The 71328-nt window shown below is 49.3% G+C and overlaps 2 protein-coding genes and 1 long non-coding RNA gene across 4 annotated transcripts in view; all 3 read right to left on the minus strand.

Annotated features, from left to right (window-relative positions):
- Positions 1-3520: 3520 nt before the first annotated feature.
- LOC105811639 lies at positions 3521-10212 on the minus strand. The gene is made up of 5 exons (XR_001137557.1): positions 9695-10212; positions 8483-8626; positions 6820-7102; positions 4499-4623; positions 3521-3580 (listed from the first exon to the last, which is right to left on the minus strand). It is a non-coding gene; the product is annotated as an uncharacterized LOC105811639 (long non-coding RNA).
- Positions 10213-13256: 3044 nt separating this feature from the next.
- TDRP (testis development related protein) lies at positions 13257-41834 on the minus strand. The gene is made up of 3 exons (XM_012645864.1): positions 41733-41834; positions 14652-14755; positions 13257-13602 (listed from the first exon to the last, which is right to left on the minus strand). The coding sequence occupies exons 1-3, from the start codon at positions 41832-41834 to the stop codon at positions 13257-13259; spliced, it is 552 nt and encodes a 183-aa protein (XP_012501318.1).
- Positions 41835-63646: 21812 nt separating this feature from the next.
- The window catches only part of ERICH1 (glutamate-rich 1), a 39177-nt gene continuing 31495 nt past the window's right edge, over positions 63647-71328 (minus strand). The window contains exons 4-6 of one of the 2 annotated variants that reach the window (XM_012645862.1): positions 70009-70443; positions 67237-67419; positions 63647-64012 (exon numbers count right to left, since the gene is read on the minus strand). In XM_012645862.1, coding sequence (XP_012501316.1) covers positions 63939-64012; positions 67237-67419; positions 70009-70443 — 692 coding nt within the window. In that variant the 3' untranslated portion in view covers positions 63647-63938. Of the gene's footprint in view, positions 64013-67236; positions 67432-70008; positions 70444-71328 lie in introns of both variants that reach the window. The other variant, XM_012645861.1, reaches the window with a different exon arrangement.

The raw sequence follows: 71328 nt of genomic DNA on the forward strand, positions 1-71328 counted from the left end.
TTTATAGCTATAAATTTCCCTCTTACCACTGCTTTTGCTGTGTCCCATAATTTTTTGTATGTTATGTTTTCATGTGTTTGGGGATACTGTCTGATTCCCTTGTGATTTCTTCTTTGACCCAGTGGTGAAGAGTGTTAATTTTCACACACATACTTATGTACTTTTAGGTTTTTTTCCTATTGATCTTTAGTGTCATCCCACTAATACTTGTTGCAATTTCAATCTTTTATTAAGACTTGTTTCATGGCCTTAACATATTGTCTGTTTTGCAAGAAGTTCCATTTGCACTTGAGAAAAACGTGTGCTGCTGTTGCTGGGAGAGTTCTGTGCCCAGCTGTGTGGGGCTCATAGCTGATGCGTCTTCCATCCACAACTGAAAGTGGGGCATTAAAGCCCCTGCCAGCTACTGCAGAGCTGTGTTTGGTGCATAATATGTATCTTCTTGGTGAATTTGACTTTATTTAAAATTATAGGATGTCTGGGAGTTACTTCAACATATTCCATTGGGCTGAGGGTGACTGTCAAGATCGGCCGAGGATTGGTAACTATTAAGGCTGGAAGGGTAGGTGCACATAAGAGTTTACACTGGGGTGCAAGCCCATTTTTTATGTAAAGGGCGGATGGTGAATGTTTTTGGTTTTGCCAGCCACAGGGTCTCTCTTGCAACCACTCAGCTCTGCCGTAGCCACAGGTCATCTGTACAGACGTGAGCGTGGCTGCGTCCAAACTGTATGGACACAAATTTGAATTTCATATACTTTTAATGCCATGAAATCATCTTTTTTAATATTTTTTCTCCATTTAAAAATGCAGAAACAGGTGGGCCACATGGCTCTAGTTTGCCAACCCTGATTTGCACTTTTGCCTCTTCCTTTGTATATATTGGCATTTTCCATTTACAAAGTTACATAATATTAGCTTTTTGTACTTGTTACTCTGCTTTCTGATTACAAAAGTAATATATATTCATTGTAGAAAGTATTTTTAAAAAGCTCAAACACAAAAATTAAAATGTTACCCATAATTCTACTTCACATATCTTTCCAATACTTTACTTTCTCTTATATTGCTTTTTGAAGATAAGTAACATGTTCCCAAAGAGAATACTCCCCTCCCCAGAAACCCCAAGCACCAAGTTGTGTCTCCCTGCTGGAGGGAAACGCCCCGCTCTGCGTCCCCCGGGAAGCTGGTTTCCTTCTGTGCCGCTGCCTGTTGGGCTTTGAAGAGTCTCACAGAACAAGATTTTTTGACACCGTCTTCTGCCCTACAGCCTCAGTTCTAACATCTCCAGGGAGACGAGGTTTGTCTCTAAAGGAAAAAAATCACATCTCAAAAACAAAACTCACAGCAAAGGGTATTTCTGATCACCTCTAGACTTGTTCGGCTTTCTTGAAAATAAACTGTAATTTAAGAAATCACATAAATTTTTTCGTAAAACTCTTAACACTTAGTAAGAAAATTAGTTAAACAGAAACAGTGCCAAAAGGATCAATATCACTTGTTCTGAAAAGTAAAATTCTATCCAACCTTTATCACTAAATGAAAATATCTTATTTGAAAAGCCATGCTGAGACATTAATTTCTAAATATCTAGGTTTATCCATCCAGATCGAGGTTTATCCATCCAGATCGACAGCTTTAGGTATAGGACATACCTGTGGGAGGGGAAACCATTTGCAGTCCCTGGTGAGAAAATGGTCACCAAGGACAGAGTCACCAGCAGACTGATATCGGCTTCCAGAAACGTAGTAGAGGGGCACCAGGGAACTGCAGGAGGTACGTACTGATCCATACCCAGAGCGTGGTCAGGGAGCATCCCAACCCTGCTCGTGGCGCTTTGTGAAATGCCTCATGAAGATGACACCCACTTCGCAGTCACGACTTCCCCGAGGCCCACCTGGGAGGAAACACCTGCTGCCCTTGTCAAGGCAAGAGAAAAGGGCCCCAACTTTACTGAGCCATGGTGGGCACAGCGCCCTTCACGGCCACATCTGTTCCCGAAACCCTGCTCTTCCAATGGGCTCCGCACAGACGGGAGAGCAGCTGCGGAAAGCCACAGGTGGGCTTCTCCCCAAACTACCATGTTTTCCCTCAAAAACTCAGTGGCATTTTTAGTCACCTGGCTTTTCTGTGCATAACCCGGACAGGCCCTGAGGACCCGGCGTCCATGCGGAGCCCGACCTGGTCTCCCTCACGGACCAGCAGGCATCGCACCTGCCACCCTTGGCTGGCACCAGCCTCCTCTGAGGTTACGGCAGGCAGGACTTTGCCCCCTTCCAACCTTCAACAATGAGGTTGAGGATAGCCAACCCCACACAAATGGGGACGACACTCCCCGTATGGGGCCAGTGCACTCGCTGCGGCAGTTTGCGGATCGCCACATTCCAAGGCCGACTCTCCTCCTCTGTGGGGCGTGGGGGGGCAGTTAGCTGTGAGGGCTCAGGATAACAACATTCCAGCAGCTTTAAGTCTGAATTACTTACTTTTACACGGTTTTGTAGCCAGAGGTCACAACATCATGTCTCAGCAGTGAAGAAATGCAGGAGGGCTCTGTGGCTGTGCTCTGAGCAACGTGCCAACGCCCCTTCCATCTGGAGCTCACCTTCCTCCTCCTCAGCCCCAGCCACAATCAGGTGACGACTGTGACACAGATCCCAAGCCGGCAGGATTCCCTGCAGTGTGGACTCCGCACAGGTGGCAGCCGGCTGTCGGGTGTCTCTGGTTCCACCGCAGCATTCTGACGAGTGCCTACCCTGAAACCAGTCACTTTTGTGGGGAATGACATGGTCTCACCTGCGTTTTGGCTGTGACTTCTCTTCTGGAGCTGCCAGAGGGGATCGACCCAGAGGGTGTGCAGCAGGCACCTGTCCAGGACAGAGGACTGCGCTCCTGGCCTGGGGGAGAACGCGGGACAGCCGTGGAGACAATGCAGCTGGGAGAGACACGTGAGGAATAAAGACCACCAGGTTAAAGGTGGAGTCATCACCACCTGAGCCTCATTCCAGCGTCACTGATGGTGGACGCCCAGGACGATCAGCTCCTGACCTGCGGCCCTGGGAAGCACACGTGGGCCCCCAAGAGGTGTCCCTGCCACAAAGATGTGACAGCCTTCAGATCTAACTTCTCCTTCACAGGGAACGCAGAGAGGGAAGAACAGTTAAACATCATGAAAAACGAGAGTGTTCAGGACAAAGGTGGGGAGGGTGCAGGGGGTTCCGTTTCCAGAGTCACAGGACTTGGGAGACAGAACAGCTGTGCATGGTCCTTGCCTGGGTCCTGTTTGGGGGGAAAAAACAAAAGCAGCCAAAAGACATTTTCCAGACAATTGGGAAAATTTATATAAATATGGGTATTAGATGAGGTGGGGAATTACCGTGTTGGTGTGCTTGTGGCATCGTACTTATGCAGGGAGTGGCTTCTCAGGAATGCGTGCTGGGGCGCCCGGGGACGACTGTGGGGTTTGTACGGTACTTCTGAGTGGCTCGCTGAACGTGGCCGCGCCCACACGAAACAGGACAGACCAGCAGTTGTTCAGTCTCCACAACCGAGTTTCTGGGTGTCCATTGTACTGTTCTTGCCACTGTTACATAGATTTTTTCATAATAAAAGATTTTTAAAAATACTTGTTTCTCCCTCAGAATAAGCCAGAATGAAATATGCCAGATGGATTATGAGAATTAATCACCATTTACAGGTTTAAGTGTAGTTCGTTCCTCTTTCATCATCTGCTGACCCTACAGGGCTCAGGGCTGGGACATGCTTCAGGGGGTAAAACGCTAAGCTGTGACCCAGAGCCTCCACCCCGCCTCTGCCTGCTGTCCTGGCCCAGAGCCCCCAAGGGGGAAGTCACCGTTGCAATTGTCAAACATTCCTTAGATGCATCCGGCTCTGCTGGGAGATGGACTTTCTTGTTCACCTCTGAGTTTAGCATTTCCTGCTATTAAAATTAGAATAACTCTTTCATTCAGGATGTGCTCCTCCTAGACAAAACGGATATCACATTCTGGGAGCTGGAGAAGTGGGCAGACACAATCTCAGGAAAAGGTCTGGGAAAACACCTGTGTTTAAGTTCAGCTCTGACAGCTCAGCCTGCAGCTTCTAACAACAGATGCCAAAAAGACATCCTCCCCCAGCCACCATCCTGGGCCTCAGGATAAAGTCAGACTCTGGAGCAGCCTGGGTGAAGGCACCCACGACCCTGGGCAGCTGGTAGAGTTAAAAAGTAAATTCCAGGCACAAGCTTTTTTTTTTTAAACATCTGCATAAGACTGGCCAATTTAGGGTGTCACCTAATTAACATATTACTATAACTTTTCACTCATTTTACATACTAAGGCATAGGCCACATTCCTAAAGGTATGTTGTCGCCATAGAAGTGTGTTCCAGAACTCTCAAAGCCACTAGTTCTGTCCAGGCCAGAGAGTGGATCCCGCCTCCCTGATTACAAGATGTTGTCCTTCCGTCAAACACACATGCCACGTAGAGAACAAAGCTGTACCTGTGTCTGATTGATGAGGACATCTGCCAACAGGACAGAGCTCTACAGGGCCGGCCTGGCCCCCAGGGAAGGCTGGGGGAGACCCGCCTACTTGGGGAGCTGTGCCACGCCAGGAACTGCCATGCCTGGAACAGAGCAGTAGACATGCCGCTGGCTCGGCTCTCCATGTGACAGGAGGGTGCTGGTCTTCTCTAGGCCTCAGAAGCAGGGTCTAGACCCAGGTCCGCATGATTTTTAAACTGGCCCAGTGCCTTCCCTCACCCAGCCTACACTCGGGCATCTGTCATGTCCACACACAGGCAGCCCCAGAAGCAGAGTTTACAGCCACAAGGTAGAAACCGGCAAGCAGGTAAAGAGGAGGAGAGTGAACAAATGAACAGGAGGCGACACGGTGTTGGGTGTGAAGCACCCGGGCACCCAGCAGGGCAGGCAGGGGTCAGTGTGGCTGGGTGGCAAGAGGGGTCCACAAATGCCCTGGCTCAAGGAGGGCCGAAGGTGTAAGGACAACCCCGCCCCCAGCTGCCCTGGGGTCTCCGGCCCCTCCTTGAAGGGCCGGTGGCCTCCTCCCCATCCTGTCCTCACCCCCCACCCTCCTCTGTAATTTTTTAAGTGAATTGAGTAAGCAAACACTCAGTGCACTGCAGTATAGACGGCACCCACACGCAACAACAATCATGGGAAATGCAAGAACTGGGGTTCCAGAGGCACAGACCAACCCTGCCCCTTTCTAACATAAGCGGGAAGGGCATTCTCAGAATCACAGGAAAGGCCTGCGGGGAGAGAGGCAGGAAATGCCGAGCACAACTCTCCTTTTCTGTTTCTAGAACCTCTTGCTCAGCCCTCGTTTCTGCCCAGACGCTCCTTCCTGGAGGTGCAGGGGTCCCTCCCACCTGGCCCTCGGCGTCACCTGGGACCTCCAACCCTGGGGACCATGGCCCGTAGGACGCACGTCTGCCCACTGTCTGCCACCCTGGGCCAAGGTCTGGAAGGAATAAAGACACTTCCAGAAGGAGCCTGAGTCTGGAGTGGGGGAGACCTCCCCTCTGGCTCCTGGCACTGGTTGGCAGGTCGGGGGGCTGTGCACGGAGCCGGGACGAGGCCTGCAGGCTGAGGACAGTCACACAGCCGGCACCAAGCCCCAGCCAAGGGGAACCCCAGGCCTGACCTCGGCACCAAGAGGGCCGAGTGAGGACGTGCCAGCGACTGATGGCTCTGTTGTGTCTGGGGGGCCAGGTGGCGGGGACACCAGTGGATGGCATAGGACAGCACAGCTCTGGTCAGCCAAGCCCAGAGCAGGACCTGCCAGAGAGACGCTCATACCAACACGGGGATGTGGGGACACGCCACAGCCAACATGGAATGACACCCCCACCAGGGCCCAGTGGTTTCAAAACATGCTGGAGGAATCCAAACTCTAGCCATCAGGTGGGGGCCAACCCTGGGGAATGCCAGGGTCACAGGCCGTCCCCCCAGAGCTGAGCCCCAGAGCTCCCATCATGGCTCGGGCTGCACAGGGGAGTGCACACACTGCCTCTCTCCTCCCCAGACCCTCGCAGGACGTGGACTCTGCTTCCAGTTTGCTGTGAGTGAGCAGAGTTGTCCCTGGTTGTCTACGTGACAATTCTCTGCCTCTGGTGTGAACTAAAATGAAATCTTAAGGCTCACCCACCATCGGCTGACTGAATGGACTCCCTCTTGGCCAAGGGAATATCCTAAAACTAAATTGCCTGCTAGGAGGAGGGAGGTCAGACATGTCTCATCATGCCCCTACCCTTCTTGGGGACATCCTTTGTAACCCATTAGCAGGCCTAAGGGTATCAAGATAAACCTGCAGGTCCTCAATTTACACAACAAATCTTTGTCCAGTGCCGTATCTCTGATTAACAGCTCCTTATATTGAAACATTCCAAGCCTTTAGACAAAGCTTCAAGTCTTTAACTAATTACAAGCCAAAGCATCTTTAAACCCACCTGTATCCTGTAAGCCTCCCCCCTTCCAGACATCCCACCTTTTTGGACCAAACCAATGTAGCTGCCCACATATTGATTTATGAATTTACCTGTAACCCGTCTCCCCGAAATGTATAAAACCAAACTGTGACTCAGCCACAGCAAGTCCACTGCTCAAGTTTTCTTGGTTGTGGCTCCGGGTCATGGTCCTCAAATTTGGCTCAGAGTAAATCTCTTTAAAATTACTTTACAGAGTTTGGCTTTTTTTCTGTTAACACACGGTAGTGCATTGTTCTTTGGAAACGCCCCAGCGGCTAAGTGAAGGGGACCCCGTTTGTCCTCTACGTCAGCGCGCCTCCGATTTCAACTCACCGTCTGATGTCATTACACCTGCAGCACGTTCCAATAAACTGGCTCCACTGACCTCGCTGTGATCATCCATAAAATGGGCACAGCAATACCAGCCTCATAGGGGCGCGGGCGCAGGTGGACGTCATCGGTGCCTCCCTTGGGAACCAGCAGGACAGGACCACAGAGCAGGCATCGCTGCTTCAAGCTCCAGCCATCTGTTCTCTCACCAGGTGACGAGGACAGCGGGGCCCTGGCGACCCGCACACAGCAGAGGCACTGCGTGTCCCGACTCCTCCAGAGCTTCCTTCCGAGGAACACAAACACCACAGCCTGTTTAAGCCACGTCATTTGTCATTTTGTTTAAATATCAAGTTATTTTTACATGGTTTTACTTAAGTAACAAGTGCTTAATGTTTTTGTTTTGTTTTGCTAACTTCTGTTTTTGTTTTTCAGCTGTTTTTGCAGGAATCTATTTGAATCCTCAAATAGAGCCGGCTGTTCCAGCTGGAGTTCCACCCCAGGGAACTGAAATGTATTAATTTAATCAAAATGGTTTGCTTCCTGCGAGGAAGCAGACTGATTTTGTTTATCTCCCCCACTCCCCCCAGCCCTTCATTTTGCCGAGTCATTGCCTAAATTTAAAGTAGGTCTGCTCTCTGGGAAGCCACGGCCTTCCCCTGGGGCATGGCAGTGCGCAAAGATTCGGGGCGCACAGGCTGCAGTTAGACCAGAGGAGACACTGACCACGTGAGATGCCCCAGACATCGCGACGACTTCATTTTTCCCAAGTCCTCACGAACAAAGCTCTCGTCAGCTCCTCCCCGCTGGAGCATAGAGGACGAGGCCGTCGCCAGGCTGCGCAGTGGCTGCTCCCCAGAGGACACTGCCTAGGACCACGGCTGGCCACGTGCGCAGAACGAGAAGGAAAGTTGAACAGCAATGCTGGAGGGGCCGGGGGGAGGGGGAGGCTGCAGGTGCCGCTGGCGCTTTCCCGTTGGCCCTCTGCTCCGCAGCGCAAAGGGAGAAGTCAGGAAAAAACACTGTAAAAAAGGCAGCTGCTGTTAACACCGTCTCCCCATCAGAAAACGGATCTTTGCTCTAGCTTTCAGGGCCTCGCCCCCCTCACCGTCCGCTCCCACGCGTGGCCTGGCGACCGAGGCTCCACGTGCAGCTGCAGCCTGTTGTGAAAAGTAACCATTTAAAGACGGGTCCTACACTGACTCAGGGTCAAGTGGCAGGAACAGCAGAGGTCGAAGGACTCACGTCTTCCTCGCTTGTGGTTAACACGCAGAGGAGTGACGTGGGGCTGTCGTCAGTGTGTTTAGTCCTGCTGGACGTTGGAAAGTTAGATCTGAAAATGATGCTGTTATTACAGATAACTCTGGGATTAGCTCAGTGTTTGGGGGCAGGGCTCGACGCGCAGGGCCTGCCGGCACTCACGTGCCACCTTAGGCACTCTTAGTGGCAAGGCTAAGGCGTCGGGATCCCTCGGGATCCAGAGCCCAGGTTCTGCAGCAGGCCCAGGAGGTGGGACGGGCTGTCCTCCCTGCTCTCTTAGGAGAAACCGTAAAAAGCCACGTGGTGTGAGTCTGGCCCAGGCCTCACGCCGGGCGTGGGCTCCACAGCCTCGGAAGGGGATGGGGAGACATGTGGTTGGGCAGAGACTACAGACACCAGCTGTCACCTGGCTAGTTGTTGGACTCTGCTCTGGTGACCCCAGCGAACATCCCTGTCATCTTGGAGCACATTCTTGGCCACGTGTCCACGCGAGGCCCTCCATGTGGCACGCTCCCAGGACGTGGCGACCCTGCCCTCTTGGAGCATCAGTCTAGCAAGGAAGCAGATACGCAGCAAAAAGCACTGTTAGAACACACAGCCATGGAGAGGAGGGAACAAGCTGTTACAAAACCATCTGTGAGCCCCGGGCCCTGCGGAGGCCCCTCTGCACAAGGAATGTTACATTGACCCCTAGGACAGGATGAGCCTCCCACCATGGGAACTCGCAGAGCCCAGGCCACAGCCCAGCAGCTCAGGGCACCCAGGACAGGGCTCAGTGGAGCCCTCAGTGGGCGCAGGGTGGCGGGAGACGGGGCAGAGCCAGGCTGCTCACAGGCCAAACCGCTAGAACGTCGCTGTCTACCCCTCCACGAAGACCTGTGGTCCTGTCTTCCCGGCAGTGCGGACATTCTTGTCCCCTTAGGACAGACCAAGCGAGGGAACCTTGATTCCAAGGCAAAGCCGGGGCCACCCACACCAGCGAGAGCCGTTGGCTGTGGGTGTTCAGCACTAACTTAAGATGAGGAAAACCCGGAAGTGTTCGGTATCTTGCAGCGGCACCGGCAGCCTTCCAGCCTCACTGTCTTATGTGCAGAGCCCCCTGAGAATAACCCACTTTGTAAACAAAAACGGCTGAGGGTCGGCCGTGGGGGCCCTTGCGGGCTGGCGTTGCAGGCCAGGGCCTCGTGGGAAGCGCGCTGCAGAACGCTGTCTCCGCTGTTGACTGCACCACAGCTCAAACTTGTCTACACACTGAAAGGTCGTCTCAGCAGAAACTGGGCACTTCACAACTACTGACAAAGCGAGTTTGTTGCTGTCCTGCAATTAACTGAAATAAGCCATTGCACCCTGATTCTTCCTGTGCAGCAGGCTGTCGAGGCTCTCAGGTAACGGCACAGCTTCTCCTTACAACAGGTGGGTCGAGGGCTGCGACTGCCGTGCGAGGAGGCGCGGCCTGGGAAGCCTGTGGCAGCCCCGTAGGGTTTGAGGAGCCGGAACATGCCCCATCGCTTAAACCTGATCTAATCTGATTTAGCGCTCATTGCCAGGGCTCAAATCCACGATTATAAGCAACAATTTTGGGATTACAGAACAGCGGGCTGGGCGGAGACTCACTCACCACTGCAGCTCAGACCTGCCCACGTGTGCTCACGTCGCAGGTCACGCCAGCCAGAGACACTTGTACACGAAGCAACACGTCATTCCAGAGGGATCATTCCAGGGCCGCCGTCTCCTCAGCGCGGATTTCAGCTGTGAGGCCTGTTCGGAGTGTGCTGCTGCCTCCCATCGATAGGGCTAAAACCATTTTTCTACCAAAAAGGAAAGAAACCGCAGCAGCGAGCGCTCAGGTGGTCGTCCACCTTTCAGCCACCTGGGGACCACTGTGAGCGTGATTTTAAACAGCGTTCTCAGAGTTGGGAAAACTGTCCTGGCCAGTTTCTCTCTTCAAAGCTGACTAAATAGCACTGGCCTTCGGTTGTTCAACCATCAATTAAATAATCAACACGAAGAGCAGAAAACGAATAATTCGCTAAAAGTCATTTGGGGGAGAGAGGACAGACGCAGTTCCCTTGCCTATGATGACAGCCAGGCCCACGGGTGACCGGAGATAGGGTCCCAGGGTCCGTGTGGGACAGAGAGAGGAAGGTGAGGTGGGTCAGAGCTGTGGGCAGGTGAGAGGGGTCCCCAGGCCAGCGGGAGGTGGTGGGAGGTCCGAGAGCGCCCAACTCGTCGGCGCGGCCCTGAGGAGCAGCCAGGAGCAGCAACCACTGCCCAGGGGGACCCAGCTCCACGCCACCTCCCGCCACGTCTGCACTTAGGAACCACACGACGTGGGCACCACGGCTGGCGTCCAGCTCCTGAGGGAAGTTAACATCCTCCCAGAACAGGCCACTCCTTTCCAGAAAGACCTGTTTCTAAGTGACGGTCCTCTTTGTAAAATAGAAATGATACAGTAAGATGCTCTACACTAGTGCTTTCATGTGTCTCAGCTGGACACCAAGGGGTAAGACACGCACAGGGACCCAACTCGTGAGATGAAGACAGAGGGACCAGAGTAGACAGGCGCGGGCCGCGCTGCGGCCTCCCAGCCCGGGTGCTCAGGCACTCACGGATGGTGCAGTGCGCAGTGCAGTTACCCAAAAAATACATCTCGAAAACACAGGATGAAACTGTTCATTTATTTGAGAAAAAGTACATGTATTAATTGCATTTTAAAATGAGGTTTAAAAGGTCAGGAAAAGTGCCATCAGCTCTAAGTGACTAAAGCCATTGTGAGCAGATGCCAGCAGTTGTGCAAACCAATAATGAAAGGTTAGAACAGTATTTTTACTCTCTTAAAAATCTCAGTGTTGCAAAAGAGTGAGACTCTCTCTCAAAAAAAAAAAAAAAAAAAAATCTCAGTGTTAAGAAGGAACCTTACCTTCTCTGAAGCCAATCGCTTTCCTGTTAAATAATGAAACGCAGTAGGAAGAGCACAGACCACTCTCACCACACAGGGAAGCTGTGGTTTACACAACCCAACCCCGTTCACTTGTGAAGAGGGCAAATTTGCTTTGCTAATAAGTTCTTTCAGGAAAAGATACTTTTCTCCCAAAGCACACCAATAAATATTTACATTAAAAACCACAAATGTAGTTATTTTAATTCAATCAGATATAATAGAAGAAAAAACTAATTTTTACATTCGTCTTTGTAGGTAAGAAAAATTTGATTTACAGTGCATATTCCAATCCCGATCTGGCTTTGTCTTCAAAGTTCGAGAACAGCAGCATAAAGAACCATTTGCTAACCGTGCATCACAGTTGCACGGCTGAGGTGAGTGGCAGGCACTTAGCATCCCGACAGAGCCACAGCCACAGTGCTCCCCATCCCATGCGTCTCACGCAGTATTTCTGTTCCTGCGCAACAGGGCAGCATCAGCTGGAGACAAGCCTGGCCTGACTCCTGTGGCCAAACATTTGCATAAGTCTCGGCGTGGTGCGCGTCCGTGCCACCCGCAGGCACGTGTTCAGGGAGATGAGTTTGGGAGTCACAGTCCACACACCCAGCTGTTGACCTGAGGAAACTGAGGAATCTTCGATTTCGCTATTACGCTAAGAATTACAAATTTTCCTCTGCATCGTGAAACAAAGAAAACCTCCACAAGGTCAAGGTTCTAATACAAACTGAAGTCACTACTGAAAGCATGTCCCCCTTTCAAGGCTCAACAAGTAAACCTGCTCTGTTAAAAAGAGATGGATGGACGGATGCACACAGACACGGCAGACGGACGCAGACGGTTGACAGCCGCGCAGGAGGATGGACATGGGTGTAGACAGATCGGATGCACAGGTGGGACATAGGTGGGTCAGGTGAACTTGTCCTGTTACACACAGACAGGCTGGTGCCCTGCAGCGTGCTGTCATCCCGCAGGAGTGTCAAGTGGACCGTCCACGTGCACAGAATAGCACGGGAGTACACACAGAACAACGCAAGCATCGGGTTTTGGGGGGGGTGTGTGTTTTTAACATGACGGGAATGCACTGTGTAACTGGAGGTTTTTGCTTTGTTTTTAACCAAAACAAAGAAAAATGTATCTTTTCTTTCAAACCACTTTTGCCTAAGCTAAGATCTCACACCACCCGCTGATACAAGCCACTCTGCCAGGGGACACGTGACTGGTACCCCCGACACCATGTAGGCTCACGCTGGCGAGGACGAGAGGCAGAGCAGACAGAAAAGGAATGGGAGATGCTCTCAAATTACTGGTTTAAGTTACTCCTGTGGGGGAAGCACAACTTCCTGCAGATTTCACATCAATCACAATGAGTGATTTCTCACTTGAAAAACCAAACACATGGGGACAATAGAAAAGAGGCACTTAGTATTTTATGTACAATTTTAACTCTATAATGAGCGAGTTAATGTTTTCCAAACAAGATTATCAAGTGACAAAAAATTATCCACACTTCGCTAATCTGTAAACAAAAAGTAAATTTTTTTAAGAAAATAAAGATAAATATTTAAAAGTTCAGGAGAAGCAAAAATAAAATCCCCCAAAAGAGCCACTGTTACCGTCCAATGTGCACGCAAAAGGCTACTCCTGCCTCAGCAAGAGACAAACATGCATTTTAAGATACTGACATTTTATGCTCAAATATAACCTTTGCCATTCCACTATTTGTTTAGATATTTCTAAATCTAATACAAAAAGTTTAATTTCCCAGGTTAACCAAAATTTAACATAACCTTTGGAAGATCCATCTTACCTCCTTGACTGTAATTCTCTGGCAAAAGAAAAGGATTGCACAACTGACACATCCTCGTGTGCGGTGACATGGATGGTGCGTGACACAAGGGATGGCTACATGGTACTACATGCAAGAGAAAGGCAGACAGGCTCTGAAACAGAGAACTGCAGCTGAGGGTGGTGTGAAAACAGTTTCATGTTGTCCTGTAGGACAGCATCAAAAATCCACACCCACTTTCTGCAGAATGTGCCCGTGGCGGGTGGACAGTGGATGTTCCCACCGCGAGGGGACCAGAGAATCACAGTGTGGGCATGAGCTCGCCAGTCGGCGAAAACAGGAACGTGAGACACAAGCAAGAAGCAGGTGACCTACGCTTCCTAGCACGGGAAGGACTCAACAACTGACTGCATGATACTAAGAAACCGCAACGCAGCAGCGGCTGTCGCCCGATCACTCTGCCTCCTCCCGGCTGTCCGTCAGCCGCCCTCTGCTCTGCCGGCGGATGCTCACCAGCCTGCCGGCTGACCGGAGGCTCCACCGGGAGCTGGCGGCCGCGTCAGCCAGGCTGGTGTACTTGGCCGAGCCCTTGGCGCCCTCCTCCCAGCCCGGCCGAGACGAGGGGCCGCCCGAGGCGTCCTCCAAGTCAGCCGACATGTCTTCAAGAGCAAGTTTTGGAGGCTCCCAACCTTCAATCTCATCTGGTTTCTTAGACTGTATGTTCTGTTTTAAAACCAAATTGTCCCAAAATCCAGATTTCTTCTCTGTCTTCAATTCTTCCTTTAATCGTATGTTTGTTCTATAGGAGATGAAAGAGTGAAGTGTTGGTGAGCCCCTGACCTTAAGGCCTCAAGTTGTGTCGATTTTATAAAGTTCTTTCTAAAAAAAATTTTAAGTTGTTGGGAAATCTAACAAAAATCTATGTGTAAGGTTTCAAATATTAACAAGGAAAACCTAGTCACTACATGTAAACGAAGCACGTAAAAACCCTAATATAGGACACCCCTTGGCAATCCATAACCAAGAGCTGATTCTCAGACAAGAGACACAGGTGTTGTCACAAAAGAGCTTGTCGGGGTCTCACGAGGCAAGTGCTGACCGGCCGAGCAGAACACACACAGGAAAATCCAGGGTCTGGGTTAAGAAGTAAGAAGGGAAAACTGTTCCATGTATTAAACAGGTTTTCAACAGGGTTATTCATATAGCAAGCTCATCTCAGGAATTTAGCAGGTAATTTGCTCAGTAAAAGTAAGAGCCCAGAGCACCGTGTGCCACAGAAAGGAACAGGAGGCCGAGGTGGAGCTGAGGGACAAAGGGCGGCAGGTCAGTGCCCTCTGCCCCAGCCGCCGCGGGCCGTGCCTGGGAGCATCTCAGAGCCCACCCGGTGCAGACGCTGGCGTAGCAGCAGGTCACCTGACAACCGGGGCTCCACTGACACTGTCCCCTACAGATGGAGAACTCAAGGAAAGTCCTGGCGTGGGCCAGGCAAGGAAGTGCAGATAGCGGACGGGCCCTGCGGTCCTCAAACAAAAGCAAATCCATCCTCGTAGGCTCATCAAGCGCCACCTTCTAATCCAGCGACTCTTCACACCACTGAGCAAATAAGCCACTGGTGACACCATTAGGTAGTCACCGAATTCATATTTTCAACTTTAAATGTACTTTTTAAACTATTCTGATGTCAGTTTAAATCTATTTATTTTCTAAAATCTTTTACAGTTTACCTACCGATTCTGACAGTGCTTTTCCTTATTTCCTTAAACGAGAAACGAGATCTCCACTCCACCCTCCTCAGCAATTCATAATCCCCGAAGTGGTCGCTTCCTTCCCTGCCACAACCGGACTCACCCTTTGGACTTGGGAGACTCGCGTCTTTCCAGGAGCCGCTGCTGGTCGTCTTTATTGAACAGAGAAGTCACTTCTTTCCACCCTCGGAAACTTGCTCCCTGAACCTAATAAAAGGTTAAGAAAAATGTCAGATTTGATATTGTGAATCAATAGATCTCAGTTTTCTATTCCAGTAACTGCAGGGCTAAAATTTAGAAGAAATAATTGGCCGAGCTCACCTCTGACCCTGCTATGTCTGCACACCCTTCTCCTGTCAGCCATTAGCGATCTCAGATGTTACGTGGCATAGCCATGTCAGCTTATCAGTGCTGCTGAGGGGTCCAAATTCAGTAAAAGACTAGTCGTAATCGTATTTTACCTAAAGTAGGTTGTGATAATGACGCAGTCAGATGAAGCTGCCCATAAAAGAACACGGTCTCCTGAAGCTGAGGACTGACCCTAGAGAGGTTATTCTTATCAGAGGTCACCCAGAGGGGGTTGCCCCAAATCCTTCCCTGAATCTGCCATCTCTGCCCTTTCAGTGTGGGTTAGTCCACCTGTCACTGACGGCCCTGGCAGGTGGTTCCCCTGGAATTCCATTTCTGACATTATCATGAAAGGAGAATTACTGGGATTTAAATTACTACCCAGTGTTTCCATTGAAGTTACTGGGAATAAGATGGGAGAAATAGTCTCTAGTCAATGAGCTTCAAACAGATGTCCCTGGAGGGGAACAACCTACAAATAAGAGGAAAATGAGAGGGAAAAACTTCCTAGGAATGAACAGGGAGCTGCATGTCCAAAGGGTAAGTGGATGGTGTTAACTATTTCCAGAAATGCACGTACAGTTGCAGCATCTGGGAGGGAAGGGCAGTGACACATGGTTACTGCAGAACAGATGAAGTTGTGGGTTCTATCAGACAGGGCTCGCTGTTTCCTCCCCACCGGCCGCTGTCCCCAGCCTGGAGACCGTCCACTGAAGGGACCCGTGAAAGCACACGGCCTTCACATCCGTGTCCCGCAGCACCTGCTCCTCCACGCGCGAAGTGCCATCCGATGCTCTGCAGAGCTGAGGTGCGTTAGCCTCACCGGCACCAGTCTGGCTGTCCAGTGCCAAAGATCCCATCTCTGTTCCCTGCGCGTTCTCGGACTCCCCATCCACTCGTGGCAGCTTCTTTGACGTTAAGAAAATTTTCATTCATGATTTTTCAGTCTGTCTCACACACTTCCCAAAAGCTCCTGGGGCACTCGGGGCCTCGGGCAGTTTCCTGAATTGTCCTTCAGGAGGGACTCAAGTTCCTTCAGCGAGTGGAACGCTCTTCCCACCACAGCGGTCAAGGCCTGGTGGCATTTGTCCTTTCGGGCGTAAGGACCTGTCTGTGATTTGTGGCCGACGTGCGCCTGGCCCTCGGAGACGCCAGCGACCTGCCTCAGTTGCTCTCACCCGCAGGTGCACAGGCCACGCACCCACAAAAGACAACGCTGCCGTTACAGTGTTGTGGAGAGTGCCGACCCCGGAGTGGAAACCACGGCGCAAGCGCCAAAGCCTGAGCCTGGCGAAGACGGTCACTCCTCCCTCAAGCCGCTTGAGCCTCCCATGGACTCTGAGCCGGGTGAGCTGCAGCTGCCCTCTCGGGACACACGGGAATGGGGGCTGACTGAACATGACATAGCAGCAAATAAAACACCACCAGAGAAGCATCTGGCTGTGTGACCCTCCAAGACCTCAGCACCCACCACACGCACGCCCTTTTCCAGGTTGAGTCGCAGGAGCTGAACTGTGGCTGCTTTTACGGGGCAGCTATAGCAGCTACCTCTCCCCTCCCGCACCTGAGATACGGAAACGCCTTATCCTCCGGCAGGTGCAGAAACCCGTGTGAGGGAATCGCTCTTGCGCCCTCTGGGTTTCCCCACAAGAGCCTGAGCCCCTCAGACCCTGAGTCCCCGCAAGCCTCACCCCAGGTCCCCAGTGGCCTGCTGGGCAGAGCCATCTGGCAACCGACCCTCATCGCAGCTCGCAGGCCTGAGGGGGCGGCCTCTTGCCTGAATCTCCCATCTTGGCCAACAGCGTGGCGTTCTTGGGCGACTCCACCCCTCAGACGCCAGGCCACACTGGGCGTGTGGACCCACAGACCACAGCTGGGCCCCCGCACCTGCTGGCCACCACGGTCCTGCGAGCCCATCTGGGGCCGAGGCTCCTCCCACCGGGCGGCCACCAGGGAGGAAGCTGGAGGGATCCTGCTCGGCTGCTGGCTGAGCACCCGGGAGCTGGGGTTGACGCGTGACGAGCAGCACAAGCTCGAGCAGTGCGGGCCGCCGGGTCAATCTCGCCCCAGCGTGGGCAGCAGGAGCTGCCGTGTGCGGCGTGGGGGTGGCAGGATTTCAGGAAGGTGTGTGGGGTCCCCAACCCCAGGCCAGGCGTGTCCATGGGACCACGGCAGCACAGCAGGAAGCAGCGGCTCACAGAGAAGGCATCAGAACCAGCACCGGGATCGGAGGGGCACCTGCCTGGGCACCCTGCTCCTCCAGCCGGTGAGGCCACCTCTCAGCAGGGGTCCGAGGCTTCCGGAGGACACGGACATGGTCCTGAGGTGGAACAGATCTTAGGCTGCCAACACAAGCAGTGTTCACAGTGTGAGGCGTGAAGGAGGTTTTCCTCTTCTGAGGGTACAGCCCCTGCGGAGCCCACTCTTCTGGGAAGGCATGATAAACCCAGACACCTCCAGGGACAGGGGAATGACAGGGTGACAAGCTGGGATTAGATGCAGGGACAAAGTGACAGCACGAAGAAATGAAGACAGATAAGATGTGCTATAAATCTCCACGTGGTACCTGAGAAGTTAGGCTACAGGTGTGAAAAAGTGAGTTTCTACACAAAATGATGAAAAACCATTTTTTTCTTTTACCTGTACCTCATATGCAAAAAAGGTCCTTCGTGTTCCGTGAAGAAAATCTACGAAATACTGGAAAGAAAGTGAATGTCATCCACAATTTACCAAAATGCTTCCTGCTGGAGAGTTAAGTGGCAGTGTCTGACCACGAAACGTGTGCAGAGGCCAGGCCCTGCTGGCCGGCGAGTCCAAGGCCCACGTCTGTCGCACAAAACACGGGGGGTGACATCATGGAAAGCTTCGTTTAAAACAATTCAACCTGCCAGACTTCATCTCTTTTGGTTATAAAACAGACCCATATCTAAACAAGTTCAACTCTATGAAGTACCGTCCTTCAAACTGAATCTCACAAATTGTAATCTTAAAATTTTAAACAAAATGTCAACTTAAAGACCAAGATCTAGTGTCGTTTGCATGTTCTCCTGTTTTTCCTCAAATATAAAGCTCTCACTGTAAGTGTGTAATTCCAAATAAAACAGATCTACGAGTCTCCGTTCACCACCGAAGGGTGTGTCTATGGTGTCCCGCCCTCCAGAGCGGCAGCTCCCTGCGACCAGAGCCAGAAAAAACCACACGAGGCTGAAAGGTGACAGATGAGACACACGTTTCAATAGTGTGGATGAGGAAATGTTATCCCAAAACCTCTCTGAAACACAAACTAGTGAGAGGGATGGCAGTGAAACTCCGGTCAGCTCAGGCCACGGACCCACACGCACCAGTTCAGTCCACATCCCACGTAATGTTAATATTTTAATGAAAGTAATTTCGTGTGTGTACTTCTTAAAGGCATTTAAATTCATAGGTCAGGGAAAAGGAAAAAGAAAAAAATCTTCGTTAGGCCAGGTGTGCCAGTTTCTCATCAGGAAAATGCTCCACCACACCTGGCGGCAGCGTGGGCTGCGTCTCGGCGGGTGCGGGGGCTGAGCTAGTGTGGGGCTCTGGGCGGGCAGCTGCTGGTGGCAGCTGGAAAGTGCTGCAGTCCTGTGGTCACCGGCACGCTGACACGGGTCCCTGTGCGGGTGGGAGGAGATGTGGATGGGGCTGATGAGCTGGGCCACGCCCTCTGCCACGGCCCGCGCGACTCCAGAACAGTCGGATGGGCGGGGAGGCTTCAGGGCCAGCATGGGCTGCGAGGACACTGAGAGATGCGGCGCGCAGCTTTCTGGGGTGCCCGGGGTGGGAGGGCTGGAGGAGAAACCACCACTGTCGTGTTCCTCATGGAAATGACCATTGTCATGGGACTGAGGAAACACGGTGGCCGCCATGCCACAGCCACTAAGCCAGCTAAGGCTTCAGTTATGATTCATGCGAAGGCACGGCTGGACTGCTCAGTTTTCTTTCTAATCATTCTAAATTTTAGAACTCACAGTGACTTCATGGTTAAACGCTGAAGTTACTGAGAAACTGGTAATTCTGGAGAAAACTGGTTTCACAGTCCCGCTCAGGCATCTGAGCCAACAAGAAACCAGATTCTGGCCCTTTATCAGACGAGAGCTATCAGGCTACAGGAAAGTTCTTCGGCAACGTTCACCAGCTCACAGAACACGCTGCGGGGCTGGAGCTGAGGGGGTCGGCCGGGCTCTCACCCGACTCCCAGGCTGCCCGAGCCACGTCCAGCTCAGGGTGTCAGCCCAGGGCGGCTCAGGTGGCCCCGACACACTTCAGGTACCAGAGGCAAAGCAGACCAGGCCTCAGGCAGCTGCGTTCATGGTGCCACACGGCACGGGACACACACGCCGCTGCCTCCCAGAGATGTCAGCGCACAGGGCATGTGCCATGGTCCAGGCTAATGCAGGGCCGGGCGGGGCGGGCGTGTGCCTCGCGTGGGCTCATCCCTCCCGCTCAGTTTTGGGTGGTCGGGTTGGCACTTGGCCCCTGGCAGTAAATGCTGGGATGACTCCTCAGACGGCCTCACCCCACTGGCTCTCGAAACGGTGCGGAGAACCATACCCGGCTCCAGCGCAAACGCTCCCCAGACACTTACAGGGCAGACGATTCGTGATGGCGTGATGCGGGGGGATGGGGGTGTGCGCGGACTCGAAAGTGCACAACACAGCCGCATTTGCCAGTATTACCAGACACGTTCGGTGGTCCCTAACAGCATGAAAAACTTCTGGGATCAACTAGTGAAACTTTGGTTGTGTGGCTCATGTGGTCACTTACTCCACAATCCTCGTTTTACATCTTTTCCTTTAAATGCTCTCGTCATCTGACAGCTCGGAATTATTCGTGCTAAAGAAGGGAAGGGAGAGGACAGGATTCAGAGCCAGCTGTGCGCAAAGCCCCCCAGGAGGAAATGCCCTGCCACAGCCACGGGGGAGCCCAGTCAGGCGGGACGGGGGAACCCTGGCCGCGCAGGACATGCAGCAAGAAAGGCCGAGTGCACCACAGGAAGCCATCAGAGGACGTGTGCACAGGTCAAAGGGCAAGGTACGTGGCAGTCTGCACCCTGGGCTGCCTCTGCACGTAAGCGATGTGGGCGCCAGCGCTAGAGAGGAGCATGACATCCAGCATCCCAGCAGCGCGGACGGGTCGGTCTTCAGGGTGCTGGTGGGAAAGAGCCTCACCTGTTACAGAATTCCACCCACAGGTGACAGGTGAGATAAAAGCACAGTGACAACACCGGCACCACGCCGTCACCCTCACCTCCAGCCCGAGAGCGGTGACCTGCCTGGCAACGCCACAGAGACGGCGTCCTGCATCCTCTCTCCGAAACTGAGGCAGCACGGAGACAATCTGACAACTGCCTCCGTCTCTAAAATGATGAATTTCCACAGAATTTTTTATAAAATGGCAAATGAGCACTACACCTGGAAACATGGAATTAGTTATCTTGAGAAGCAGCTTAAAACATCCCAAGTCTGCAGGTAACACCTGGAGGGGAAACAGACGGCTGCTTTTCTAATTACAATTTGTATTGTTCTTTTTGAATTTGAAAAACAAAAATACAAGCAAAATATTAGGGAAAATTGCAATATATGAAGGTAACAATCTAGTGTCCTCAATATAAGAAAAGTTTTATAAAACAGTTAAGAAAAACTAAAACAGCCAAGTAGGAAAGTGGGGGAAGCGAGAGCATCTTCTGATCCCAGGAACTTATCTCCTTGGTTCAGGAGAACACGGTCCACCTGGCAGAGTTTCTGCTCCAGCCCAGGCCCTGCCCAGGGGCTGCCGTCCTCACTTGAGGGCGAGGCGGGGACTCCGGGCCCCAGAGGCACAAAGGTGTCTTTATCAACCAGACCTGCTCGTTTACGGGGCCTCCTCACAGCAACGCAGCCTGCCCTGGGTTCTGGCCACCACTCCCCTCACTGGCCAGACGGCTACGTGCCCTCAACGAGCTCTCTCTCCTCTTCTTAGTTTCTGGCCTCCAGAAAGGGCGGCACCAAGGGGTCATGTGTCTCCTTGAACGGGTCCCAGACAGTGCGATCTGGGCAGCGTTTCCCTCCTCCCGAGTGTCTTCTCGTGTTAGCCCCAGGGATGCAGCAATGACGTGTTTATTAGGAGAGTCCCGTGGCCAGGTGGGAACAGAAGGGCGCAGGCCCCAGCAGGAGGGATCCGGTTTGCGTGATGTTCAAAGAAGTAGATCCCGGGCTCTGCCACAAACCCCGAATCAACATGCGGAGTCAGTCCACTCCCTTAAGACAACGGAAACCCTCCAGTTTCGGGACTAAGAAGTCACCACTTCAGCCACAGGTGACCTCTCTATTCCCAAGTCACCAGGTTACGATTTAACAGAGTTCTCTGTACTCAACCATTTACGTCAGGACAGTCAATGTGAACACTTGATACCATTTGAATTCTCACACACCAAGAATTGCTGCTCCAAGATCCCCACAAGACAATCTTTGGGACACAGTTGGAAGCCGGACTTCATAAACTCACGCAGAGCTTGTCAGCTACATTTGTAAGCATTTCCCATTCTGAGAAACTTCTACCTTATGTCTTTTAAAACACGTATTTGAAAACTAAATGGCCAGGTGCACATTGGTGATGGTTGTTATAGAGAGAAGGGCTTGGGGAGGGAGAACAGCTCCATGACAAATGTTTTCACAAGGTGTTTTGCTGAGATGAAAATTATCCTTTCATAAATTATGGCTTAATAGTCAATTTATATACATTATAGTCTCCACATAATTCTGTACGCCTGATTAAAAAAACATTAATTAATACATTCTAAATTACTAATATGCTCTAAAATGGAAAGCCATGAACTCTGCCTACTTAGCAAACGGATCCACGACCTCAAACAGCCTGGCTACAGCCTTCCTGGGCACAAGTATTCTTTTGTTCAGCAGGTTTGTGAAGGATGGAAAAGGATTAATTCAATAAGCGCGTTAACTGTTCTGTACAAGCCCTCGCATACCTCTGCCATTAAGCACTAAATCAGGTTTAATAACAGGTTCATTATGAGTCTTGTGGACGCAGGAGTGGGAGGGAGCTTTTAAACGGATGACTGTTGTTCACAATATTGAAGACACTTAAAATTAAAAAAAACAATCCGTTACTTTTGGTGACCAAAATCCAAACGACCAGGGGCAGGAGGGTTCCTAGAAATAGTTCAGATGTGAACTTTGTTTCCAGAAGCCAATATAAAATTCCATCTGCTTCCACCCACTTCCCATGAGGTCTGTGAAGATCCTCTTCAATCACAGCAATGGCAAAAACCAACGTCATCGGGTGGTCGACACTGCACTGCGGCTTTAGGTTGAGAATAAGAAGAAAAGTGATTGTCTCCAAGGCCCAGGCAAGTGTGTAACAGAACAGAAATCACAGACTGGAGCGTAAATGTCCTCCCATGAATAACCCTCAAACTGCAGGTGTCTCCATGCCAGGCCTGGACACACCACGGTGCCCGAGCTGAAGGCAGTCCTGGGACACCTAAAGTCACATCCACAGTCAGCACAGATGTCACCCACCCGCTGACCGTCCAAGGGGCAACTGGAACCAAGGGCCCCGCGCAGCAGGGCGGCCGAGCCCCCCAAGGAGCCGTCTGGGAAGGGCAGGAGTGGACCTTGCTGCGCCTGGCTCTCCCTCCTCCACCCTCATCCTGTCGTCCCTCCCAGTACGAACGTCACCATCATGGGCCACCTTCCACTGTCACGTGGGACAGAGGAGCAGATTCAGATGGACACAACTTCTCCAAGAAACCAATCCTCCAGGTCTCCCTGGTTTTCACTGTAAGAAAATGGAAAAGCACCTACAACCTGGGGATGCCTGAGAAAAGGAATGGGAAGGGAGAAACCAGAGTCCAGGCACAAAGAAACGAGCAGGCACAGTGTGAGAAGAGGAGAGAAGTGGAATGAAGATGAGAAGACTCACAGTCTCATCCACAGTCTCATTCCGTAACTTGTTCTATCACGAGGAACCCCACACCGGACACAGTGGACAGTGAGGAGCAGGAATTCACCCCATTCGGGACAAGCCATCCTCCTCCTCTTCCTGAGCCACCAGCGAGACGCTGCCCACCCGTCCTCATGGTTGCGATGGCCTCGTGGCGGAGCTCCAACAAGGACACACGACGTGGGCCTCGCACCAAACCTCCGCGGCGCCCACCCCTGCTGGCCGACAGCCAGTTTGATGAGGTCCATGGCAGGAGCCTGGGTCCCTGAATCGCGGTGTGGACGACGGCCAGGACCTCGGCACGGCAGAGAACAAACCCTGCTGTGTTAGGTCCTCACACGTGGGTGCGCACACGGCGGAGTAAGCAGCACGACTGCTCCCCACCCAGGGTGAGGACACGCAACAACTGGGTCCACGCACTGCTCTCCCGTGTCCTGCATCCCCTGGACTTTTCACACATCTTCACACACGGTTGTCTACGTGATGCATGGTTGAGTTTTGCTTGTTTTTGTCGTTCTAAAAATAGCACAGCACTTGCTTTCTCCACGCCGTGTAACACCTGAAGGCTGCACCATGTGGGGTTAGCAGTTCACACCCTTTTCCCTGGTGGGGCTCCTCTGTGCAACTTTACTGCTGTTCATCCTCCTCCTACCGAACAGCACCTGGGTTTCCATGTTCTTCCCACCCGTAGCAGCGCTGCTGACGCTCATGCAGAGTCTCCCACTCGTGGGGCAGAGGCCACGCCCAGCCTGGCGCGGTTGGCCACCCTGTCCCCGCACGGCTGCCCTGTCCCTGCACAGCCAGGCTTGCCGCACTTCAGGAGCCGCTGGGCTCTCACAGCCAGGGACGGACCCAGCGCGACAGCAGCACTCAGAGCTGACCGCGCATGGACGGCAGTTACAGAAATCACCACTTCCGGCAAAGTGGCAAAAACAAAACATCCTCCCATCCTTCTGCCGCCTTTCTCACTCACTGTGCCAGTCAGCCCGGGAATGGAAGTGACAGAACAATCTGTATCCTTCCAAAAACGTCAGATTCCACCCTTAAGTCCCACAGCCGCGTGAGAAGCTATTCATTAATGATACTAAAATGTTAAGTATTTACAATCATACTAAAAATAGTAATGAGAACCTAATTGTACTAAACATCAAAATAGAAGAATTCCAAATAGAATAAAGATGCCAAAACAAACATATCTAAAACTCAGACCTAAGGTGGCTCATGTTTATAAATCACAGTATTCTAAATTACTGGTTTTAAAAACACACTTATAAAGGTAGATGGACATATTCACCAAACAGAAATAAGAATAAAGAAAAGTCATGTCAGTCAATCCATCCTGCCCCTTGAAGACTATGAAAGACCTGTCAACACTAACGGTATCGATCCTGAACACCAACATTTCAGACAGTGGCTTTAGAACCACTGGGGAGTGAGGCTCACCGGCCTCGGGTCAGAGCCGTCCTGGCGGGACCGGACCATGACGGGGCAGCTGCTCCGGGCTCGCCGGGCCTCAGGTGCCCGAGTCTGCCGTCCCCTCTCCTCTCTCCACGTGCATGAGGGAGGGAGATGCTGTGAAAAGCCCACTTACTGCCAGCGTTTTCATATGTTGTACTACCAGCTCCTCTCCGCGTACCATGCCCCTGGAAATACAAACTCCTTCGTTAAATACTTTCTGTGAGACTGCAGGGAAGGCACAGGAGACCAGGAAAGCCTGCGCCGAGAAATGAGCAAAATGGGAAGTGGAGAAACACGCCAGTGGGTCACTCTGGCCTCACACACAGACAATCCCACATCTGCTGAGCCACTTAAATGGGACTTTAAAAAGTACGGCACGAATCCGCTTCCAGCACGCGAGGGTGGGGAGCTCCATGGACCCACTGCTCTGGGAACACTCCCAAGGGCAAACAGCAAATGAAGAAATCTCTGTTCAAGAAAATCTTTAAAAATTTGGCACAAAAGATGAGTATCTGTGGTACCTGACCCAGGACCACTCCCCTCACGCCCCACTCAGGATGCAGCCGACAACATGGGCTGTCTCCTGCCCCAGCTCCAGGTCTGGGGACTTTCTCCCCGGTGGGAGCAGTGGAGGGTGCGGCTCCCTGCTCTGCTCAGCCCACCACAGGAGCAGGCTCTGCCACATGTGTGCTGCGCTGAGGACGCCGGACCCCGTTCACCCTTCCCAGGCTCAAGACGGGGCGCTGCCATGCCAGAAGCAAGCAGAGGTGCCCTCACCCACCAGCGCAGGGCTGTCACGCAGAGAAAAGCTTGCCTTCGTCCCTGCCCCAGCTCCACAGCTGGCCCAGAGAACGTGCCTGGTGGAGAGGGAGGACACAAGGCAGAGCTGTGAGCCAGCGGTAGCCATCAGAGTCATGAAAGAAACGTTGCTTTCCAAAGGAGCCAACCGCATCTGCAGTAGCATGTGGAGAAGGTTAAACCGCAGGGTGCTCTCAGGGCCAGAGGAGCTTGTGATGGACCTGGGGGGCTGGCTGCAGGGAGAGCTGGGACAGAAAAACTGGGAGGGCCCCCCACTTACCAGACGCCCACACCGTGGTCTTCCTAGGGCCCCGTGGGCACAGCCAAAGCCGCACCTGCCTGAGGAGCAACATCAGATTTAACAATGTTGGGGGATATCAGACACTAAACTAATCCCGCCAGTTACTAAATTAATAAAGAGACAAGTGACAATAGCAGGAGTAGGGGAGGGCAAGGTCAGTGCCTGGTGTTGCTACAGCATATCCTCTAATGTCTCTAGTTTCTAACCAAATGTTTTGAGGCAGCCAAAGAAAAAGGAAAGTGTGACCCAAACATAAGAAAAAAAGTAGGCAACATAAACTGCTTGATCTGTGGGTTCCGCAGGAGATTTCCAAGTAGCTGTTGTAAATGTGCTCACAGAAGCAAAGGAATGCACGACTGGAGTACAGGAAGGTGTGCCGGCAACACTGCATCGCAGGCAGAAGTTATCAGAAAGAACCCACTGGAAATTCTGGAGTCGAAAAGTATAATAAAAGAAATGAAAAATTCACCAGAGGGACTTTGCAGTAGATGTCAATTTGGTGAAGAAAGAATTAGTAGACTTGAAGATAGACTGCTGCAAATGATATGCAAGCCAAAACCAGAGAGAAATGAGGAAAAAAAGAGCAGAGCCTCAGAGAAACATGTGAAACCATCAAGTGCATCCACGTACACAAAACAGGAGCACCAGAAAGAGGGGAGAGACATTTGCAGAAAAAAATATTCAAAGAAATAACAGAAGAACATTTCCCAAATTCATTGAAAAACAAACAAAAGCCAACACATACAGAAAGCTAAAAAAACCCCAGGTCGGATAAACACAGAGATCCACAAACAAACACATCACGGTAAAACTGAAGTAAGAGTGCTGGCTGCCCCCCCACAGGCTCGTGGTCCCGAGGGAGGATCCTGACTGCAGCCACCTGGCACCTCTCAGACTGCGCAGGGCACGGTCCAGCCTCGCCTTGGAGGTCCCAGGCCACCTCCACTTCTGACTGAAGGGTATAGATTCCAGCATTCCCACTACCCCTCAGGTTCAATAATTTGCAAGAACTCATAGAACTCAGGAAAGTTCTATATTTGTGACTATGGTTTTATTATAATAGAACTAAAGAGCAGCCAAAAACTTTCAAATTTTGGAAGATCTGGATTTCAGATTTTCAGATTAGAGATGCTGAACCCATCCTGTCAAAATGGCACTGCAGTTGGTGTGACCCCAAGGTCAGGATGAGGATAAGGCAGCCCTTTAACATTATTACCCATTAATATCCTGTAAGTTCTAATCAGGACAAGGTGTAAAACAGAAATAAGAGTTACAATTACTGGAAACGAAGATACAATTTTATTATATAATTAATTCTATATATGTTTAACATATATTACCTTTACATTAATTACATTATTATTTAAGCAATGACTACATAACTAGAAAATAGAATCAAATAATCATTAAATCTAATGATTGCATATAAAATATATAAAAATAAATAGCTTTAGAGCAGTTAGACAGTAGAAAAAGAAATGCCATTCACAAGAAAACATTTAAAATGTCCAAAAAAAGTTATAAGTTTCCTTACCAAATTATACTTTTAAAAGGATATGAATGAATGAAGAGAAAATCATCTCCTGAATGGCAAGACTAAGTATTACGAAACATCATTTCTTCTCAAATTACCGTATTGGTCTGGTGGAGTATTTCCTAAATGGGGGGTAGGTCAGTGGGGAAGAATATCTGGGTGCTGCTCAGTGAGGCAGGTCTCGAAAGAGCCAGATCCACATCTCTTCCCTTTTCACCGAAACCCCCCCAGAGTGAGCAGCTGTCACTATTGCCATGGCAACGTCCCTCAGGAATGCGAAATACAAATAGAAATCTCAGGAGAATGAGGAAAAAAGCCACAGACCAGGAGAAATATTTGCAAAAGACATATCTGATAAAGGGCTGTTATCTAAAATACACAAAAAACTCTTAAAACTCAATATAAGAAAACAAACGATCAAATAAAAAGATGGGCAAAAGACCTCAACAGCCACTTCACCAAAGGAGAAATGCAAATGGGGACTAAGCGCACGAGAAGATGCTCCACACCGTATGTCGTCAGGGAAACACGGATAAAGGCAATAATGAGATGCCACGACACACCCGCTAGCACGGCCAAAACCCAGAACAGCAGCACCAACGATGGACTCCCGCTCACGGCTGACGGGGTGTGAGACGGTGGCACCGTGGATGACGGCTTGGCGGTTTCCAACACAACTACACACTCTCCCTTGCAGTCTAGCAGTATTTACCCAGATGAGTTGAAAACTCATGTCCACACAAACCCTTGCACGTGGACGTGTATAGCAGCTTTATTCATAACTGCCATATGTGAAAGCAACCAAGATCCCTTCGGCAGGTGAATGGTTGAATAAACTGTGGTATATTCAGACAACAGGATATTTATTTCCAAAAAGAAATGAGCTCTCGAGCCGTGAAAAGACACAGAGGAACCTTAAATGCGTATCACTAAGGGGAAGACCCGTCTGGAAAGGCTGCTCCTGTGCGATTCCAGCACTGTGGAGACAGCGTAAGACCAGTGGGGGCCGGGGCCGGGGAGGAGGGAGGAACAGGGACGGGCAGAGCATGAGGGTTTTTAGGGCAGTGAAAGTGCTGCGTGTGGCACCATGATGGGTACAGGTCGTCACACGTCTGTCCATACCACGCCAAGAGCCAGCCCTGACGTCAGCTGTGGACTTCAGTGGTGATGACACGTCAGTGTCGGTTCCTCGAGGGCAAAAATGCCCCCGTCTGGTGGGAGATGCTGACAGTGGGGGGAAATGTGCCCGTGGGGGGGTCAGGAGTCTATGCGAAATCTGTTTTCCCCCCAATGTTGCTGTGAACCCAAAACTGCTCTAAAAATAGTCTCTTGTAAAAAGAAAGAAGGTGGTGATAAACCGGCTCAATAACAGAGAAAGTCAACAGGCAAGGGCAGACTTTGTTAAAGTCTAATCAAAAGCAACTTGTGTTACCAGTTATTAAATGTTTTATAAAACTTCATTAAGAAAACTGTAGAAATGGAATAAGAACACACAGAAGAACAAAGAAAAGATGAGAAACCCAACAAATTCCAATTCGTAGAGATTTTAACACAAGAGTGTGATAAAGAAGGAGGAAGAATGAAGACTTAGGACAATCGAGTAACTATTTTGAGAGAAAAAAGTTATATCCTTATTTTCACAAAATAAATTCCATGCAGGCTAGAGAGTTACTCCTTTTTAAGTGAAGTCATAAAGGAGCAAGATGAATCTGGTCTGCGGGAAGGAAATGCCTTTCCAAGCCTTAGAGCAAAGGGAAAGAAACAGAAAAACTAAGAGATTTCACCATTTTTAAAGTTTTAAAAGAAATCATTTGCATCAATACCTTAATAGAATGTCTGATTTGAAATTCATACAAACTTATAACAACCCGAAATTGGGATGTGGCATGAAAAATTAAGTATTTGGTCTGTGTCCTTGGTCCCCGGCACGGAGTCTGTGTGGGGTTAGCAGCTCATCTGCGCCGGAGCCGGCTCTGCGCCCCACCCCGCATCTCGCCAGACACAACATCCCTTCTGTCAGGCTGTTTCTCAGTTGTATCCTCTGTACTTAACTAGCAATCCTAAATAAAGAGCTTTTGTCTTTTAAATTCTGTACCAGAATTAAGAGGTTTACTCACCATGATCATAGTACTACACAATTCTGTATTTGTCCATATATTTCACTTTGCCAGAGTTTTATATTTTTGTGTGCTTTCATATTGCCATTGAGCATCCTTTCATTTCAACTTGAAAGACCCCCTTAGCACTCCTTGTAAGGCATGTCTAGCAGTGATGAACCTCCTTAGCTTTTGTTTATCTGGGAAGGTCTTTATTCTTCATTTTTGAAGGACAGTTTGCCAGCTACAGTATTCTTGGCTTGCAGGTTTTAGCTCTATCATCCCACTCCCTTTTGAATTATAATGTTTCTACTAAGAAATCTGACAATCTTATGGGAACTCCCTTGTTATATGATGTCACTTTTGCTGCTTTCAAAATGCACTATTTTTGATTTTTGACAATTTGATTATCATCTGTCTCAGTGTGGGCTTTGGTTCCATCCTAGTTGGAGTCCTGTGAGCTTCTTGGATTTGGACATCTGTTTCCTTCTTCACACTTAGGACATTTGGCACCACTATGTCAAGTAAGCTCTCTGCCTCCTCCTCTTTCTTTTATCCTCTGGGACTTCATAATGTATATACCAGTCCACTGAATGGTGTACTGTAAGTTCCTTTGATTTTCCTCACTTTTCTTCATTCGTTTTGTTCCTCTGACTTGATACTTTCAAATGATCTGTTAAATTTTCTTTTACATAATTAGGTCTGCTTTTGAACTCCTGTGTGAATTTTTCAATTCGGTTAATGTTCAGCTCCAGAATTTGGCCTTTTTTTTTAATAGTTGCTATGTATGTATTGATATTCTCATTTTGTTAATGCATCATTTTTTCTGGTTTCACTCAGTTGACTGTTTCTGTTTTCTTGTATCACATTGAGCTTCTTCAAGATGATCATTTTGTATTCTTTGTCAGGTGATTCATACATCTCCATTTCTCTAGGGTCAATCTCTGGATACTTATTTTGCTCCATTAATTGAGCCATGTTTCTCTGTTTTTTCACATGCCTCATTATTTTTTGCTGGGATCTGGGCATTTGAAAAAACAGCCACCTCTCCCAGTCTTTATGGAAGACTTAGTACAGGGTAGAACCTTCACCAGTCAGCCTGGCTATAGATTCCGGAGTCTCTCAAACTCGGGATGCATCTTCTCTGGGCTTAGGCATGTAATTTCCCAGTTAGAGAGGTTTCCAAGTTTCTTTTTAGTTGTTTGCAATTTCTTTATCCCTCTCGTGTTTGTCTGTGGTGCTGTAGGTTGTCTGGCACTGCAATAAGCCCCTGCGTTCTCATTTGTTCTCAGCAGTCCCCAGACATCAGCACTCTGACCCAGCCCCTTTGGCAGCCCCCTGAAAAGCCAGAATGTTGAACACACTTTCCACGCTGCTCATTCTCTCCCGAAAGATAAGCCGCAAGTTTCCTGTTCTCTCCTGACTGTCCTGGGCTGTGCTGACCATCTGTGGCACTGCCGGGTCTCTGGTGCCACAAAAAGCCACTGAGCTCTCTTTGTTTCCAGTGGCCCCCAGGCATCCAAAGTACGCCAGTTCCCTGTGTTAAGTGCTCTGGGTCGGGACAGACAGAAACCAGACCACCAGGCCCCCCACCGCCCACCGCGGCAAAAATCAGAGCATTGACTTCTGTTCCAGTCTCCTCTTTCCCTCCCAGTGGAGAAGCTGTGAATTGGGTGTTTCGTCCCAGTCATGCTGAGCCCGCCCGCTTGGCGGGAGGGCTGCCATGGGGGAGACAGAAGGGCTTCTCTCACACATTACAAAGCAGCTGTTCCTGGCTCTGAGCTTGCCTAGGGTGCTGGGACTTAATTGGTTTCTGTAGTTCTCATACAGGACTTTCAGACTGTAAATTATCAGTGTCTGTGAGGGAGCGAGGTCTGGGGCTTTCTACGCCACCATCGTGCTGATGTCACCCCTCTCGTGTGGACAGACGTGAGAGAATTATGGAGAACTTGGCCCCATTCGTATCTGGCATCTGATGTGGGAGCAGCCTTGTGTGACTCAGTCCTTATCTGTGAGTTCTGTCCCAATTATGGGCAGGGAGTTCCTGAACTATATCAAATTGTAGGACACTCAGTTGATATTGGAGAATTGTCTGGTATCAGAAAAAAACCACACACAGGGACACATTTTTCTCTATGACAAAAATGAAAAGCTGTAAGGATATAATCCTTAATCATAGTTACACATTGTCTTTTCCCTATAAAATGTCTTGGCATAACTTCTTGCCACATCAAACAAAATTTCTGAGTTATATTGTAAAAAAAAAAAAATCATCACTGTAAAATAACTTTGTTTTTAAAAAATATTAATCATCTTCAATCAACAAGCTCAGTATTAGCCATAGGCAAATATTCAGCAAAGAAGATCTAAAAAGTGATATAAGTAATTATAAAGAAACACTAAATTACACCAGATATTATTTTACTTCAAAGTTTCAGAATTGGGACGGGGGAGATGTCGAGTAGCATCATGACAAACGGTAGCCGCCGAAGTTGCTGTGTAATAAGGTTCATTGGTTATGGCAGAGTTTGCTGCTGGAACAGAACAGAACAAAACAAACAAAAGACAGAGGATGCTCCCTCTCCCGGTTCTCCGGTGCAGACTTGCTGTGCCAGTTACCTTGGTTCACTTTCTGTCCCTCAACGTATTTTGGTCCCCCTGCTCCCAAAGCACTGCTGCGGCATTCCCTCCACTCCTCAGGCACTTTCCTCAGACCTGCTCCTCCTTCAATAATTAAGTAAAAGTGGTAGTATTAACATATAAAGCAAAAGGTAGGTGGATGCATGACACTTCTCTTTTCTCACAACGTTCTAGTACTTTGCACTGGATAAGTCACCAGGACACTGGTTACCTCCCACAGCAAGACTTCTGTCAGTATGCTCATAACACAAAACCTCACAGTGAAAATTAAAAGTATGTATGATGTTATATTGGAATTTGAGCCCAAACATAATTTAATCAATGTTTTTATAAGGCGCTGAGTGCTGAAGCCCTAGTTATTTTTTGGCTATAAAAAAAGAATATTTGGAAAATGAAGAAAAATGGTATCGCAAATTTATCATAATCTATAAGAGAAGCAAGGCAACAAAGAACATAAACTCAGAAACCTGGATTTGAATTTCTATGAGTGGCTCCTAACACAAGTTATTTACACAGTTGTAACTTTGCATGAGTTATTTCACTTCTCAAAGTTCCTCAGACACAAAACACAGTGGACCCTCATTTGCAGTAGTTCTGCTGTACAAAGCTGCCATGACACTGAGTCAGCAAATGCCGGGTTACTGCTGTGGGAGGCAGGGTTGGGTTCCTCGAGCCCCTAGACACGTTGTCACCTACACGTGCCCTTGTCTTACGTGTGTTTCCGTGTAAAGACTCCTGACTTAACGTCTCTTGATTCTTCAGCACCAAACATACCGCCAACAGCCTGTAACTCACACCTGAACACAGCTTCTCTAACACACGTGGTTTTTCCATGACGCACACCACTGCCTCCTTGTGCCCGGGGACACGAGACACGCCTCCACTCGGTGCTGGGGCCATTTTGAACAACAAAGTCAACAGCACAAAAGTGCAGAAAACGCAGCACTAGACAGAGCACGAAGAGACACCTGTTCACAGCAGGCGCGGAGGCGAGAAGCCGAGCGTGGCCTCGTCCGCTGTGGCTGGGAGAGGTGTGCTGGGAGCAATGTTCCCTGCCCTGTACGTCTGCAAATGCCTGTGAAGGCAAAGTGAGTATTGTTTTGGGATTACAAGTAAATATTAGTAAGCAGGTGATCTGCAAACATGGGAACCACGACCAATGAAGAGTAACTGCACCTACTTCTCAGGGCTGGTGTGAGAACTTGCAGGAAGAGACGAACAGTGCTTGCCGCAGTGGCTGGCACACGGCAGGGGCAGCACGTCATCCAGCACTCTATCCTCTGACCAAGACACATCCATTTACCAAAGACACAAAAAAGAAAAAACAAAACAAAACCCTCTACTGAGTAAAAAGCTTTCTATTTTCTGTATATAATAGCAAGCCATTGTAAGAGGATTCAAGTAATCTTCAGATGCTGTAACTAATCAGAGTCTACCACCTAGTTCATGACATTTTTGTAGAGTACTATACTTCTGTCTATAAGATTATAAAACTAAAGCATAGTTTTCTTTCTTTAATAAACAATTATCAATATCTTGAGAAGAGCTGACCCACCACCCCCAGCCTCTCCCTAGATTCCCCCAGCGCACAGGTTCACACAACGCACTCGCCGTGTGTCCTAGTCTGTGGAGGCAGCTGTTCCTTCCCAGCTCTTGGGGTCCTTCCCCCCATTTCTGTCCAAAATCGAGGTGAGAACAGGCATCCCCCACTTGCAGCAGCCTCCACGGGACTCGCAGAGCAGAAACTGTGGTTTCCCTGGTCGTGCACAGCACCAAGACAGAATGCGCCGGGAACACAAACACATGATGAACTGCCTGCCTAGGCAGGGGGGACGACAACAGAGTTCATGGAAGTCTGTGGCTGTGCCTCATCTAAATCTGGATTCACTCTGAAGCAACAGGTAAAATCCTCTGGGCTCCAGTCTTTGCCTTTGAGTTCTGGAGGCTGCGGTTTATTAACCCCACACCACCCCACACTCTCCAAACCCGGACACAAAACCAAGTCTGTTCTTCCCAACAGGTGATCAAACAGGAGCAGGAGAAAGACTCAAGTGCCAGGCGTGGACAAAGTGCCCCCGGGAGGGAGTCTGAGGCGGGAGGTGCAGGCTGGCTCAGCGATGCTCAGTCTGACTCAGAGTGAAACCTGCAGTCTGACTCAACACGACGATTGGAATAGCAACATCTGGATATTCGAAATCATGCTACCTCAAGCTCTAGCAAAAAAACAATGAATCTTAGGAATTAGGGTTTTAAACTCTTAGGAATAACCATTTCAACCTAAATGTTTAATATTAGCATTTACAGGTGGCCGTGACACAAAGGAACTAGGGCCTGGAAGTCGGCTCTTAAGCCGGAACCGTTCCATCCTGACCACAGTGGCCAACTGTACCAACAGGACGCGGTGGAGGACCTTGGAATTTGCCCGCTAATCCCCACAGACTCTGCAGGCCCAGGCAAGCAGGAGATCCACGACCTCTTCGAGGAGCTGATCTGAAGCCAGGCGGAGATCTGGGGCTGTGCTTTCCAATTCAGCGGCATTAGCTAAAAATAGCTATTGAGGACCTGAAATAGGGCTAGTGGGACTGAATTTCTAACTATTTAAATTTCAATTTAAAAACAGATACTCCATTTCGGTTATTGGAAAACTTTTAAGTATGTTTGGAAAAACTTGGCTAAAACAATCTATTTTTCAACTGTGAATTTTATAAAATCTAAAAACTGATCAAGTATTTCTGATGAAAATTTAACATCCAAATTGAGCCAGGTTGGTGAATGTAAAATATACAAAAGATTTCAAAGACTATGAAGAAAACATAAAAGTATCTCATTAATAAATTTTAAAATGATTACATATTGACATAATATTTTAAATATATCAAATTAAAATACTTCATTAAAACTTTTCTTTTACTTAATATGCCTACTAGAAAACGTTTGCATTTTATTTGCAAAGGGCAAGAGCACTGCTTGCTCCGCCAGCAGGAGAAACCTCCAGCCTGTTGGGGTGAGTGACCCAAACGCAGGGCAGGGGCGAGTGTCCAGTAAGACTGATCCGACGAAGTATTTGTTTACCAACAAATGACTCAATATCTAGGAACGGATCAGACCTTCCAGACACTGCGGCTCCTTCCCTGACTTCTGCCCTCCTCCCCTCGGCACCTCGCCTGGATGCCTGGAGCAGGACTGCAGCATCTGCCTATCACAGGGCAGTGTCGTCTCCCGAAAACCCCTCGGCCCAGTCCTCTCACCAGCCCCTGCCCGGCTGTCCTCCTGGCCTCGGGGACACGGCAACAGCGTATCTAAGGCCTTCTCTCAGGGAGCTTTCGATCTAGAATTCAGTGACTCTTCAGAGAGGGGAAAGTGCTTTCTGAGTGCCTCTCAAGCGGGTAAACGCAGAGGTCGGCATTGTTGGCTCAGACACGTCTCTCCTGACACCTGGAGTCACCACGACCCCCTCCCTGGCGTCTCCCACCGCTCTGCTGCACCCATGCCCCCAGCTCCAGAGCACCAATGCCAACTGAGACCCTCAGGGAGGGACAAGTGAAGTCTAATCATGAGTCAGAAAAACAGCATTAATTATTTCCACTATTTAATAAGATCTACTTCTTCTTCTTTTAGGGCGTCTGTTTGCCAGAGAAAACTATTAAGGGCTTGATATGGATGATTTCATTTACTTTTCATTTTTTCATTTTACCCGAGAGGCAGGATGGCCTGGTTTACGCAGGCTGGCTGCGGACACAGAGCTCCAGGTGTGAACCGTGACTCCTGGGAGGCTTTGCCCAGCTCACAGCCACGTGACGTAGAAGAGTTGGTGGCAGTTCCCATGTCCTGGCAGGAGATGGGCCTGGCTGCAGCTGCCACCTGACTCCACATTGCAAACCATCTCCTTGTAAAGACAGGATAAATTTAGCAATTTTATCTTGAAAACATGAATATAATGGAATGTATCTACATGGCTATACATAGGAGTAAGATTTCTTTTATCTTTACAGTCTTTGTGATATGTTCACATCCTCGTTAAATGCTCATCCATGCAAAATTGTCTCCTTTCTCTTCTAATACTGTGAAGTTTTCTGGATAGGGAAGAAAATTTGTTTTATATTATATTACATTTCCACAACTGTTAAAAAGTTTTTCTGATGTTGTTTAAAAAGAAAAAAAAAAAGAAGACTTTATTCAAGACTGTCTCAACAGGGGAGAGAGACCCAGTTCAATCCCCAGTGCGGCTGAGAGCTGGCGATTTGCAGCCACACAGCAGAGGGTCCGTGGGTGGAAGCGGCAGGAGAAGAACCAGGGCAGGGCGCTCTTCCTGCAGGCGGCCGAGGACTCAACGTCAAGGGTCGGGGCTTCTCAGTGACAGGACGTTCCCAGGTGGGCCAGGCAGGCCAGAGGGCAAGGTCCTGACCAAAGTTGGTCCTGGAGCGTCTCTGTCACCACGTCATAGCTGTGTGGCCTTTCCTAAGTCACCTACTGCTGTGACTGGCTTCTTCCTGTGGCAGACAATGGCACTGACCACGTCAAGGGCTCCTCAATAAGTCTCTGAGCACAGGCCCCAGGAAACACGAGCGCTGGTCTCCTTGCCTCAGTTCTACAGCTGGGAAGCAGAACTGCAGCTTGGCAAGGTCAAGTGGCTGGCGCGAGGTCGCAGGGCTGACGAGGGGCAGAGGGGCCGGGACGGAGCCGAGGCCGGCAGAAACCAAGGTCCCAACGTGAACTGCCAGACTGTGTTTCCGTGGAAACGCCGTGATCTGACTACAGTTCCCTACATTTAATGACATGGTAACAAGACTGCTGGGGAAGTTTTTAGACGTCTTCATTTAGGCTTATAAATATGGAAGAAGAGATTTAATGCCATCCATGAGAGAAAGACGAATTAAAACCATATTAAGATACCACTTTCCCCCCATCAGATCTAGATTTTGCTAACATGCTGCATCATGCCACATTGGAAGAACGTGGTAAGAGACATTTTCACGCACTGCTGGTTGGAATGCAAACCGGTACAACCTCTTTGGGAGGACAAGTCAGAGATACCATCAAAGCCACAACCACACGTCCCCTTGGACTCAGCAGCTCGACTTCCAGAGATTTATCCTCAGATAAGTGAAAGGACTTATACTGCATGTTTGTAATAGGAACAGAATAGAATAATTTCCTAAAGGTCACCCACGGGGGACTAAAGAAATCTGTATGTCCACACAAGGAAATACTATTGCTACGGACTGAACGTCTGTGTCCCCGAAGTTCAGATGGTGAAGCCCGAGCCCCCAAGGTGAGGGTGTCTGCAGGGGTGGATCAGGGAGGCACTTAGGTGAGATGAGGTCATGAGGGTGGGGCCCCCAGGAACGGTTAGCGTCCTAAGGAGGCGTGAGGGGCCCAGAGCCCTCTCTCTGCCCTGGGAGGGTGCAGTGGAGGAGGCAGCTGTCTGCAAACCAGGAAGAACCCACCTCCAGCCTCCAGACCGTGAGAAATAAACCTTTGTTGTTGTAAAAGCCTTTACAGCAGATTAGTTTCTGCAGCAGAAAAGGGTGCATATTTGCTGCTGCAAATTTTTGTTGCTTTTAGTTTTGAGAAGAAATAATGGAAAACAGGAACAAGATGCTAGCCACAGAGGCAGGGCGGGAATGCGACGGAAGCGCGAAGGCCACATTCTGCTCTGAAGGCTCGCGCACCTCCAGTGCGTCCCCGTCCCTCGAGAGCGTCAGGCCTTGGAAGGCTGGTTTCTGAGGTTTGGAGAGAAGCCAACCACCAACTATCTAGTTTACGCCACTCCTTTCTTCCCAAACACCACTAATGCAAACATCCACAGAGCCCTCATAGTACCATAAAAGAATGATTTTGTGTGATCTAAACCGAGGTTTACTACTAGTTGATTCTTCCTTTCTTCAAAGTCTGATTTAAAACACCTGACACAGTCCTTCGTTTCTTTTTTCTTTGCAATACCTATGGAATATGTCTAAGCCTTTTGAATTTTTTAACATGAAAATATGTCAAAAATTCTGTGAGGTTTGTTTGTAAAGCCATTAGTTTAAAGCCGGCTAAATCCCTGTGCAGTCCAGTTCAGAGGGAACCAGTGAACCCTCTAAACCTTGTCAAGGTCAAACAAGTCTCTGTTTCCTTCTCCACTATTTGCATAAATCGTTGAGGGGCAAAAGGGGGCTAAAAGAAGTGGCTTGGCAAACTTAATATGCATCAGGAGAGGCGAGATTAAAGAAATTTTGGCCATTTGATAACATTTTACACCACACAGCCTTAAAAGTGGTTTTTGGCAGCTGAATGGAAGCCCTGCACGGGACACACATCACAGGGAACTAGGCAGGGTGCAGAAAACCGCCAGCAATGAGAAGGCAAATTTGTGCTTAATTTTAAACATACATTTGTGTATCTGCTTAAGCACCAGAGAGCTTAACACGCTTCCCACTGGAAAGGGAGAAGTAGTTGAGACCTAACATTTAATATCCAGAAATATTTTACCATGTGCACTAGCAGATCTTTTTAAGTAGACAGTAGACTCATTAAAACTTGTCTCTCCTTGTTGAGTGATTGCAATGAATGATTCTGCTTATAAACCTCACTGTTATATTTTAATACAAACTAGATGTGTAGTTAGGACCAAAAAAAGGCCAACAGTCTAAAAAAGCTCAGGGAAATTTATTTCCTGCAATGTTAGAACTATTTTAGCAAAGTGTCTCTGAAATCTAAGTAATGATTTTGAATGCCTCACATTTCAAATGTATTAGAACCTAACATTATCTTTTTGGTTTTCAAAAAAAAAAAAAAAAACACATGTTAGCTGTGAGACCTGATTTTCAAGGAAGTGGACAGGATGGATACAACTGCAACACGCACCCCTTTCTAGAATGAGGCAGAATGTGCTCCCAACCTGCCTGTTAAAATCAAACTGACTGATGTATGGAAGACGGAGAGACTAAAAATGAAACAGAACTGAGAACTTCTTTCTCAGATGACAGTGAATTTAACAGTCATTAAATCCTACTTGCATATTAATTCCTACTTCTCAACTTTAAAATAAAATTTTGTAGGCAGAAGTTCTATGATAGACTTTTCATGAATTTTAAAATTTAATTCTAAGAGAAGTTAGCTTTGGGATAAAGATCAATGCTCCTGAAGAAATTAACTAAATTTAGAGTATGACTAACCTGTCATAATTAAGAAAAATTTTCCCTATTTTCCTATAGTGAGGGTTTTTCAACACATTAAACTATGGATACCCTTAATAAAGTAACATGAAAACTACAGTCAAAACTCAATACTAGGAGATGACACAGGAGAAAACCCAGATGACCCTGGGTTTGGCGATGACTTTTTAGATGTAATATTAACACCAAAAGGCACAATCCATGAAAGAAATAATTTATAAGCTAGATTTCATTAAAATTGAAAACTGCTCTGAGAAAGACTGTGCAAAAAATAAAAAGACAAGCCAGAGACTGGGAGAAAATCTTTGTAAAACACACGCACACAAAGGGCTGGTGTCCAAAATACAAACAACTGCTACATCTCAACAGTGAGAAATGGAACAACCTGATAGAACATGGGTGCAAGGTCTCAGCAGACGCCACACCAAGGAGGTGCGCACGCAGGTGACACGCACAGGAAACCGCATCATTGGGGAAACGCAAACAAGAGGGCAACGGGATGCGGTCAGGACCAGAGCAGGCTGGCTCAAATGGCTCAACTTCCACGTATAACCAGGTTGCGAGTTTTCCGCTGCCAGCGACCCCCCGGGTGGGGTGCGAGCGCCAGCGCGAGCGCAGCCACTTTGGAAGACCGCTCGGTGGTTTCTTAGGACGTTAACACGGCTTTACCATGCGATCCAGCAACTGTGTGCCTCGTATTCACCCACATGAGCTGAAAACTTATGTCCGCACAAAAACCCACCGTGGATGTTTCCTGGCAGCTTTGTCACAAGGGCCAAAGCTCGGAAGCCACCAGATGCCCTTCACAGGTGACCGTATAAACTGTGGCACACCCGACAGTGGAGTATTACTCAGTGTGACAGGAAACGGGCTGACAAGCCATGAGAACACACGGAGGACCCTTAAACGCATGTTACTAAGTGGAAAAAGCCCGTCTGAAAGGCTGCGCATGGTGTAGCCAACTGTGACATTCTGGAAAAGGCAAAATATGGAGACAGTGGAGAGATTGGCGGGTGCCGGGTAGATGGGAAGGGAGGGAGGAGCAGGTGGGGCGCAGACGGTTTTTAGGGCAGTGAACTGCTCCGTGATACTACAGTGGTGGATACAGGTGATTGACTATACCTGTGTCCAAACCCACAGAATGTAACAAATCAAGAGTGAACCTTACCGTCAACTACGGATTCTGGGTGATAATGTGCCAAGGTTGGTCCGCAGACTATAACAAACACAGGGGGTGGGGAGGGGATGTTGACATGGGGAGGAGGAAGGGACACGGTGGGAACTCTCTGCACTTCCCCCCGGAAATTTGCTGGGTACCTAAAACTGGATACCTAAAAAATAAAGCCTATTAAAGTTTGTTTGTTTGTGTTTAAAGTACACATAGAAAGGGCATAGATGACAATTCTGTAAACAGAAGACCAGGCAAAGAGCCTCAGCCAATGTGTTGCCAATGATCGATCCAGGTGGTGTCAATCTCCTAGTCTTCCTACGGTTCTATGTTAGAAATTTTTCAAAATAAAAACTTAAGAGAAAAAATAGGTTTGTAGGATTCATTAGGAGAAAGGGGGACAGAACACAGGAAGGCTCAACCTAAAATTTTCAAGAGTCCACCCAGAAACAATGATATTGCCCATGTTTGACCAACATTAGTTATTTACAGCCCCTTCAGTTAACTCTGTAACCACATATAAATTCCATCATGATATTAAGGTAGTTGCTATTAAGAGTAACCATGAAGTTTTGAGATTTAAAAAATAAAAGGTAGCTAAGCACTATCAGAAGGTAATTTCTCAAAGACAAGTTCACATAGTAACCATATTTAAATGCTTAAGGTAATCAACTCCAATTTCTGTGATTTGGGAACTGCATTTAACTCCTATAAGAAATGTCTATCAAGATGAAACAACTTCAGAACCTAAGAGAAATTCTTTTTGCTCCAACTGGGGAAGAAACAATCTCTTAGAAGATAGAAGAGATCACTACCTTCTACACAGCTCTAACAGCAGCAGGAGAAAGCAGCCAAACATTTAACACCAAAATAAATTTTATGACCCTCATTTACCAAAAAAAGCTGGATTTCCGACCTAAATTTCATTGCACGTGAAAAGGAATATTGCACTGGGGAAAAGGGGGAGGGTTGGCATAGTAACGCAGACACGATCCACCTGGGAGTCTAATTAAAAAATTCTGGACATACCAAACATATCTCTACACTCGTTGGCCGATGCCTTGCAGTTTTCTGTATAAAGGACTTCTGCCTTTTCCCCCAGAAAATCAAAGGTTTAAAGAAAAGGAAATACTGGTTATGCAAACAAATATTTAGCCCACTTAACATTCTGCTGCGGTCATCAGGAGCGTCTTCCTCACCGACAGGCCGTCGCAGAGCCGGTGATTCAGGCCTTCTCGCGGCCGGCCCCGAGCACCTGGCGGCGGCGCGCAGGCCCCGAGCCCACCCCGCGGGGACGCCCCGGGCAGCGCCCCAGGCAACCGGCCAGGACGCGGGCTGCCCGCCGAGCAGCGGGGGGTCGACCCCCGCCACGACGGCGGAGCCTGGGGCAAGTTCTGACTCTGCACTCGGGATCCTCACGGGCCGCGCCCCACCTGCGCGCCCCCCCCCTGCCGGCGCCCCCCACCTGCCGGCCTCCCCCACCTACTAGCGTCCGCTCACCTGCGCGACCTCCACCTACCGGCCTCCCCCACCTGCGCGTCCCCCACCTACTAGCGTCCGTTCACCTGCGCGCCCCCCACCTTCCGGCGTCCCCCACCTGCGCGCCCCCCACCTACTAGCGTCCGCTCACCTGCGCGCCCCCTCACCTGCGCGCCCCCGGCCCCTCCTGCGCGACCCCCACCTTCCGGCCTCCCCCACCTGCGCGCGCCCCCTCACCTGCGCCGGGGCGGGGACGGTGGGCGGCGGCCCCCCCCGCAGGCCGTCCTCCTCCTCCGGGGGCTCGTCCAGAAGCACCCGGCTCCGGCTCAGCTTCCACATGCTCCGCGTCCCTCCTCGCCGCCCGGCGCTCGGCCTGCGGCTCCTGCGGGACACGGGCCCAGTGGGCCGGGCGGGGCCGGGCGGCGGGCGGGGCGCCCCTCCCGGGCCAGGCCCTCCCCCACCAGCCCCGCCCCTTTCGCACCAACGCCCCCCGCCAGGCCCGCACCACCCCCAGGTCCCCTCCTCCCAGCGTGGTCCCCGCCCCTCCCGGGCCCCGCTGGACCCCGCCCTCGCCCCGGCCACCGGGTCTCCGGGCCCCTCTCGTCGCCCCCGACTCACCCGCTCGGCTGCCCCCTCCCCGGGACGCCCCTCCCCCGCGCTCCCTCCCGGCCAGTGGGCGTGGCCAGTCCTCCCGGGTCACCGAGGCAACGGCCGAGCGGCCAGTGCGCATGCCCGCCCTCACTGCCCGGTGCGGAGGGGCAGACAGGGTGGGCTGGGGGCGGAGCGAGGAGGCAGGGACGAGCTGGCCCCCAGGGTGCGAACTCGGGGGCGCAGGGGCCGGGCTGCCGCGCGGGGGCTCCGCCCGGACAGGCGGGGCCGTGTCCGAACCAGCAGAGGACCGGGAGGGAGGCTGTGGTTGTCGGAGGAGGAGTCTGAGGTCCCGAGAGGCCCTCGGCACGCAGGTGCGCGGTGCTGCAGTTCCCAGCCAGGAGCCCGCGCACCGGCTCTGCGCCCGGGGGTGAGGATGTTTTTCCGGACGGTCCCGAACTTGGAGCAATAGGAGCCGAAGGGGCGCTCCACACACTGCGGGGAACGCACCGACTGCTTCCCGTTGCAGAAAGGAGCGGGCGGCGACAGGACCGAGGACGGCACGGCTACGTGAGGTGACTCTGCCGTCCGAGCCGCAAGCCTGTAGCGACCCTTGGGGCGTGGGGACGCCGCAGAGCTGGCGGCCGTTTGCTGGCATCTTCGGGGCGCACGCCGTCCTGCCCAGGAGTTGGCTTCCGCAGAGGAACTGCGCGCTTCGTGTCGCTTACAGTTTCACACCAAATACATACTTATGCATTGAGTGATTTAAAAATAAATTTTAAAAAAGAATCCAGAACTGTAGGCTTCGTTAAGAACTTTCTAAGCTTTATAACTTTACAACTCTTAAAAAAGAAATCAAAGGTATCTTTTGGGTTTCTAGGAGTAATTAGCCACAAAATTTTTTAAAGGAAAAGGAGCTCTGACTCCTTTCTGGGAGCTGCGGGGGGGGGGACGCGGGGGGAGCGGGGGAGATGGTGACTTTGCCCGAGGATTCGGCAGGGACCTCGGGCACAGGGCACGCGGAGAGGGTTATGGTTAGGGTGTATTAAATACCAACCAAGAGTACGGCGACGACGCCACCAGTCCCCACGTGTTCCCAGTATGTCACAGAAGGGCAGACAAGGTCCCACAGGCACACCTCCCCTCCCCCAGTGACCGCCAAACCCACCAGGCACAAACATTACAACACGAAACCACTGCAGCCTACTGAAGACCCCCGGTACATGCTCAGTTTAAGAGCTCCTTCATGGGAGTATTTAAGAATGTTAAAAATGTGTGTGTTAATATACCCTTTCCAGACAAGGTCTAGCAGGCGTGGCTTCCTGGGCTGGGATGCTCAGGGAACTGCAAAGGCGAGATGCGGTGGTGCTCGCTGCAAACACATAGGGAATGTGTGCTCTCCGGGCTGTCAAAATAAACACTGCGAGCACAAACACTGATAAAAGTCAAAAACCACAAAACAGAGGTCACAAAACAAAGCCAGGATCCAAACACAGCGCATTCAAAGACACTACAAATAAAACAGAAAACCAACTCAGAACCCTTGGACAAATAACACAGGCCCCCTCTGCTAATGCAAAGACGCTCACCCCAGAAGGTCATCCACTCTTCCATACTTTCAAAATTGTCATTGTAGGTTAGTTAAATTGTAAACCCCCTGCAAACTAGGACAGTCCAGAAGAAAGCCAGGCTTGCTAAGTCAAAGAGCAAACTTCTAGAATATTTTAAACAACATTTAGCTCTCTTTTGCAGAAGAGCACAGTGGGTTAGGGTATGGGCCAGCCACCTAAAACCGCCTGATGCAGACAGGAGGGAAGGGAGGTGGCAGGAGAGAGAAGCAGGTGAATGGCTGTTGGAGCTGCAGGCATTTCTGGAATTCTGAGACCGTCCCTGAGTTCCACGAATGTGACTCAGTTCACGCATTAACTCCTTCACTTGTCAGCTTTGTAGAATTAAGTCATGCTATTGTTAACATGCATGGGAGGCACACTTTACACAAGCTGGTGTCATGTACAGATTTTCTTCTGGATCTGGGAAGTGGCAGTTAAAGAATCTTTCATTTACTGAGCCCTCAGTTGGAAGAAGCTATTAATATTAGACTGAATTTCCCTTATTGGCTAATTTGGCCTCTGGAAATGCACCGGTGCAGAAACTGTAATGTTTTACTTTATAAAGCTCAAGTGTGTCACCCTCTCTGAATTCAAAATACATAAGGATCATCTTAGATTTTTGCCCTGGCAAATTTAATTTTAAATGAGAGTGGGGCTTTGGGTACCATATAGAACTTTCTAGCAGACAAAGCTATCTGAAACTAGTAAGTTCCCCATTCCTGGAGGTGATTAGGAAGAGACTAGATCTGAAGAGAGCTGCACCTTCAGTCATCTCTCAACTTGGTGTTTTTTTTAAGTTGATACATAAAATTTGTACATATTTCTGGGATACATGTGATATTTTGTTACATGCATAGCATGTGTAATGATCAAGTCAGTGTCACCTCCAATATTTATCATTTTTCTATTTTGGGAACATTTCAAGCCTTCTCTTTTAGCTATTTTGAAATATACAATATACTGTTGTTGACTATAATAGTCACCCTACTCTGTTGTCAAACATTAGAACTTCTCCTGTGTGTTTGTACCATTCACTCACCTCGCTTCACCACGCCCCAACCTCAGGCCTCCCCAGCCTCTGGTACCCATCATTCTACTCTCCACCTCCACGGAACAGTATTTTTAGCTCCCACATGAGTGAGAACAGGCAGTATTTGCTTTTCTGTACTTGGCTTATTTCACTTAATGATCTCCAGTTCCAACCACATTACTGAAAATGACAGGATTTTGTTCTTTTTTATGGCCAAACAGTATTTCATGGTGCATATATACCACATTTTCTTTACCCATTTGTCTGTTGATAGACAGTTAGGTTGATTCCATATCTTTGCTATTATGAATAGTGCTACAATAAACATGGGCATGCAGGTATCCCTCTGATATACTGATTTTCTTTTGCTTTGGATAAATTCCCAGTTAGTGGGATTGCTGTACCCTATGGGAGTTCTATTTTTAGTTTTCGATAGCTCTCCATACTGTTTTCCACAATGGCTATGCTAATTTACGTTGCCAACGACAGTGTGTAAGAGTTCCTCTTTCTCTGCATCCTCGCCAGCGTCTGTTATTTTTTGTCTTTTTAATAATAGCCATTCTATCTGGGGCAAGATGATATCTCATTGTGGTTTTGGTTTGCATTTCCCTGATGATTAATTATGTTCGGCATATTTTCATATACGTATTGGCCAATGTAGATCTTCTTTTGAGAAATGTCTATTCATGTCTTTGCCATGAGAGTAGGGTGTTGAAGTCTCCCACTATTGTTGTGTGGGAGTCAAACTCTCCCTTTTGATCTAATAATCTTTCCTTTACATATGTGGTGTCTGGTGCATATAAGTTTAGAATTGTTATATTTTCTTGCTTTAATAATTCCTTTATCATTATACTATGACCTTCTTCATCTCTTTTTACTGTTTTTCATTTAAGTCTTTTATCTAAGTATAGCTACTCCTGCTTGATTTTGGCTTTTGTTTGCTGCCTTCTTCATCTCTTTTTACTGTTTTTCATTTAAGTCTTTTATCTGATACAAGTATAGCTACTCCTTGATTTTGGCTTCTGTTTGCATGGAATATCTTTTTCCATTCCTTTACTTTCAGTTTATGTGTGTCTTTACAGCTGAGAATAGTTTCTTGTAGGCAGCCAATAGTTGAGTCATTTTTTTTAAACCCATTCATCTAGTCTATGTCTTTTACATGGAAAGTTCACTTTCTTTACACTTGAAATTATTATTGATATGTGAAGGCTTATTCCTGTCATTTTATTAATGTTCTCTGGTTGTTTTATATATCCTTTGTTCTTTCTTTCTCTCTTATTGTTTATCATTGTGGTTTGATGGTTTTCTGTAGTGGTAACAATTGAGTCCTTTCTCTTTCTTATTTGTGTGTCTGCTCTACCAGTGGGTTTTATAGTTTCTCTTATTTTTCATGTTAAAAGCCCTACCATAACCTAAGCAACTATGTCCAAATATATACATAATAATGGTGAATATATAAAAGCTGACATTACTGCCATTAATCACAATGTACACCATAATATATTACTACCAATCACTTATATGTTTATAAGAAATTTGTTTTATGTTTTGGTACTTTTCTATATTTTTCAAATTAAAAAGTTCTTTGACAAATAATTTTGATCCATAACTTCCTAACTGTTGTGACTCTGAGCAAGTCACTGTAGCATTTAGCCATTATCATCCTGTAGGGTACGAAAGGCAGTGTTTCCTGGGCTATAGAGATGAGCAGATAAGAGACAGGGCAGGCAGGGCAGGGCGTAGCTTCAGCATGAGAAGTCATGTGCCCAGACCTCGCTGGCACCATAACCTGAGCACCATTCTCCCCCTCCCTGGAGCTCCCACCAGGGCAGAATGGATACTGCAATATGCAAAGCGCCTAAGGTCACTCACTAACTTCATCATAATGAACAAGCCCATGTGAGGGGCGAGGCTGTTCCTTTATTGCTCATTAGCACAGCATTCACCGCCCACACCGCAGAAGTATGAAAACACAGTAGAAATGCCCGCCCTGGCGGCCCAGGGTCCCTCTCAAGACAGGACGCCTCACTTTGCCTAGGGCTTTGTGGTTACCTCCACCCGCTACTCACCAAAGTCCAGTCATTAGTTCCCACTTCCTCCCAAGGAAATTGTAGGATTATAAGAACAATGAATGCACTTGCCCTTTCCAGAGCAGGCTTTATTTCTAAAGCACTTGTGCATCTGGTGTCTCATATGAGTCATTCCCAGTATCTTAATTAACAAGGGTAATATTTATTTCCTTTTTTAAGGCTGTGATTATTTCTAAAGGTGTTAAAGAAAAAAATTATTCATGGCACTTCTTAAGACAGTAAGGAAGACTGTATTTGGGGACTGTCACCACACGCGCAGGGACCACTGCAGTGGGGTCTTGCAGTGGGCAGAGAGATGGGGCTTGACTCCACACACACAAGGAAAAGTGAGCATTATAGCCAAGGAGCAGGTGGGGGTCCGTGAGTGGAAAATTACTAAGGGAAACACCAGGGTGAAGATGATTCTGGCTAAACCACCCTAACGGGATTCTTGCTGAAGGCAGGCAGGCAGCTGGCCAGACAGGGAGGGATGAGGAATTTGAGCAAATATTGGGTGACCCGATACTGACAGTCGGGGTTCTGGATAAACTTAGCAGGATTCTTGCTAAAACTATGCTCCACAAGCTGGGGACGGAAGGCCAAGTCAGGCCTGGCCAAGTGGAGGGTGTGGAGAAGGCTGAGTAAAGTGTGGTCCAGGAGAGACCTTCCTCCTTGCTCTGAACAGCATAAGTCCATTTCTCCTTGCACTGCCCTTTGTCTACTAAGGACCAGCCGAGCGACTGTTGAGGGCCGTGGTGAGAATATTTGTTGGATGATGTGATGGTCAGACATTTAATGAAGGGATTTCCATGAAAAGAAAAGACAAAGCATGACTAATGGTCAGAAACCAAGTTTCTGAGTCCACAGGACAGCTTTCAAGATTTCCAGAATTAAGCTTAAAGCATTGTTCGAGGGAGGATGAGGAGGGACTTCCTGGAGTGGGAATGCCTCTGGCGATGGTGCTAGTACTCTGTGAACTCCCTGAAAGTGGACTGCCGGGATCTGCTGCGGGTGTCTCTGTGAAGTTTGTGTCCAGGCACCAGCCTGCACAGCTTCCGGGAAAGGGCAGTTTTCATTCCCAGAGATGCCAGGTTGGAGGGGTGGAGGAGAAAGACTGGAAATGTTAGTTTCCTGGAAGGACTGAGAACCAAAAGGGTGCATCCTAGTTTTCCACGGAGACATAACATTTCTCCACAGTCACCCCTCTTGTAGGCCAAGGATGGCCAGATAAGGTGATTCTTCCTCTTAAAGGTCCTGCCTCTCAACACTGTTGCGTTGGGAGTTAAGTGTCCAACACCTGAACTGTGGGGACACATTCAATCCAGAGCAGAGGTGACAGAACAGATCCTTTGGAATTTTCTGGGAGCTCTCTGGGAAATCTTAAGTCAGTTAGAAAAAATTCTAGGATTTGATCTGAGAAGGCAAAATTGTCAAAAAGTTTTAAGGACCTTAGCTCTTTTAGAGATGAGAAGTCTCTGTTTTCTTAAGTAATCAAGGACATGATGAAGGTTAACATGAAACACAGGAAGTTATTCCAAGACATAAAATTTTGGTTTCCCAGGCAGATTACATAAATGGTTAAGAAATAAGAAAAATCTTGTTCAATCTCTTATTAAGACCAAGACCAATAATTGAAAAAATCTTTGTCCTCTTAACGAAGAGAAAAACCAAATTCTGTTTTTGTACCAATATACTTCTGCTATTAAAGCCCAATTTTTAAAAAACATATAAATAAATCCATTCAATCTTACCAGCTTGACCACACATACGACTCCTTCTCTGCAAACTTTCCACAGCTTTCTACATCCATCCAGGTTTCGTGCTATATTTTTCTTCCTTCTCATTCTGGAACAATCAATCATCTTACTTTAGGACAAAATTACTCTTTTCCTTAACAAAAATATATTTTTCTTTCTTCATACCTTTCCTTATCAAAAACATATCTTACTTTCCTTACATAGTTTTCACACAGAGCTGCTACCCTTATTATTTTTAGTAGTTTTATTTACATAGATTTATTATAACTTTTAGCCATTAGTAACCTTTCTTTTAGAGAGAAAACTAAGAGGTGGATGATTTGGGGCTATCACACATCAGCATTCCGCAGCCGACTACCAGATTTTATAAATATAACACCTCATATTTTTTATAGATACATGCTGTTTCACAGTACAAATTCTCAATGTGGCAAAAAGAACATGTTTATTAACAGACCCAAATATAGTTAGCTTTTCTATACTATATAAAAATAAGCCAAAAGTATATAAACTTAAATTTGTGCTTAGCAATTACGTTTCAGTAGTTCATCTTACTGGCTAGGTTAGAGTCCAAGGTTTCTTTTAAGTGTTACCTCCTGAGCTAGAGATATTTAATGAATATCTATTACTTACTTTAATTTAGTATAGCTTTAAGGTTTCAAGTTACCAAAAAGAAACTATTGTTAGGCAGACATAATACTACAGGAGGCTAATCATCCTCTCAAGGTATTTCTCTGTTAACTCTTTTGACCTTATTTGGCTATTGAACCCACACATCATATCGTACTTAACGCTGACGACGCAAGAGACACTGCTGTTTTCATTAAACCAACAATATTAAACTAGTCTTATTTACCAAAGATTTACCCAAGTCACGTGGACTCAAAAAACACTTGGGGCAGGTAGTTTCCATTTCTCAGGGTTTGGGAATATTTAATTAACGTAAGTGCTCATTTATCTCTAGGTCAGTTTCAATAGCAGTCTGTGAAAGGGTTTTCCAGAGTAGTTTGGCAACGGCAGCCAAAGGTATGGAAATGTCACGTGGGCAAGGCGCACACTGACAGCACACGCATGCAGACACCAACACACGCCACAGCTTTCATTCTACAACTTTAGCCACGAACCAGGCAAACAAGTGGTGCTCACTCCTCTTTACTGCACTTCGCATTTTTGCCCAAACTGTATTTCTAACAGATGGAACGAGTGAAGGTCACCTGTGTACCCGCGTTGCAGCTTGCGAGGCTGAGGCAATGCAGAGCCGTACAGTTGGCCTTTTCCTCCTCTCCAGCGCGGTGGTTGCCTCGGGGGTCCTGGAGCTCCTCCAGAGTCCCTGTGTGGGAGGGGCCTCAGGGTCCTGTGCCCCGGGGCGGAGGGAGGCGGGAGCCAGGCCCAGGAGGGGGATCTGAGGCGGCTGCGGGGAGCCGCACCTGGCAGGATGGAGTGGAGGGCTCGCCAGGTGGGGGACGGGTCCGACAGAGAAGGTGGAGGGCGGGCGGGGAAAGGCACGTCCAGCCCGGGAGGCTCCTTGGTGAGAAACCCCAGACTCCTGCACAGCTGGAAAGGTCCGTCCCCACCTTCAGCGGAAGGTCGCCCTGAGCAGCGATCAGAGCAGAGTCACCAGGTTGCCATCAGCCAGGAGAGAAGACAGAGGTCAAAGGCGCCACTTGGGGCCCTGGGTGACAGGCCCGGGTTCGACGTGACCAGATCCTATTCGAGAGGTGGCACCAGAACTGTTGGGGACAAACCAACTCCGTGACACTTGCTGAAGCGCTGAACACAGCTGGGGGAGAGACCGGGCTGGACTCCGAAGGCGCCCGGGCAGGTGTGGCCGGGGGACAGGTGGGGTGGGGGTGGGAGTCACTAGGGAGACGTGGGGTCTGGCTGACCCCCCCGAGAGGATGCCTGCCGAGGACGGGCTGGGTGGGGCCCTGGGGCGGAGGGGCCCGGCCACTCTTGAGGGCAACCAGTACCAGTCCAGTTCTGGCCAAAGCACCCGGCTGGGCTCCTGCAGACACCCCAGGACCGGGACACTGGGAAGATGTCTGAGTCTCGCCGGGGTCTGGTTAGGGGGAGTCTTGGTGCACAGTTATTCCGTATTTAAACAATTGTATTTACGTGCTTTCAAAGTGTGGAAATAAACTCACAGGCACACGCATTCTATGACCTGTGATCCCAGACAAAGCTGCACAGGTCAGGCCTGACTCCGTGTCTGACAGCTGCTGCTCCAGACTCCAGCATTGTGACCCCGGCCTCGGTGTCCTCGCCTGCCAGCAGGAGCGACAGCAGCTCTCTGCTCACGGGGCAGCTGCGAGGACCTAACCAGGGCCAGCTGACAGCGTGTGCCCCACACCCCAGCCGTGCGCCCCGAACCCCAACCATGGGACCCAAACCCCAGCCGTGGTGTTGGGCCACCGGGCATGGTCCCCCAGCCTCACTGGGGCCAGCATGAAGCAGCTGGATTCAGAGCTGACCCCTGTGTGAGAAAGGGGGGTGGGGGAGAAGCCAGTCCTGCCGTGCGGACGCCGCGGAGACAACACCTGGGTCCTCCACCCACGGGGAAGGGACCCTGCAGGGTGCATCTGCGCTAGGACTCCCGGGCCTCCCGTCCCCTGGGATTTACACACCGCACACACTCAAACACAGAACACACGCCACACACCCCATATACATGCAACACAGCACACGCCACACATGGACACATACAGAGCACATGGCACACACCCCATACACGTGCAACACAACGCACATTCTCACCCACAAAACACATACTAGACATGGACATAGCACACACACCCCCATACAACACACACCATGCACCCCATACATATACTACACATACACACCACACATAGCACAACATACACCACTCACATATACACCACACCCCAACATGCACCACACATCGTACACACACAACACACACTACACACACGTGAACTCCATACTCACTATACACACACACTACACACACTCATACACAAACAACTCTCACTACACACACAACACTCACTACACACACACCACACATACTACACACACACTCATACACAAACTCTCACTACACACACACTCTCACACACAACACACATACTACACACACACACACACTCATACACAAATTCTCACTACACACACAACACTCACTACACACACACTCATACACAAACAACTCTCACTACACACACACACTCTCACACACAACACACATACTACACACACACACACACACACACACCCTGGCGGCAGCATCAGCACGCCGAGTCCCCTCCTCCTGCTCGCGTGGACTCACGTGGCTCCGGCAGGACATCCGCAGTGACAGGATCTGGAGGAGGACCAGGTTTCAGTGACCCAGGAGCAAGTCCCCCTTCAGCATGAAGTCTGCTGTTTTTTAAGATGCCAAATGTGGAACGTTTTTTAAAGAAGGAAAGCAGAAGGACACGGTGTCACAGTCCTCAGTTGACCCCTCCCAGCCCCGGAGCAAAGCTGACGCCTGGCAAGAAGTCGATGGTGCTGCCCGGCCTCCCTCCGTCTGCCCAGAACAGCCACTGAAACAGCTCAAGAAGATCAGGGACTCGATGGACAGTTTAAAATAATCGTGCTTTAAAAAGCTTTTTCCTAATACAATGTGCTTGTCCCTTTTCAATCTGTTTAATGGCAACACATTAATATTTGCTATAATGGTGTTAAAAATATTCTATATCCTTTTAAAAACATTGTTTTTTTCCCTGCTTTCCAGAGTAATGTTATTCATAATAGGCAACTTGGTATCTAATGAAAAGCACAAAGTAACTAGGAATTATGCAATTTGCAATAACTTAATAACCAAGCTGAGCAACTTGGCATGTCACCAACACCAGAAAAGCCGAAGCCGCTGTTCCGCAAACGTTCAGAGGCTTAAAATTGAGGTGTGATTCGGAGCTGCCTTTGACGGGGACCCACCTCTCAGTCCTGCAGGAATGAGGGCCCCCCAGCCCCAGGCTGAGGGGACACTGGGAGGCCAGTCTCAGGCCGCGGCTGCTGCTCAGACCGGGGCCACCTTCTTTCTCCCTAGCAGAGCCGTTTGGCTCAGGGGCCTCCACCTGTGTGGCCAGACAGCGGCCCACCTGCCCAGGAGGGAGTGTCGGATGACTACGGCCATTTCCTTGTCCTCCCAGTAACTCTCCGTCCTGGCACCGACCCCGCCCAGGCCAGGAAAGGTCCCCACACGGGTGAGCAGGATGAGGATGCCCCTCATCTCGGCGTCAGCACTGTCTGGAAGCTGGAGCAGACAGCATGGCAGAGCTGCCCAGGGAGAAGGCAGAAAGCCACTCTCTGGGCAGCTCCCACGGCAGGTCTCCGGCTGCAGCAGTGGAGGCGTCAGAAGCCCCCGCCGGATGCCGGTCTCTGTGCCAAGGGCTGAGCAACAGGAATTTTCAACAACCGTGGATCTTGGGGAAATGTGAAAAGCAGACTCCCCAGTATGTGAAATGGAAGGTTTTCCAGGGAAACTCCAGGGTGCAGCCGGTGCCTGGGAAGATAGCTCCAGGGGCCTGGCCCTGCGCTCTTTGGCACGAAATGGCTCCACAGTGGCTGTGTTCTGACATCATCGCAGCACGTGAGCAAAAGTGTAAAATCACATCTATTTGCAGTGTACACCCATCGTCCTAAATGTTCCCTTTGTGTATATAACAATCCACCCCTAGGTTTATAAAGCAACCAAAATCTGGCTACAGATCAAACAGCTCTCCTTCCTATAACCTAAAGGGAAAACATTCCAAGAACTTTCCTTTAGGAAGGAAGGTCGGGGAGGGCGCAGGTGAGGCAAGGGCTCCCCATTCATCCTCGAATTCCAGAGCTTGCCTTCGCACTTGGTGTTGTTTTGCGGTCAATGTTGTGTGTCCTTGCCCCAAAGAAATGTCTTATTCAGTCGCAAATGAAACCATTTCTGAAGGAAAATGAGAAACAGAAAAATTCCGGTAACGTTCTCACACACAGTCAGCAAATTAAGAAATTAAAAAAAAATCTTCACGGAAATGTGCCCGTGAATTTTACCCTCACTCTGAGGAGACACATGTCCCCACAAGCTCAGGAGCCTGCCGTGCTGTGGGGTGTCACGGAAGGTTAGAGACCGGCAGAGGCAAGAGAGCCCCGAGAGGGGAGACTGAGGTCCACCCTGCGGAGACCTCCGCAGACATCCTGAGGGAGGACAGGCAGGGCTGCGGCCAGGACCAGCTCCAGCCCTAACCCGGTTTATCCGCAGGGAGGCCAGGCGTGTTCCAGAGAAAAGATGTTTGTCATGTGCGCGAGGCCCTGAGACACAACGGGAAGGAGGATTGTGGGATGCAGTTAGCAGGGTCTTCATACCTGTGGGCACTTCCCAATGCTAGAGGCTCTCAGTAGTCCCACGAAGCTACTCACTGAACACCATCAGGAATGTTTGAAAGCAATAAAAAAATCAAAAATTTGCTTTCCTTTGCCTTCCACAGCCTGCTGACTTGTGCAGTCACAGAAAGTGGAGGAACCTGAAACACCCCAAGCAGCCACCTCCTTTTCCGGGGAGCTGCCGAGGCCACAACAGGCACTCAGGGCCTCCCTGTCCTGAGCCAGGGTTGGGACGGGGACGCCTCACTTCCGTCTGTGGAGCTCCTGGGGGCGGGGGCATGGTGCTGGCAAGGCCTCCTACAGTGGCGGCCCAAACACCGGCTTTCCCAGGGGAGCTCTCATCTCACTCACACTCTCAAACTTCTCGAGTTTGTGTCCAGAACTGGGTTCGGAAAATAGAGCCATTACGAGTAGAGGCCTAGTGGATATTTTGGCATCCGAGGTTTTAATTGGCTTATTAAAATTAACGGTCCTTTAAAAGGAATCAACGGTCCCGCTCACTGTAGAGGCTCTGAGGGGCGTGGCCGTGGCCGGAGCCTTCCTGGCCCACTCGGGCACCCTGAGGCTGAGGCCCAGAGCTGTGTTTCCATAAGCCCCAGGAGGCTCTGATGCTGGTGACATGTGACAAGCAACATCCTACTCCACCCTCCGCCCTTCCCAGGAAGTCCCACACGGCCACTCACTGCCCCAAAGTCAAATAGCCGGGTGGACTTGGGCCACTAACCCCAAAGCAAGGATCCCCGACTGCGGTCTCAGCACTGCCCTCTGAGAGGGGAGGCAGCTCCAGCAAGGAGATTTGAGCCATCAATCCATAGGAGAAGCCGCCCCTCACAACTCGATGTGTAATGTAATGTGTATTTATTATTTCTGTGGACTGACTTTTTTAAAGGGAAAGATTGTCAGTAATACCTGTGAGTCCCTAATGTTGTATCTGTGCATTTAGGATTTGTGGTCTAACTACTTCCAAAAGGACTTTTTAGCTCACACAATTAAAACAATACATAGGACAAAACCAATTAAAATGCATGAAAATCCAGATTGTACCCTGGTAAGCAGCCTGCCACTGTACATAGTTAATCAAATTCTAAATTAGATGTTGATTTTCCTTGTGGAAGTCTAAGAGAGTGTGAACTAAAATAAAATCTTAAGGCTCACCCCCCACCGGCTGACTGAATGGACCCCCTCGTGGCCAAAAGAATATCCTAAAACTAAATTGTCTGCCAGGAGTGGGGAGGTCAGACATGCCTCATCATGCCCCCTCCCTTCTTGGAGACATCCTTTGTAACCCATTAACAGGCCTAAGGGTATGCAAGACAAACCTGCAGGTCCTCAATTTACACAACAAATCTATGTCCCCTGGCTTATCTCTGATAAACAGCTCCTTAGGATGAAACATTCCAAGCCTTTAGACAAAGCTTCAAGTCTTTTACCAATTACAAGCCAAAGAATCTTGAAACTCACCTACAACCTGTAAGACCCTGCTTTGAGATGGCCCACCTGTTCAGGCCAAACCAATGTATGCCTTCCACGTATTGACTTACGACATTACCTGCAACCCGTCTCCCTGAAATGTGTAAAACCAAACTGTAACCCAACCAGAGTGAGTCCACTTGCTCAAGACTTCTTGGGCATGGCTCCGGGTCATGATCCTCAAATTTGTCTCAGAGTAAATCTCTTTAAAATTACTTTACAGAGTTTGGCTTTTTTTTCACTTGACAAGGGAAACTCAGTTTCCCTTCTCTCCAGTTTCTGGAGTTAGGAGCAAGGTGCTTTAATTTCTGACTAAAGTAAGCAAAACCAAGTATGTTTAGCTGATGACTAAGCGCAGATGCCCATTTATGTGAGAGGGATTGAAAGATGATGTCTCAACAAAACGTGGAAAATTGCCAAACCCAAGAAATAACACAGTAGTCTGTGGCCAACTAAATGTAGGACGAATGGCTGAGGATGCTTTCCCCATTAATGACCCTAAATGGACGTCCGTAATTGGAAACGTCTCACCTTGCTCGCAAACTGGCATAATTAGAAGCTAATTTAAAAAATAATTATAAAAAACAGTACATGAGCATTTAGGTTTTGTATTCCCATCAACAATTGATGAAGACGCAAGGCGCAGAGTGTGCAAACTCTTATCTGGGTTAGAAACCCCTGAGGGAGGGACAGACCCGGCCCGCCGGGAACACCAGCCCAGGGCGCCCACACTGCGCCAGATGGGGCCTCCCTGGCGTTCTCAACTAAACACACACCAGCCGGTGCTAAGCCCACCATGCTCTGGTCCTTCCTGAGTGTCTTCCTCCTCGGTGATCTGGGACGTGCTGGTCTGAGGAGCAGTAAGATAGTAAGTTTATAGTCAAACAAAATGCAGTTATTACCAAATTCTTTGATAACTAGATTTCCCAGACAAATAACTGTAAAAGAAGGAAAAGAGAGAGAGAGAATTCATTTTGCAAAAAAGGAGAAGAGGGATTTGTTTCATGTAGAGATAGAAATCTCTGTGTGGAAAACAACATTCCAGGAGCTGCATGACACAGAACCAAGGGCCAGGGGTCCTCTCAGACCAGTGGTTTCTTTATCTAGGCAGGACTGGAGTGGTTTTTACAGCCTCTGCCCTTGGTTCCTATTTCCTGGAACAGACTCTGGTGTCACACTTTGAAGCCTGCTCAGATGCTCTGGAAAATCGCTCACCTGTAGCAACTTTTTTTGAGACAGGGTCTTGCTCTGTGGCCTCCAACTCCTGGGCTCAAGCGATTCTCCTGCCTCAGCCTCCTGAGTAGCTGGGACTACTGGCATGTGCCACCATGCGTGACTAATTTTTTCTATATTTTTAGTTGTGCAGTTAATTTCTTTCTACTTATAGCAGAGACGGGTCTTACTCTTGCTGAGGCTGGTCTCAAACTCCTGACCTCAAACAATCCTCTTGCCTCGGCCTCCCTGAGCGCTAGGATTACAGGCGTGGGCCACCGCGCCCGGCCCCCAGCAAAATTTATATACTGAAACCTAATTACCAAGGTTATGTTATTAGGAGGTGGGGCCTTGAGAAGGTGATCAGGGCATGCGGGCTCTTCCCTCTTGAGAGAAGAGGGTTAATGCTTTTGTAAAAGAGGCCCCAGAGCTGCCCTCCCGCTTTGCCATGTGAGGACGTGGGGGAAGGCGCCATATCTGTGAAGCTGAGCGTGAGCCCTCGCCAGACATGGCATCTGCTGGAGCCTTGATCTTGGAAGGCCCAGCCTCCAGAATGGTGAGCAACGCATTCTGTTGTTTATAAACTACATGGCCTAAGGCATTTTGTTATAGCAGCCTGGACAAGATAAGGCAACCCTACAAAAACCTCAGCCAGATAGCTTCACGGGTGAATTCTATCAGACATTTAAAAATATTTTTTCTAGCAAAAAATAGAAGAGAAGTGAACACTTCCCAACTCATTCTATAGGGCAGTAGTATCCTGGGACAAAACCAGGCAAAAGGTTATCAAAAGAAAGAAAACTACAGACTAATGTCCCTTATGAATATAGATACAAAAATCCTCACCCATACATCAACCAACAAATTAAAACAACGTGTAAAAGGGATTCTACCCCAGGACTAAATGGGATTTACCCCAGGAATACAAGGCTGGTTTAACAACAGTCAATGTCATACACCACAGTAATAGAATAAAGGACAGAAACCACGTAAGCATCTCAGTAGACACCAAGAAAAACTTTGACAAAACCCAACACCGTTTCACACTGCAAGAACACTCGACCAATAGGAGCAGAGGAAACTTCCTTAGCCTGATCCTTACGTTTATGGTCAACTGATCTTCAACAAGGTACCAAGACAACTCAAAAAGGAAAGAGATGTCTCTCATTTTTAAAATTTTATTTTTTTCAGCTTTCTTGAGGTATAACTGAGAAAAACTGTACATATTTAAGGTGTCCAATGGAATGTCGATACACCTATACGTTGTGAAGTGAACGTAAGTGAATTAACACGTTCATCACCTCGCATCGTTTTCACCGTGTGTGTGTGTCAAGAACAGTCATTTAAACAAATGTCTGGAACAACTGGGCATCCACAGTAAAAAATGAAGTCGAATTCCTTCCTTACACTATACACAAAGATAAACTAAAATGGACCACAGACCTAAGTGTCAGAGGTGAAACCAGAAATCTCTTAGAAGAAAACACAGTGTAAATCTTCATGACCTTGGGTCACACGCCGGTTTCTTAGCTACGACACCAAGAGCACAGGCAACAAAAGAAAAAAGTAGATAAATTGGACTATATTAAACTTAAAAGCATTTGTCGCAAATGATACCATCAATAAAGTAAAAAGGCAACACACAGAATGGGAGAAAATATTTGCAAATTATGTATCTAATCTAATGAGGGGCTGGTATTCAAAATAAACAAAGAATTCTTATAACTCACCAATAAAAAAAAAAAAAAACCCAAATAACCCAACTACAAATTAGCAAAGGATCTGAATAAACACGTCTCTAAAGAAGTCATACAAATGGCCAATGAGTACATACAAAGATGTTCAACTGCATTGGCCATCAGAGAAATGTAAATCAGAAACCATGATGGGATACCATTCCGAAAACACGAGGATAGATACACTCAAACAAACGGATAATATCAACTGTTGGTGAGGAGGTGGCAAAACTGGAAAAACCACTGGAATGGGGAACAAATGAAATCACATATCGTGCTAATGAGAATGTAAAATCATGCAGCCACGGTGGAAAACAGTCAGCTGTTCCCCAAAAAGGTGAACACAGAGTTACCATAGGATCCAGCCGTTCCACTCCCAGGTGTGTACCCAGGAGAAATGAAAACACGTGTCCACACAAAAACTTCTACATAAATGTTCATAGCAGAATTACTCACAATAACCAAAAAGTGGAGGCAACCCAAACACCAATGATCTGATGCCTGGATAAAGAAAACGTGGAATATTCCAACAATGGAATATGATTCAGCCACAAAAAGGGATGATCACTGGTTCATGCTATAACACAATGAAACACCACACTTCATGACAGAAGCTGGACACAAAAGGCCACTTACCGTGGGGTCCCATGGGGCTGAGGGCACAGGGTAGGGTGGAGGGTGAAGGATACAGAATATGAGATGTCTTTGGGGTAATAAAAATGTTCTAGCACTCATGTGGCAACGGTTGTACAATTCTGTGAATATTCTGAAAGCCTGTGAGTTGTACCCTTTACATGAGTGAATTTCATGGTGAGTTTTATCTCAGTAAAGATGTTAAAAATAATAAAAGGCAGGTCTCAGACATCTTCTTTAGACAGAAATTTATTCTCCCTGCAGCAAATAGGATTAAACCTGTTTCTGAGTGGTGCGTGATTTTAAGCCTGTTTCTGACATTCACAAGAGTCCTCGGTTCTGTTCTCTCTCAGCCTCCGGATGTGTGCGTTGATCAAGGCTGCGTTCCTGCTACACAATGTCATTTTCACCTTGAGCTAAAAAGGCATGATCCTGCAAAGGTCTGCAACAGAAATGCCATTTTCAAAAAAGGGTCCCATTTTTCTGTCCCATAAAAAAAAAGTCATGTTTTTTAAAAAAAGTTTTTATTCTGCCTAGCAAAGAATATTTTTATTCGGTTTTCATCCATTCTACAATAGGAAATGTCCTTCACACTTCACTGTTTCCTTCTACACATATAAATCTTTCAAATGTGTGACTTGAGTTTCCACATCCACTTTGGCCTTCTTTGTATAGTTTTCTTTGCAGTTTTCTCAAGAACAGTAAGACTGTTTTTGTGGTTGTTTTAAAGAAGAGTGAAGGCCGGGCGCGGTGGCTCACGCCTGTAATCCTAGCACTCTGGGAGGCCGAGGCGGGCGGATTGTTTGAGCTCAGGAGTTCGAAACCAGCCTGAGCAAGAGCGAGACCCCGTCTCTACTACTATTAGAAAGAAATTAATCGGACACCTAAAAATACATAGAAAAAATTAGCCGGGCATGGTGGCGCATGCCTGTAGTCCCAGCTACTCGGGAGGCTGAGGCAGGAGGATCCCTTGAGCCCAGGAGTTTGAGGTTGCTGTGAGCTAGGATGACGCCACGGCACTCTAGCCCGGGCAACATAGTGAGACTCTGTCTCAAAAAAAAAAAAAAAAAAAAAGAAGAGTGAAGATACACTGCACAATACTGTTTGTAGAGTTCAGCAGACAGCCTGCCTGTCATTAGATCTGGGTCTGTTCAGAAACCGTGATGTTTCCTGTTCTCTGGTGACTCTACTCAGCGGCAGACGTGAGGACTCGAGTGCACTAGGTTCGGAAGGGCTGGCCTGACGCTGGCTGGAGGCCCCGGCCCCTGTGCTGGGCTGGCGGGATCGGGGTGGGGGCCGCTCTGTGTGCCACCGCGGGTTCTCGGGCTCCGCCTGCCTTCAGATGAAGAGACGCATCTGAATCCCGCTCGGAGTCATAAACAGAATGGCAGCTAGAGAGCCTGCCTGCTAGCGGGCTGCGAGGGAGAAAGTTCCCACTGAGAAGTAAGATCTCTCCCAGGAATAATTTCATCCTAAATGACCTGGTCAAGGTCCTCTTAACGTGGAAAACGTGGTTCACAGCCTGCCAAGAGGATCTGCCAGCCTGGACCGCCTCGTGTCCTTGTATCACCCTCATCCGGAATCGCCGGGATTTGTCCCGTCTCTCTGTGACAAAAGTGAAGATTTTCTGTTCTGTTTTATTTTTTATATTTGCTGCCTCACATCACATCACGGTGTGCTTGGTTTCTTGGTCGGGGAGGCTGTACAGGGCGAGCCACGGAAAGGCCAGTGGTCAGTTCCTGCTCACTCTTGCCGGGAGCAGGGTGCTCCCTGGCACTGACCAGGTTGCTCCCTTCTGCAGCCTTTGGGAAAGTGCTGGCACTTAGCAGGACGCTTGACAGTACCATCTGTCTCCTCAGTGGGCCAAGCCTCTGTGCCATGGGCTCCAGCTGGATGAGGACACTCAGCCCAGTCAGGCCACGGTTACTGGGAAGACCAGACGACGGCCAGCGGCAGACCCAGGCTGGAGTCCACACTTGGCACTTGGGCACCTCTTTGCGTTTCCAACTTCTCATCTGTGAGTCGGAGATAAGACACCTGTCTCACGGGACTGAGAGGGTGCGTGTAACACCTAAGGGCCTGTATGTATGTGCTTGAGCAGGCAACGGCTTCTCCTGCTCCCACCAGAGACAAGAGAATCTGCTTTGGTGTCAGCACCGTACTAAGAGCCCCGAGGTCGCCGTCAGCTCGAGGTGGTGGCCCTGGGCTGCACGTCCAGTATGGGGTCTCACTAGTTGTGTCAGTTACCTTTGTAAATGGGAAATCCGGCTTGGTTTTCATCCCCTCTGTAGACAGGATCTTTGCAATATGGGGCCCGTGGGAGTGAGGCAGAGAACAGAAGGGTCCTCAGAGTCGAGACGTAAGGAATGGATCAAGCCAGACGTGGCACTGGAAGGTTCTCAAAATAGTTTGCAGTTTTCTTTGTCCAAGCCACACGCAGCCAGGGATGGAAACTTCCGACTTAGTCTTTGGTGCCAAGCTGAGTAGAGCTGCGAGAAGAGCAGGCTTCACGCTCCCAGGCTGTGAGTCAGGCCTTTGCTTTTGCATCTGTAAAATGGGCAGTGGCCTGTGGTCTTATCGGCCTGACATCAAGGAGCCAGACGTGCCGTGTAGCCTTTCCCCACGTCTATTCTCCCTTCCTTGTTGAAGCAAACTCCAACTGGGCGGGGTGCACAGCACCATGCTGAGAATTAGTCTCAGTGGATCGTAACTGGTCTAAGGAACTAACTAGGTTAGTTACCACTTTTCTGGACTCCCCTGTAGCCATGAGGAGCCACGTAGTGACCCCACCACGGCCAAAGGAACCTGAGACCAAGGGAAGCAGGTGTTCCTGACAAGACAATGGATGTGCCTGAATCACCCCTTCTCCCCATGGTTCTTGTCTTGGACACAGATGTGATGCCAGGAAGTACAGCAGCCACTCTGTGACCACGAAGAGTCAAGCAAGAGCCAACACGCCAAAGACAGGAGCAGAAATGCATGACAAGTTCCTGTGCTAAGGAGAGGACTGCCAGATTAAAGTCACAGAGACACAGGAGAACAAAACCTGCAGACGAGGGAAGGGCAGAGAGCGTGGAGAATGGGCCTCCATGCCCAGACCCCCGGCAGCCCCAGACGCTGAGGGTCCAAGTGCGAGATCTGTTACTGTTAGGATGTCTGTATTCCCCACGGCAATATACAGAGGCAACGAGAGCCCTACCAAACTCACAGAAAATGTCTTTTTATTTTATTTTTTTTGCATAAATAGAAAAACCCAGCCTAAAATTCATATGGAATCTTAAGGCATCTCAAATAGCCAACCAATCTTGAAAAGGAACAAAGTTGGGGGATATATACTTCCTGATTTCAAAACTTAGCACCAAGTGATGGTGGTCATAGCAGCGTGATCCTGGTGTAGAGACAGCCGTGCAGACCAACGGAAGCAGCAGAGATCTCGGAAATTCCCCTTGCTGTAAGGTCACTGGTGCCAAGATCACTCAATGGGGAAAAGACAGTGTCCCCAGCAAATGGTGTTGGGGAAACCGCATGTCCACACACAAAAGAAGGAAGCCAAACCCTTACCTTGCAGCATGTGCAAAAATTAACGCAAAATGGAGCAGCGAACACATAGGGTCACAGCTATAACACTCTTAGAAACTGTATGACACTGGGTTCGGCGACAATTTCTTAGACGGCACCAGAAGTGTAGCAACAAAGGGAAACAGATAAGCTGCACTTCACCGAAGTTAGAAAACTGTACTGCATCAAGAACACACCACGGAGGGAAAAGACGCCTCGGAATGGGAGTCAATATCTACAGTCACACATCTGGAAAGGGGCTGTCTTCCAGGACGTACAAAGAACCCAACCGACCCACTGCGCAAACGGGCAGTGACTTGAATAGACGTCTGGCAGGCAGCGCGCGGGAGGACGCTCGGCATCCTCGGTCTTTGGGGAAGTGAAAGTCCAGACCGCCATGGGACACCTCCTCACACCCACCAGGAAACTGGAACACCCAGCGCTGGCAGGAACACGGGCTGCGCAGCTGCTGCGGGGGCCGCGCGACGGGGCAGCCGCACCCCCAAGCTCAGCCGCGCATTCCCGCGTGCCTGGCACGCCCACACCCAGGAAGGGTGCAGACAGTGTCCACACCGGACCCTGTGCGGGAACGTCCCTGGCAGCAGCGCTCACAGAGCCCCTGCACAGACAGGGGGGTGAGTGAGGTCCACGTGTGAGGAGCCAGAGGTGACCACGGCCCCACGTGGTGAACACGCCAATGCCACCGAGTCGCACACCTAGAAATGGCTAAGATGGTGAATGTTACGTGTACTTACCACAACAAGACTGTTACTTTCATGGACAGAGCCAGTGTCCTCCTAAAACGTTGTACCGACTGATGCTTTTAAACTCAGCAATGCTAAAAACCCGGGACAGCTTCCGCGACAAAGAGGAAAGACGAAACAGGAAAAATAAGTTATTGATATTATTCTCAACCTAGTGAAAAGGAAAAAAGAAGTTCTGCTGTTAAACGCAATTAAACTACTTAAACTAGAACGAGTTAATTCTCACAAAGCATTCTTAAAACAGAGACTTTCAGATGCAAGGTGATTTAAAACTTTATAAAAATATATAAGAGCTTCAAACTATATAGTTTATTTAACTTACTAGAATATCCGTTTTTGATTTTTGTGAGAGTTAGAAAAAAAGAATCAAGTTTCACATGGTAATTCAAGACATAAGTAATTGCAAATAAGTGAAAAGTTTGAATTTTACCCCAATTTCTCATTTAAAGCCTCAGATGACGCCGTACGCATTATGTACAAACACACAACTAAATAATACGGCAGAAACGTCTTCAAAGTTCACAGGATTTGGGTTACCAGGAAATAGTGAGAATTTAATCGTTTTTGTCCGTAAGGGTTAACTCTCAGCCCATTCCGTAGGGTCTTTCACATTCTCTTGTTAAATGTTAGTTCTTCTTAAAGAGGTAATCTGATTTTATTCACTGTTATTCTCAGGAAGGATGTTTGTGATCCAGTAATTAAAGAAAGCTGAGATTACTCTGGCATGGTCTGGAAAACAAAAAACAAAGACAAAACAAACAAAATATAAAACAAAACAAAGACAAAAAGAAAAATCATAAATTATTTTGTAGATAATTAGCCTTTGAGCCCAAAGTAAACCCTGAAATGATCTAACAAAATGCAACTTGGGTATGAAATGATGTTGGTGGTGGCAAACCACACGCGTGAGCCACGTTACGTAACAAACATGGCAGACGGTGGATCTGGGCACGTGTGTCTCAGCTGGGCGTGAACCAGAGGCTCACAGTTCCAGCAGACCTGAGCCTCCCAGCACCACGGCACGCCTGATCTGAAGAAAACCACACACAGCCGAGACCCGAAGGAAACACGTTTGTGTCCACGGCGAATAATGGAAACGGGGGAGTCCCGAGTAAGACGCCACAGGCCCGCCCAGCATGCGGGCTGCACGCGCACCAGGCCCGCAGCAGCACGCTGAGTGCACGTGTCCAGGAGGGGCCTGTTGCGGCACCACCGCTAGCCTCTGTGGCCTCCTGGGGGGATTACAGCTGCGAGCAGAGACTCTCCTCGTACGTCGCTTTGCTCCATGTCGGGGCTCCCCTCCAACACTGCCGCCCTGGACCTGCTGCCTCTGGCGCTCCCGGCAGAGAGCACGGCCGAGCCCGAGAGGGAACAACAGCTGTGCAGATGCGGCGAATGCCAGGTCAGGACCTCGGGGCATCAGAGCTGGTGCTTGGGCTGGACGCAGAGGCTGGGGTGCTGCCGGAGAGGGCCCTGGCCCCCCAGAAACTCTCACGTCCACGATTCTCCCAGGCGGGTGCGACCCCACCCACAGGAAGTTGCCTCAGCAGTCAGGACAACAGGAACTTGAGCCCGCACAGAGGACGAAACGTGGGAATTCCCACACACCTTCTCGGTGCCTAGAGCCTGATAAAAATTCAATGCCCGGGCGCTGCCGTGAATGATGGCGTGCACAGGACAATGCGTGACACTAAGTGTGGGACCGTCAGTGTCACGGGGCATGGTCGTGTCCTGACGCTGCAGGAGCACCTGCTGTCCCGTCCTCCCCGAGTGGAGCATCCACGACCTGGGAGAAGGGACCACTGAGCCAGGGAAGGGAGGGAGGAGCCATGACAGGTGGGAACCGCCCTCCACCTGCTGTTAAATGCCCACTTATCCCTCACGGATCCCACAGAGATGAGGAGTATAGCTGCTAATTAAACTTTGAAAGAGAAAACTTAATTTCAAAAAGTTATATGTGCCAAATCTGCATCAGACAAATACAGTATTTGAAAACGAAGCTTCCCTGTTCATACAATTTTATTTCACAGAATTTTATTTCTTCTTGACATAGAAGAACTTTAAGTGCACGTCCTACACGCCCTCAGAGGGAACCCGTTTTTACAGAACATGGGTTCGTAAGGTTTAGATCTATCAACTGCTTAAAGCAAATGTCCTTGTGGACAACACTTGTCCAGGGATTGAATGTTGGGGATCCTGCTAAATCCCCAACGGTTGTTGGAATCTGACGTGTTTCAGACACTGCACAGGAAAAGTCTCCAGTGCAGGAAACAGACAAAAAATTTTAATAATTTAAAATCCAAAATTTCAAATGCCTCATTTTCATCTCTCACAAAAATCTCATAGTAGTTTGACTTAACAAAACTGGCTTTTTGCAGTTTCAGATAAAACTTTGTCATGGGCATCTAGATCTGCTGAACCCTTACCAAAACAGGCCGACGACCACCCAGAACCTGTGGGCTACACCCCGAGGTCTCTCGGCCACACGCCGTCCTTCTCCCGGCACCTGCCTCATTCTGAGAGGACGCCTCGCCCACTGCCCCTGTCCTGCCCCTTCTGACCTCTCTGGTCTCTCTGCCCGCTGTGCCCCAGCCCACGCGGCTCTGCCCAGGTCCCGCCGGCTGCTGCGAGCCTCACCTGCCTGACTGCCCGGCGCCTGGCCAAGCCCAGCCCAGCCTTCGCTCTGGGGGCCTCACTCCAAACCCCCTTCTAACCGTCCCTGCCCCGCTTGGCAACTCAGTTCTCCCCGTGGCTCCCACATCCTGCCTGGCAGTCGGCAAACCCTACAGCTGTCCCTCCGTGGTCCACGGGGACCTTGGCCACCCCTCTCAGCTGCAGGCCACTCGGCAAGGGTCAGTACAGCAGCCCAGAGCGGCCTCCTGCTTCTGCCTGCACAGAAGCCTGCGCAGCACCAGGGCCCCACCAGGCGCCCAACTGCTGCCGCTCCAGGCCGGATCCCCGGGCTCCGGCCTCGCTCCTTGGACTCCAGCCTCCCGGGCTCTAGCCTCGCTCCCCGGGCTCCAGAAACCCCAGCTCTTCCTGTCCCCTGGCGGCAAGAACACCCCTCACTCCGTGCTCCCCCTGGAGCTCCATCTCTGCAAGATCCTCACACATTTCACAGCTTCCTGCTGCGTCTCTGACTCCTGGATTAGGACACGAGCACCAGGGCAGAGTCCCCACCTGCCTTCTTCCCTGAGCAGTACACCTGTGCGGCGGATCCCTGCTGCCCGGCCCCGTGGTCACCTGCTCGCAGCACTGGTGCCACACGGGAACTGCTCTCTGGTCGCGGGACTCGAGTGGCGATCAGCTTCTGCAGTGTTCCACTCTCGACTGCCCAGTGGCCGAGGTTTTGAGGGCGGACACCGCGCACGCCTCACACTGTCTGGCCTGGCACCCATGCTGGCTCAGGCATGCAGGGGACGTGGCCTCAGGGAAAGCCTGGCTTTCCGGTCTGCAGGTCTCACCAGGGCCCCCAGCCCCGCATGTGGCGTGGGAAGCTGAGAGCACACCGGCCCAGCCTCTGCAGTCTGCACAGATGGCACCCAGCAATGGCAGGAAAGTCACATCCGCGTTGGCTGCTCTTTCTGACCACAGGGCTTCAGCGAGGTCCCAGACAACTGGGACAGAAGAAAGGCACCTCCCACCAACCCAGCGGGAGGAGGAGAGACGAGTTCTTCCACTTCTATTTAAACTTGGGAGAATTTGGCTCTAAGAGTTGGTAGCTCACAAGTCTGGAAAATTAGATTGCACACGCAATTCTGCATATATTATGTGAAATATTTTTACACTGAGCAGAGATAAAAGAAACCTATTTCTCTGTGGGGCTCTATTCTTCCAGACCATATGTGCGCCCTTCTATTCTCCGACATGCTGCTGTTTTGCGGGTGTGTTTCAGAGGCAAACCCGGACGGGAATGTCTGAGGAAGGAAATGGATAAATCGTACGGCACTTACCGGGAGGCAGCGTGCAGTGCTCGGGGAACACTTCCAGGGCGGTCTTCAGTCTCTCGGTGTCCTGCAGCAGCAACAGCGTTTTCATGTGGTCCAGGATGAACACGTCCGAGGGAGGCAGGCTGTGGCTCGCAAGGTGGGTGAGAAGCTCCTCCGAGGTTTCCACACACACAGCTGCATCTGGATCTTTGGAGACACCTGAACAAAGTCAGGGTCACTTAGAAATATAGTCTTATTTGTGTTTTTGTAAACTAAAGGTAACCTTTCATCTCTTAAGGACACCCTCAGACATACGCTTCCCCATAGAATGAGATGTCTGGATACAAAAAGCTGCCGGGAGAGGTAATCGGGACAGAGCTTTGAGATGGAAACGGAGGCAGCAGAACCCGCTGTCCGAGCAGCGTGGAGACCCGACCTCTGCCGACGCGGCTGACCCCGTGAAACACCCTCCCCGTGTGAGACGCGATGCAGCGCCCGAGCCACGGCGGGGAAATGAGACGAGGCCAAGCTCTGTATTTGCATCAGCATCTTTACAACAGAGTAGGGCCGTTGGCTGTTTAGGATACATCAAGAAAAACCAGAAAACACAGTCCTGGCTTCTGCTGTTTCTGTGAAGACAATGCGTCTTTTCCCCTCTGGGACTCCGCCTGCACCTGCTCTGGGAGCCCCCACTCTCCCTGACCCGGGATCGGGGGCGAGGCAGAGGGCAGTGAGGACACAGACGCACCTGCTCGCAGGGCTCCGCATCCGCTCGACTCCTGTGCTTGCCATCCTCTCCTGCACCCCTCGCTCTGGGGCTTCCTTTGTCCTGTCTTCCCAGTCACTAATTCTCTGTAGCGAAATTTGATCTGCTGCTCACTCATCTGAGTCTCAACTTCAGTGAGCATTTTGCTCAGGACTAGAATTTCAACCAAATGACCTTAATAGACTCAACTTATCTGGTGAAATTCTGCAATTTTCCATCTTCCCCCTCCATTTGGTCCCTGTTTTAGGCTTCCCTGGTAACTGCAATACCTCCCACCCCTGAGGCTCCACTGCTTGCCTTTCTCTCATGGCTTTTGGATCTATGGTCCTGTCTCTTGGCATGGCTGATAAATTTTCATTAATATGTATAAAAAGTTGGGGGGGGCTTGGATGATGGCATTTTCCTTGGGAGAGGGCTCTGCCAGGCAGATGGGTGGGGGCACACGTCTGGCGAAGGATGGGGACCCCTGGGCTGTCTGCTCAGCACTTCGAGGGGCCGAGAGGAGCCATGTTGTTCAGAGACACTGTGCTGGGCTCCTCACTCCCCACTCTGCGGCCTCAGGCTCTGGCTGAGGCGTCAGGGGGACCTGGTAGAGGGTACGTCCCATCCCGCGAGCCCCGGTTCACACCAGCCCCTGAGCCCTGCGCTCTCTGCCTCCTCAGCCCTAGAGGATGACAAACGATCTGAGTGGGTCCAGCACTCAGGGCTCCACCTGCCCCCAGGCCATCTCCTGGCCACGCCCAGAACTGGTAAGCACCTTGCAGCAAACGTGGCTCCTCCACATGTGGCTCCTCCTCATATGGCTTCCTCAGTGGCCTGTACATTCCTTCCACATTTTCTTTTGTTTTGATCTGGCTTTTCCAGCGATTCTTCACATGACTGTGCCACAAGCACCATTGCTCACGGAACAGAAATCTACCGAGATCCTCCCGCTCAGTTCTGCACGGGTTAGTGGGGCTGCCCCTGTGGCGTTTGAGTATTTACCTTATAGATTTACATTATATATTTAGGTTATATACTTACATTATATATTTATGTTATATATTTACGTTACATATTTACATTATATACTTAGTTACATTATATATTTACTCTATATATTTATGTTATATATTTACGTTATACATTTACGTTACATATTTCTGTTAATACAAACTGCCAGTGAGCATGCTAAAGGGGAAAGGGTCAAAGTCACCTGCAACCATCTTCTGGGTTAAAACTGACCCCCCATTAGTGGTATTTTTGTATCACTGTTTAAGTCACTTGGTTACTTCCCAGATTATAATGAATACTCAGCCGGTGCTTCTCAGTCTTGCTCATGAGAACGCTGTCAAATGTCCTGCTGAAATTGGCACCTGCTAACCAGCCACGTTCCCCCAAATCTACTAATGATGCCATGGAAACAGGAAAGCGGCTTATTGTGAGGGCATTTGCTCTCGGTAACCATGCTGGCCGGGTTAGCGCTCGCTTCCCTCTAAGCCCTGGTCAGTCGTTAATGACGTGGGACACACATGCATCACCACCCGTGAGATTAGATCTACCCGTACTTTTCATGTGTGTGTCAGTACAAGTCGCTGCTCAGAAATGTCTCTGAGAACCTCGGATAGTCAGTTATGTGTGGGAGAGGACGAAACGTGTCCCGCAGAGAGACTGTGCTTCTCCAACGGCTGTGAGAGCCAACGTGAGCTCACCCAAACCTCCAGTCCGATTTATCTTTTACCTGGAAATACAGCTGAGCACACAAGCACACTCCCAGATCTGATCCTAGAGGAACACAGAGCAGGAGACCAGCCCACACGTGGAGCCACAGCTTTGCCATGGTTTCTCTCAACATGCCGGGCACGGTGTGCCAGGCCACATCGTGGGTGGAAAGCATTTAAATATTCTGATTTTTGCCTTAAATCTATTATTTATTTTGAGTATCTTAATGTGTTTTGTGTTTTAAACATTTAAATATTTTACTACATGTGTTTATCTGCAAATTTTTAAGTGGATTCTGTTATGCAAAAGAAAACCAGTAAAAAACATACCATCATAAAAATAAATTTCTTGTGTCGACTTCAAAAAATTTAGGATGCTGTCTGTCTTTTCACTGGTGACTTTGACGTCTTCCTCGCTGGAGTCAGTGACGCCTCCCTCCAGGGTGCCCGTAACTTCCTCCCCGTCGGCGTCTCCCGTGTCCAGGTCGCTGCCGCTCCCCTCGGGCTGGTACGTGAAGCTGACGCCGGAGGCCTTTGTTGCCAAGCCAGCTGCTTTCTTCCTTTTAATCTGCTGCTTCTTTTTGAGTTTCCTTTTCTTATTTTTGCTTATTGTGGGGCCATCTGCATGCGGTGGCTGTGATTTTTCTTGCAAGAGACTCTGCTGTTTCTCTAATTCTGCCCGTTCCCCACGAACACTGCTGGGGTTTTTCTTTGACTTACGCTTTCTAACTCTTCTTCTTTTTGGTTGATGGTGAAGATCCTGATCTGTTTAAAAAAAATTCAAATACAACGATTTTCAGTACAACAGAACCATAACAGACATATTAGGCTAAGTAAAATTTCCATCTGGATCTTGTAGTTTTAGTAGAACCAGAATTTAAACTACTGACTTCGGTGATTCTCAGCTTTACCTCACGGTAATCACACCGTCTCAGATCCTGGGACCAACCACAGTGTAAATTAGCAGCCCACTTTCTTTTCCAAAGGAGCATGTGCAGCTACAGTGCTACGATTATGGGATGGGGTGTGTTTTTAAAGCTGCAAGGGTTGTTGCAGTTTTACTGGGGTAAAACTTCATTCCTAGGATCTGGGAAAGAAAAACCATATTTCTTATGTTTTTACAGTTTACTTTAAGTCCCTTCTAACAATGACCTGCACATCTGAGTAGCACAGGGTCACGTGGGACGAGAAGATGAAGCCTGGGTGCTAGGCTTCTTAAAGAAGTGGCTACTTAAACAAAACAGGGGGATGCTGTTGTGCCGGGAGACGGCGGTCAACAGCCCTTGGGCAGAAAAGTCCCAAGTGTAACCACCGCCACCACAGCTGACCCAGACCACCACAGTGGTGTCGCTGGGCGAAAGGAGATGCTGAGGACAGATTCTCAGGAGCTGGGAGCAGCAGCACGCGGCGGGAGAGAGGGCAAGTCGCACCGTGCACGGCCCGCGGCACGGCTGCACCCCCAGCACGAGGAGGCTGGCAAAGGCCACGTCACCAGCACAACAAGGTCTCCAGCGAACAGCTGGCATCAGGCGGGGTTGGCAGCAGACAGAGTGCAGCACTCGAGGGCACCTGACCCTAAAACCCTGCACCGCGTCCACACCACATCCGTGCCACGCCCTCTGCTTCTCCACCAACATGGCTCTCCGGGCG

The sequence above is a fragment of the Propithecus coquereli genome, unplaced genomic scaffold (assembly GCF_000956105.1).
Source record: "Propithecus coquereli isolate 6110/MARCELLA unplaced genomic scaffold, Pcoq_1.0 Scaffold238, whole genome shotgun sequence".
Taxonomy (NCBI): domain Eukaryota; kingdom Metazoa; phylum Chordata; class Mammalia; order Primates; family Indriidae; genus Propithecus; species Propithecus coquereli.

Excerpts from the sequence above, each read along its gene's own strand:
- TDRP (XM_012645864.1), bottom strand. The coding sequence starts at position 41,834 with ATGTGGAAGCTGAGCCGGAGCCGGGTGCTTCTGGACGAGCCCCCGGAG. Across the intron at positions 14,756-41,732 it reads CCGTCCCCGCCCCGGCGCAG|GTTCAGGGAGCAAGTTTCCG; the intron begins GTGAGGGGGCGC and ends ACCTTTTATTAG. Across the intron at positions 13,603-14,651 it reads GAGTCTCCCAAGTCCAAAGG|AACAAACATACGATTAAAGG; the intron begins GTGAGTCCGGTT and ends CATCTCCTATAG.